The 72089-nt window shown below is 35.5% G+C and overlaps 2 protein-coding genes across 3 annotated transcripts; both read right to left on the reverse strand.

Moving 5' to 3' along the window:
• Positions 1-1455: 1455 nt before the first annotated feature.
• On the reverse strand, positions 1456-16633 carry LOC122023559 (RHOMBOID-like protein 2). The gene is made up of 5 exons (XM_042581720.1): positions 16164-16633; positions 3112-3275; positions 2862-3025; positions 2509-2759; positions 1456-1705 (listed from the first exon to the last, which is right to left on the reverse strand). The coding sequence occupies exons 1-5, from the start codon at positions 16475-16477 to the stop codon at positions 1594-1596; spliced, it is 1005 nt and encodes a 334-aa protein (XP_042437654.1). The 5' UTR covers positions 16478-16633; the 3' UTR covers positions 1456-1593.
• An 8280-nt stretch (positions 16634-24913) lies between these two features.
• On the reverse strand, positions 24914-46103 carry LOC122024027. 2 transcript variants are annotated; one of them, XM_042582525.1, is made up of 3 exons: positions 45132-46103; positions 37826-37893; positions 24914-25290 (listed from the first exon to the last, which is right to left on the reverse strand). In XM_042582525.1, the coding sequence occupies exons 1-3, from the start codon at positions 46068-46070 to the stop codon at positions 25083-25085; spliced, it is 1215 nt and encodes a 404-aa protein (XP_042438459.1). In that variant the 5' UTR covers positions 46071-46103; the 3' UTR covers positions 24914-25082. The 2 variants fall into 2 exon arrangements, with proteins under 2 accessions (XP_042438459.1, XP_042438458.1); XM_042582524.1 differs by having other exon boundaries at positions 24917-25290; positions 37826-37992; positions 45132-46101.
• Positions 46104-72089: the final 25986 nt, after the last annotated feature.

The raw sequence follows: 72089 nt of genomic DNA on the forward strand, positions 1-72089 counted from the left end.
ATGAGAGCACCATTAGCTATTACAGAGCTTAATAAATTTAACCCAACTCAGTGTCACAAAGAAAGGGATGACACTTAGAAAATCATAGGGTATCGTGATAGGAACCACCTTGAGAAAGCGATCATTTTAGTAAGGCCGCTTTAAAAGTAAGCGTCGAGTTTGGATAGGCACGCCGATATAATTCCAAAAGTTTATATTGATATCTCGAGATAGACCACCTACATGTGAACAATCATAGAGGTAGAAAAGTGAATAGAACTTAGAATGTTAATAATCATCATGGCAAAATCAAAATCAAAATCATTTCCCCCAATTCAGATTTCTTTCTCGTCTTCTTACGTGCGCGCTCGACTCGATTCCGTTCTTACGAACTCTTACAACCTACGATCTTTTAGATAACTTACTTCACGAATTCAATAGGTACTTGATTTAATATTTTCGATGAAATATATATTTTTATTATTTGACGATAATCATGTAATGGCCTTTGAAGACAAAATCCTATGTCTAAGAATCAAACTCACTAATCCTTAAAAAATGCGATAAAAACCCTAGGTAAAAATATTACTAAGAATTTAATGAAGACGATGCTTCCAGCCTTATCAAATTCTTTAGATTACTCGTGGCTACTTTTTCCTAATGACGAAAATGAATTTTAAAATATTTTCAGCTTTTATACCATTGAGTCAACGCACACAGTTGGATGCCTTTGATTGAAAATAAATATTTCAATCAACTAACTTTTCATAATACATAATTTAAGTAACTATCTATAATTTAACTTCTCCGTATTCACCTATGAATACCTTCTCCGTATTAACCTAGGAACAAATTGACAAAAAAATTAAAGACAAACAAATCACTTTTTACCATAATTTAATCAACCTGAAATTATCATTCAATCCATTATACAATTATCAATTGAATTCTATCAAATGACCTTGGATAGCATCATCCCACTCTTTTCAATCAATTTATTCACCTATTTTATATGTTTGTTCCTATCCAGATACCTTACCCTAGGCAAGGAGATCCTCTTAACTACTTTTTACGATCCAAAGAATGCTCCCTTTACATATATTAATAGAAAAGATAATCCTCACTTGTAAAATAAGTGAAAATTATCTATCCCCAATAATACATGTAAACGAAGGATCCTCTGGACCATTAAGGATCCCGCCTCCTTACCCTAGTACCTTGCATATGGGAAGTTTCCCATTATCAAACTTCACAGTTAAACGGTTATAATACCGATAAAAGCAAGAGTTCATCAGTGCTAGATTTGGAGCAATGTAGAACAGTGGAGAATTGGCTTACAATTTTGTTACCTAATTTGCACTAGGGATCTCTAATTAAATGACTAGACTAACAAATTCAAGAAGCTAAATAAAAAGGGTTGGATTTTAAAGGACCAACTAGAAAATGAAGTTCCTAAAGGACCACATGGCGCAGGCATTTGACCACTTCAACATTGACTAATCAATCTCAATCTGCAGGAAATCAGGTACACACATATGAACATCTAATTTACATAATTTAATTCTAAAGGAAAAAAAATAACCCAGGCGATCCAGCGGCCAAGTTCTTTGTTCATTAGTTTGAACAGCTCCATCGAGATGTCGGTACACAGCTCAGGTAATGGCACCAATGGCAATGATCGTTCCCATTTACCCCTCGAAAAAGCATTATCAAACCAACGATAAATCTGCAAAAGCATAGGAATCTCAATATGGAATAGAGAGCAATATAGCTAGAGAGTTACTGCATAGAAAATCTAAATAAGAATCGAAAAATTCTGATACATATCCAATTCTTGGGATTTCAATAACAATCTATCACGAAGTTGCTGTTGAATTAGAGCATCTCCAGTGAAAGTGAAATTAACAGCAAAACCATAGAATTTAAGAGGTACAAGCACAGGGGCTCCCAGAAGCATCCAGGTTAAGGTTTCAAATTTGATGGTTGAACTTTTTATGGATACGAAGAATTGGCCTACTACTTAATGAGGACCATCACTAGTCCCCTCTGAAGTAGCTACACCTCATTACACCTAAACTAGTTTGTGAAATGCTGACATGTAAATACTTAGTTACTCCTAATCTCCATAACCAATTAACCCAAATGATCTTTGCTTCCATTATACTTGGCAATATGTCCAAGTCTGCATTCTCCACCAGAATCTGATTTGTGTTCCAGGAGAAAACCACTGAATAGCCTAATATGAACTATATTCACAACAAAACTAGTTACTCATAAGATTATTTACTTTATTAAAGGTTTTCTTCTCTCCTGTCATTTTACCTCTTATTAAATAATTATTTTGCCTCAACCTTGTTCTCCTAATAAAAAAACTTAGTTGCTGCTTAATTGAATGAGGACCGAACAGCAAACATGATGTTCCAACATAATGTCACAAGATGGTTGACAAAACAAGCAAGCTAATGAATGTAACCTGACAAATGCAAATGAAAATTTAGATTTGTAAAGCCTTGGTCAAATAGTTCTTACCCAACCACTAGCAAAATCAGTGAAACAATCCCTAATATGTACTGGTAGGCCAAATACTTCGATTTAACTCTGCCTTCACGAGGTAGATTGTGGCGTGCCACCCAACCAAATTGAGGCTGGAGCAGCAATATAAAACCCAGAAAAAACCCCACCAAAAAACCTCCAATGTGGGCAAAGTTATCAACATGCGGTAGGATACCCACAGCCAAATTGATAACAATGATGATCAGTAGAGTGAATAGGGCTGCTGCCTACACAAAAAAGGGTAAGAGTTCCATGTATGAAATAACTTCATGGTTCAAAACAAAGAACAAGGAACAGAAAATGAAAGTAAATACCAAAATAACTTGTACCTTGTTTGTGTAAATGGTCCAGTTAGTAATTAATTCTGACAGCATTGCCCCAAGAAGTCCAAACAGAGCACCAGATGCACCAACAGAAATACTATTCCTCATGAAAAGAGATGACAGAATACTACCTCCAAATCCAGAAAGTAGGTATATTGCCCCAATTCGCACTTCAAAAAATGGTGCACCAATCATAACTCAGGAACAAGTAAGGGTAAACTTCACAATACATAGGATTATGTAAAACATTACTAACAGAATCCAAATTGCTGTTCAAGGCGAATGCCAATGAAAACCAAGCTCAGCATATTGGCGATCAGATGTATAAGACCAGCATGCAACCACATACAAGTCACAAGCCTCCATCCTTGATGTTGATGTACCACCCTTTCCCATTCTAAAGCACCCATCTTCTGCAATCTGGTGATCAGAACAAGAGGCAGATTAATGGATAAATGGCATGCTACTACAAATAAGTATTACTGCATTAACATCCTAAACAAGTAGGGTTAATTATTATTTTATTTTATTTTCCTAATAGGAAGCACACATGGGTTAAAGTAATAAACGATTGTGGTATAAAAAAAGAGGCAAATTACCATGCATTTTCCTTAAGATGCATTGTATCCGAAGTTCTTACTACTCATTAGGCATTTGCTACTAAATTCTCTTCCCAAATGGATTTAAAAGTTACTCCGTAAGAAAGGATTTTCAAAAAAAAAAAAAATGGTTTTAAAGTATAGGTAATTTAATAATACTAATTATTTATTTTTTTGATAAAAGCGGTCATTCAAAATTCAATGTTATAGATTTTAGTTTGGTCCCTAACAAAATTCAAAATTGTTTTTTTCTAAGGAAAGTTTTAGAATGATCAAGAGAGATTAATGCATTCTCTTGCAATCCACAATAGTGATGAGAGAAAGATGGATGAATGGATGAAACAATGAGTCCAACAAGTGAAAACAAGGATGTATCAATGATGCTGAATCTTGAGTTGTAGTGACGCAAAACAATTCAAGAGGGTGACAAAGGCCCATCTCCTTTTGTGCAATTTCTTTAAAAATCAAGCTGAGATAAAAGATTCCAATCAATTAAATGTTTTAAATTATATTTTCTTTTACCAAATCTTCACCTGATTATCCATTTTCACTCTCACTTTGACTCAATTTCAATAGATTCCAACAAATCTAACTAGTTTCTAGCTAATTCCTGTGAATCCCTAATTGTTTTTGAAACTTCTCAATGTTTGTGATGTCAGTTTCTCTAAAATAATCAAATCAATCATTATTGATATTAGATCATCTAGAGTGATCTATATTAGTATTTACTAATTTTTTCAACTACACTAATGATATTTTTGAACATTTCTTCAACAAACAATGTTCTTGTACTACCACCAAACTCTATGTTGTTGATGTAATCAGCCTATGATCATTGACGAAGAGTTGTATTTTGATGTTTGAACAATATGTCCTTTGATTATATCAAATAGGTCAAGGTACTGTGTGAGAAGACCAAGTGGGTCAAGTCAACTCAATACTTGACAACCGGAAAAATTCAACAGGTGTTGGTAGGTGTGAAAGTCCAGCATGTATTGATAGTGGTAAAAGTTCAACAAATGAAAATCAAAATGAGTCAAGATAAAAATCCAAATGGATCAAAGTTAATTACACTTGGTTGACAGAAAGTCTACATGAATTAGGTAGACTAGATACTAATTGCATGTGCATATATTTAAATAATTATAATGTGTGTTAATAGGGGTAATGCAAATAAGGAAATAAATATTGTGAAAAAGAAAATAATTTTGAAGAAAATAAATTGAAGATAAACTTTAAATTAGTTTATCCAAAATAAAAGGAAAGAAATTGAAAATCTTCAAGATCAGATAATATTCAAGATTAGAATGAAATTTAAAAATATCCAAAATTTCAATATCTACAACAAATTAGAAATTCAAATTTTATTATTTAATAATTATTATTTTATATTTTGGTAATAAATAAGGAATAATTATAATCCAAAGATCTTGTTTAGTTAATGCAATTTAATTCATTTAATTTCTGCAAGGACTTGTTTCCGTCTGAATGTTAGAGATGTTTCTTATTCGTTTAGAATGCAAGATACAAGTAGGTTAGATTATTAGATCAGCATGCAAGGTTTCCATTAATTTCTTTACGATTGTAGTTTACCGAAGTTACATTTTTATTACTTGCATTAATACATTGTCATTCTTAGCATTCGAATCGAGCATAAAAAAAAAATCCCATTACCATTTGATTTTGAGATTATGACTCGCCATTACATATCTTGAGAGACAAAGTGCCTTATACTGCACTATAATAAGGGATTCAGTATTAATATTGTTGTAGCATGACACTGTGGGTATCAATCTACAACCTTGGTCATGTGACAAAGAAACATGCACTCCAAGTTACTAGTGTAGAACAGTTTGTATGACCTCAGCATTTAGGTCATACATCTCAACATACACTCTTTATATCTCTAGTATTTGTCAAAGAAATTTCAGGCAATGATTTTTGTCATATTTGTCTAACACAAGGTCACTTTGATGTTATCAACAGCAACGTCAATGCATGTTTTGATTTAGTATATTGCAATAAATAGGAACCTTATAAGGTAACAAGAACAATTGGGGCACGATATTTTCTCACTTCAATTCATCACCATAGTCGAAGTGTATGGAGCTAATTATATAGAGAAACATCAAAATGCACATTAGTGCCAATAGATTTTTTCAATACAGTTGTCTCAATTCAATTAATCTATAAAAACAATTAGAAGTAATAATAAGAGGGGATTCACTTCAGAACTCATGCAACAATTCTGTGGGCCAAATATCATGTGTCGACATACCCCACAAAGTGATAGGGTGCAAAGCAAGGATTACATATTTTAAATGCTGCTCAAGCTTTGATGTTTTTGGCAACCCTATAAAGTATTAGGGGAAAGTGGATTCTAAGGGCAACATATTTAGTTAACCAAACTCCATTAAAGATTTTAAATGATACAAGTTCATACAATGTACATTTTGAGAAAAAGCCAAATTATGAGCATCTTAAAGCATTAGGGTGTTTATGTTCCACCCAAAAGTGTCCAATAAGTGGAGATAAATACGATGAAAAGGAAAGAAAGTATATATTTCTTGGTAATCCTAAGAGCTAGAAGGTGTAAGATCGAACTCGACGTTAGAGAAGGAGTAAATAGCATTAAGAATTTTTAAAATTAGCAGAAATAAAAAAATTGAATCGAGTAAACAAAAATAAAAATTACTTAGACTAATTCAATTAAGTAAGACAAAACAATATAAGCATGCAATAGATTTAGCTAACAGCTAAGCATACAAACAGTTGATCAATCAAATCAAAAGTATACACACACGATGCAATTATAAAATATGATTCCTATTTCTTAACTTATCATTTCCAAAAAGCCTCCAGAGATCGGAAAATCTTCCAGTAAAATAATTTAAAAAGTTAAGCACAATATAACAAATATGGCAACACTAAAATAAATAAAGATGTTAGTCTTGCCGATCAAAAATGAAGTGCAAGTTGCAGCGTGTCGCAGCACAAAAGGCAAGAGAACACAAGAGCACAAGCACAAGAGAATGTATAAATAACATTAAGTGATTTTCAAGCTCTGCCTCGAAACTCCTTTTATAGTACCCCTCCGATGGCCCAAAGCCTTCATGGTCACCTGGAGAAGTGATGTCGTGACTGCAACTGTTATCCATTCAGTAACAAAGCTCTTCGGTCGCCCGGACGCCCTTCGGTCAACTGGAGAGGGGTAAAATCTCATCTTGACCCGAGTCACTCGAATTATTGATAATGTCATCTCCCGGTCACTTAGACCTAATACGGTCGCTTGGACCTTCCAAAATCTCTTCATCGAGAGTTATCACCAAGCAGTTGCCCCAGACTCCCTCCAGTAGCCTAGAACCATTGAACATACTTTCCTACAATGGTTACACATAATTAGTAGGATAATTAAAGTTACTCGCACTTATATTGGGTCTAGATGCACAACTATCAACTACTTCCATTTGGACTTGTTTGTCAAACTTTCAGCTCTCAACTGACTCCACCTAGACTTAATTTACCTAACATCCAGTTAGGGCTTTTGTTTGACAAATCTTAATCACTTGGATTTGATTCACCTACCCTCCAACTAGGAATTTATTTGTCAACCCTTAATTGCTTGGACTTGGTTCACCTAGCCTCCAACTAAGAATTTGTCACTTAGTCTCCAACCAAAAATTAGCCCATGCTTGATTCCCAATCAGGACTTCAAATGCCTAGATCCACTAGGACTTAGTCACCTGATTCACAATCAAAACTTCAACACCCATCAAGTAACCTGCACCTGCAAACTTGACACAACTGGTTAGATTACAACTAACCTAATTTTAACCTTAGTCATATATCAAAACTCTTGGTTAAATGTTGTGCACCTAACAGTAACAATCTCTCCCTTTTTAATAGTATAAAAACTAAGTTAAAGTTAGTAAAACAATAATCAAAAATAAGTTTTGAAGTTTATATTCAATGTATGAAAAATATATATATATGATTACTACAGTTATACATGAATATAATAATTGAAAAAATAACTCCCCTTAATTATTTTTCCCCCTTAATCAAATAAGGATATTAGATTGGGAAAACTAATTGGAAAGGTAATAAACAAATTTGAAATAACACTTGATTTTTATCTTTTCTTTTATCTCTCTCCCATTTTCATCTATCAAAATGGGTTAAAATGTAAATAAGGTAAATAATGAAGTAATGCATGTATAGTCAAGTGTAATATTGCAAGAATTAAAAGAGATAATTTAGATAAGTTAACAGTAAACAAATGCAAATAGAATAACTAAAGTTCAGCTAAAAATTAAATAAATAATTGCATTTTCAAAAACAATCTATGACAAATTGGTCTGGTCAGAAGGCAAAAGGCAGGTTTGTTGACTCGTATGCTCAACAAGTAATATGTCCATGATCATAGCCATTTGTCTCTATAAGCTGAAATCCACGAGTGAGATGTAACAACCTAAATTTCCTCATTAAGAGTTCTAATTGCGGTTAAAAATATTTAGAAATACTTTAGAAATATTCTAGAGATTGTTAGGAATTTTTAGAATATTTTTATGTAATTTTTGGAGTTCGTTTGGTATTTTTACCAAAAGAAAGAAGTTGTAAAAAAATAAAGAGGTTAAGCCGAGGTTCGAACAGGAGACCTCCGGTTAGGCAAAGCTTTAAGTTGATTCGGCTGACCAGGAACCCAGCAAGGCTGTGCTGATTAAAGAAGGAGCGAAATTTACTTAAGCAGTAATGAAAAATAGAAAATATTAAGTATAAAAGAGTTTCGGCCGAGATTCGAACCCACGACCCCGACCAGAACCAAGTCTTAAGCAAACCGCGATAGCCAAGCGTTCAACAGGTGTTTCGTGAACAAATCAATAACGATTTGGTCTTAAGCCATAACAGAATTGGAAAATTCCGAAGTTATAAAAGGGATAAGAGTTGTTATGTTCCCGTGACCTAACCTAATTCCTCTCCTCACCTCTCTTGTGTGACGGTGGCAGCTCGGGAGGAAACGAAGAGAAGTAGGGTTTCTCTTCGGCGACCGGTCCAGGGTGATCTCCGAGGATCTTCTTCATCGTCGTGATCCTCTCGTCGAGGGAATCCGTAGGCACGAAGAGAAGGTTGGATTTGCAAGCTTTCCGAAAACCCTAGAAGCTTCTTCTTGGTTGTGAGTCCAAGAACACCAAAGTAAGTGCTTCCTCACCTGCAGTAGAGTAGTTCCGGATTCTTGTTCTTCTTGTTCTCGAATTTTGCTGTGAAGATTTTTGGTTTAGGGCTTGCTGCCGTGAGTCTCAAAGAAAGAATATGGAAGAGTTAAGTATGTTGAGAAATTTGTTCCTTATAGTTTCCTTATTGTAGCACGGAACAGGGGGATTAGTTGTGATATCGGTTGCTTTTGAAGTTTGCTGCCATAAAACTAAATTCAGAGTTTATTAAGATTCGGATATGAACAGGTTTTAGTTTGGAAATTATGTGTAGCACTTGGGTTTTCCATGCCGTGGCACTGAGTATACAGAATGGTTTGGTTTCGGAATTTAGCTAGTGTATTCTGTTTAGAAGGAGTCCGATGTTCTTCAGAAGGTTTCCCTATGGTTCTATGATGATCGATTTGTCTATGTATGGGCTCGGATTTAATTTTCTTCCGTGAGGATTTAATCGTCGGGTTTCTGCATGCCAACTGCTTGTTTAAAAACCTGACAGAGATGTTAGTTGGTGGAATGAGATTTGAATTGCGTTCCTTATGAAGTTCTAGCTTTGGATGAGGTTTGCATGTTGTCTTCGGCAGATAGTGGTTCAGCTTAAATGCAGATTTCTTTTGGTTAAGCTTAGATACAGATTTATGTTGAGCCTGATTTCAGAATATTGGTTGAGTTTGTATGCAAAATTTTAGTGCAGTTTAGATCTCCTGGTAGTGCAAAATTTTAGTGCAGTATAGATCTCCTTGTAGTGCAGAATTTTAGTGCAGTTTCTTTAAGTAACTCGTGCTTTAGCATTAGTGCAGATTTCTGTTAAGCTTTAGTGCAGATTTCTGTTAAGCTTTAGTGCAGATTTTGTTAAGCATTAGTGCAGATTTCTGTTAAGCATTAGTGCAGATTCTTGTTAAGCATTAGTGCAGATTTTTAATATGCATTACAGATTTTTAATATGCATTGCAGTGCAGATTTTTCATTAAGCATTTCAATTCCAGATTTTGAGTTCCCTATCAGTATTTTGAGTTTTATAAGAAAGATAAAGGAAAGAAAGAAAAAGGCCAAGACCTTAAGTAGATCTCAAAGTCAAGACTTTAGGGATTTTGGCACACAAGGTGTTTATTAAAATGCCGAGGCATTATATATTAGAAGTAATAAAATATAACAAGTATTTTACTTTTTTAAGAGGCTAGTACCCGACTTTCGAGGTTGTCGTTAAACAAATCCAGGTGACCAATTCCGAGGTCTTGGCCCCTGGTAAGACCGAGGTCTTTACCCTCGTAGGGCTGGTGGGTCGCTACCCCAGTTGCTATTAGGGAGCGCGCTTTGGTACTAAGCCTGGGCCCAAGAAAGAAGTTTATTATTATTTTGAAGTATTAAAGTATAAGTTTTTAAACAAAAGAAATAAGCTTCACATAAGTTTAAAATTCAGCAAGTTTAGTTTTCTTATATACTGACATGTTGTTTAGATTTGCATACATGTTTAGTATTTCAGTATTCTATGTTTCTTTTGCTGTTAGATGAGCATGAGTAGTATCTTCTTTTGAGCATTCAGTTGTTTTTAGATTTCAGTATATTCATATGCATATTCGAGATTTGTGAGTTAGATAGCGCTTACTAAGCAATTTTGCTTATAGATGCATTTTCCTCTTACTGCAGATAAAGGAAAGGAAAAGCTATAGCAAAGGAAGGCGACAAGGAGGTGCGAATGGATGTGTGATGCCTGGACTATAGAAGCCTTGGGATTTAGCATAAGAATTTATTAAGATTGTCATGTATTTAGAATTCTTTCTTTTAAATTGTTTTGCACATTAGACCTATTATCTGAGTTGTATAATGGTTGCATGCATGTTCAGATTAATAACTATATTTCAGCATGATTAGATTGATGTATAGTTTTAGTTGTGTTCACATGTTGGAGTAGAATGTAGAGATAAGTTGTTTATGTTTTCCGCTGCTATCAGTTGCATGTTTAGAGAATTTATGTATTGATAATTACATGTGAGCAACATTAGTTAAGATAAGTTAGTAGTCCAGTAGCGCCCCGCCCTCACAGACTAGTAGTGAGGAGGATGGGGTGTTGCAAGTGAGATTTGTCTTGATTCAATTCACATGTTCCTCTAAAGTCAATGCAGATGAAGGAGTCGTAGGTTCTAGAGGAGTGAGTAACTGATCTGCATCAATACTGGATTGTACATCATCCTTCCGAACTAAGATGTTTCCTCTAAGGACAAGTTTGGCTAAGTTAAATTGTCTAAATCCTATCTTGTTAAGATTACTTAAGGGATGTTTCCTCTACAAACTCCAATCCCGAAAGATTCAAAGATAAGAGTCAAGATGTAACAGTAAGGAAAAGGACTTGGTGATTAGCAATGGTAGATGGATGATAAATAATGGAGTTGAATATGTGTAGGCTTAAGTTAATATATAATTTATGTCGAAGTGCGTACAAGAGAAGAGAGTGAAATGGTCACATTATAGCAACACTTCGAGCGTGAATGGGTAGAATACATGAAACGGTGATTTTGTTTAGCACATAGTCTATAACTCGAATTTTATAAGCGCGGAAATTAATCAAGGTCAGATTTCGATTACCACCAAAGAAATATGAGTACATTGAAATGTGAGAGAAGGGACTAGGAAGAAATAGTCGCATATTAGGAAAGCAATCGATTGTGGAAGAAGATGGATAAAGTTCACGTCGATGTCTAATAAGATCAGATGTGAATGTGATATTAAAACTTCTGATTCAAGATACATAGGTAAGATCGTCTAATTTGGTTAGCTTGTTATAGAATTTGTCACAAAGTTCAAGGTTGATTGTCTGGTCACAATAGACAAGCTTAGACAATCCATAGTGAGATATGATATCAAGGTGGACAAGACTGAGATATTTATGAGGCATAAGAATATAAGTGTCCATTCAAACTTAAGTCTAAGATTTTCATAAAGAAATCTAGAATCAATGGAAGGATGAGCTGAAATCATAGTTGATCAACGTCTAAATACAAAAACAAAAATGTTAGCCAAATAAAAAGAATAAATGTTGTTAAGAACATAATTACCTTGACATGATAATTTGAAAAAGAAGAGTCTTGAGCCACGAATTGAGGTTAGGTTCGATGTAGACTCAAAATCAAAATTGAAAAGGTAGAAAATGATTCCAGGATAAAAATATAGTGGTTGTTAGGATGTTTATATAGGGATCATGCGGTCAATCGTATAGGGTGCAAGTCGACTGTGTGCAAAAAAATTTCGGAGTTATAATTAACGGTATTAATACGGCCGCCCGTAGGAAGATACAGTTGCTCGAGGATAATTTTCATAAATGTTGGTTAATTCTGTTTGATTATTCCGTGATTTCTAGTGCCTGGGCGCTACAGGCGATCGAAAGGTCAAGATTGAATTTTTGGAAACAAGTATTTCTAACTAAGTTGTTCAATCCTTAAGTTCATAAGTCAAATTTCCAAGAAAAGTTAATAAACAATTCAAAAGAAGTGAAAAAATATGAAAAGTGACATTTTATGAAAAATATCTAAGTTTTTATCCAAATAAATTTTTTAAACCTTTTTGAAGTGTCCAACTTGATTTTGAGTTTGACTATCAATAGGATAGGAACTTTTAATCGGTTGGTCAAGATAAATAAGAGTTTTTAACTCAATCTTATAAAAACTAAGTTGTTAACATGAGAAAATTTACTGACTTTATCAATTTAAAAGTTTTTAACCCCAATTTATGTTAATGTACTAACATAACCGTCTGGAATTAAAGGTTGTAACCCTAACCATCTCACACCATTTTATGTTTTTCAAACACAAGCAATGTTCTAAAAATTGCCCTAGGCACCGCCTAGGTGTTAGGCGCGAGTCAACCACATAAAAAAACATGATAGTCGATCAACCTAAGTCGCGCCAACCACATAAAAAACATGATAGTCGGTCAACCTAGGTGGCCTTGGCGCCAAGGCAAAATTAGACGGCCCTAGGCGTTGATTAATCTGTCGAATCATCTAGGCACCGTAAAAATAATGCAAGGTTTTCATAATTTTTTTAGTTTGGGCTTTTTAATTTAAAGATCAATTAAAAAAATTGAAATGTAACCTTTTTTCTATCGGGCTTAAGTTTTATAAGCCCTAAACTTTAGTCTAACAAGAAAATCGATTTGTTGGTTTGCCCTAGCGGCTAGCACCAAATTTCATCTTCATCGTACTAAGTAACCAGAGCTGGAGAAATCAGAGTGAATGAAGAAACCCACATTTTGTGATATTTTATTAGTTGTGAAATTTTAAACTCATTTTAAATTTGATGTTATCGTGCTAGAGTTATAAAATGTGATTTATTATGTAATTTATCTTAATACCGTGGATCCGCCTAGCAGCGGTGCCTAGCCCCTGCCTAGGCGCTAGGCGCTGATCTGACGCTCAACTAGCACCTAGCCTATTTTAGAACCTTGAACACACGCAAATTATTCCTTGGTGTGTTTTGTGAGATGCTAGCTTCTTAGATCTATAGGAACATGTTGTCTACGGTAGGACCTAGGCTAAGGTCATTTATGCATGAATTAAATACACTAATATTTTTGTAAAGATACGATATTATAATTTTAAAATCATATTTGAAAATAATAAACATGTAAATATCGTTTGAAATGATCCTAGTCAAATAGTTCAAAAATTAGCTCTACTAAGTTAGTGCTCTAACATATTTCAACTTAGCAATTGGGTTAGCATAGGAGATGTTAGCATTTATCACACGTATATGTTGTTTGAGTACCCAATAGCAATTATTTTCAACCTGATTAACTAAGCTTGATTTAGAACCCAAGCAATTTTATTTCTTGCATTTCTTTTGATTAAGCAAATGTAAGAAACATGATTTTGATTCAAGCTAAACCTAAGTCCAATCTTATTGTATGCGGCCTGTCTAGTCCTAATCATCATATTCAAATATTTAGACCAAACGTGAACTTACTCAAAGTAGATTTTAACTCACTAACTTAGTTTTCAAATTAGAGTTCTCTTCCTCAAATTGACACCTTAGTTGAGGTTCCAACTTCACTAGCCTGAGTCAATGAGTCTAAGTTATAGTCCTTTCCTTAAGGTCTTTGACCTCCTTAAACAAAGTCTTAACTTTAGATTTGTATTTAGCTAGAGTCTTAGTCAAATAAGTAATAGTAGCATATAACTTTTCAGTAATTGGATTTGTTACCTTGTCAGCTCACTCGTTTGAGTCGTTTACCTTACTTAAGTCTGATGTTGAGTTGTGTTCTAACTCGGACTCTGAACTTGCATCTTCTTTGATTGTCGTTAGTGCCAATAAGTTGACTTGGTCTGAGTCCGATTTAGATTTTGATGATGATTCATCCCAATTTGCCTTTAGAGCTTTTTTTCTTCTTCTTTTCAGATTAATTATCTTTTTCTTCTAATTAAAGGCAGTCGGTTCTAAAATGTCCTTTCTTCTTGCACTCGAAGAATCGGACATTCACCTTATCCTTCTTGAAAATTTCCTTTTTTACGAATCTCTAGGTGAACTTTCTATGTCGGATCATCGTGTGACTTCTGAAGAGAGATCGTCTTAATCAAATGTTGATTCTGGCTCAGATTCGGACTCGATTTCCTTGAGTTTGGACTTTGGCTTGGATTTTATTGCAATAAAAGTTAAGTCCTTCTCTTTCTGATTAAGATTAGTTTGTTCATGGAGTTCAAAATCACAAAAAAATTCATCTAATTTAATAATAGACAAGTCCTTAGATAATTTGTACGAATCAACCATTGATGCCCACAAGGTGATACTTGGAAATGTCTTAAGTTCATATCTAATCAAGTTGCGATTGTCTACTTGTTCATCGATTGCATTGATGTTGTTTAGTATTTCTTTAAAGATGTTATGCAGCTGACTTACCCTTTCCCTTCCTGCTAAGACATATCTCAAAAGTAAATTTGTTTAAGTTGTATTAAGGTCAAAGACAAGATATAGATTAGTTTGGGTTTGGTATAGTTATAATTAGGATTGGAATTGGGTACGGGCTAGGCTCAGGTTATTAATCAATGTAATTGTTTGTTCTGAACTCAAAGGATAAAGTTCGGCCTATGTTATATTTAGGTATTGCTTTGGGTTAATTGAGCAACAGTTTTCGAAATTAGCTTCCAAGTCATGGCGAAACAAGGGGTCTTCTTGAGTATTGGAACAACGACCACTTTCAGATAAAGTTAATTTAAGAATCTAGATCTAAATCAACTTTAATACAATGTCTTGGTCTAACTGGTTTAGAGTAAGATAAGTTAACTTCTTCTAGTTCCCAGTCTAGGCATGCACCTAACCAGGCTTTCCTAGTGTACTATCCCGCTCTGATACCAAATTATAGGATTGACTCGACACTAGAGGGGTGAATAACATTAAGAATTTTTAAAATAAGCAAATAGTAAAACAATTGAATGCAGAATGTTGGGTTTAAAGTCGACTTTCCAATGGAGTAACAACATAATCTAACCTCGGCAGATGAAGGTTTCTTAGAGGATCCTACAAGATACTGTTGTCTCGTGGGACAACTCATCTACTTAAGCATCACTTGGCCAAAATTATGTTACTCAGTTCATGTTCTACCAAAATTTATGCAAGCTCCAAGACAAGATCATTGGGACACTACAATACAAGTCTTATGATTTCTAAAGAAGAATCCATGATAAGGAGTCTCTCTTCATAAACAAACTTTCCTTCACTTGTTGCCTTTTATGACTCGGATTGAGTGAGTTGTCCATTGACTCGGTGTTCTTCGTTATGCCCTTTTCTTATGCTCAAAGGATATTCTATATTTTGGATGACCAAGAACCAAACAAGATCCTCCATAGAGGCAGAGTATATGTCAATACCAATGGCAGAAAGTGAGCAATCATGGATTAAAAGCTTATTAGCATCACTTGGAGTAGACCATTTGCAACCAATGCACCTTCATTGTAATAACTAAACTGTTCTTCCCTTTGCAACCAACTATGTTTTTCATGACAAAAAAGCACATCAAAATCAAATCTCTGTGAGAAAATAAATCCAATCCAGGTCATATCTACAGATGGCATCTCAAAAAAATAAAAACTGAATTTTGCTTCCTACTGAGCAAGTTGAGCATCATTGATGTATATTTTCTAACTTGAGGAGAGTATTTGAGCAATGTCAAGTAACAACATCATTCACATTAGTTGTGCATAGTATTAGTGGGCCCTATGGCTAGGCAGACCTAGAGCACCCATCATCGACAATGGAGTAGTCACAGTTGGAGAGTCTAGCACTATAAAAAGAGGTGAGTTTGTGTAACTGTGATGCAAGAGAGAAAGCCTCAACTAATCCCCTATTTCCTACTCATTTCTTGTGAGAAATTACTTGTATTTTTTTCCCCCTCTTTGAATGAAATTGTATAGAGCTTCCCCTAGGGCTTTTACAGCTTTCTTCCAGATCCACCTTCCACGAGAAGTCAGACAGTTAAATCACGTCTCGAAACAGCAAGTAAGAAAGGCAACGTACGTGGATGACGAAGGCCCGAAGAGGGGGTTCTCACGCAGGGGCTGGAAGGAGAAGCGGTGGAGGGATCCGGCGACGCAGGAGCCGTAGGGGGATCTACGGACGGGGCAGTTGTTGACGTACATGGTGACAACAAACATGGCGATATTGCCCACCACGACGAGCGGCACAACCCAGGGCGTCCAGCCCCGCTCCTCCGAGGCGCCGGCGTCGTAGTAAAACGGCGCAGTGTAGTTCGGACCGAAGTGGCGACCGTTGGCAGCAGCCCCCATGTTCTTCCCGTCGGCTGCTCCCCTCTCGACGTCGGAGCTGAACATGCCGGATCTAGCCCTGCGGGTCGCAAGAGCCGGCTTCGAACCCAGAAGAGGAAAGACAATAACAAATCAGACGAAAGCTTCGGTGGCAGGAGGAGGCGTCACCGACGCCCTGCGAGATTTCTAACTTCTCCGAAAGAGCGGACATCTTCGGCCTCAGCTTCAGGCTCTTTATAATGAATTTATTTATTTACACTATCAAAATATTCTTCACTTTTTTTTACATAATAATAATAATAATTTAATTATTATAGTTTTTATTTTAAAATTAACGACAAAAATATATCATTTGTATTAAGGAGTTGAAGGTAAGTCAGAAAAGTCTAGTTTGCAAGGACTTGGACAGCCTTTGCTGACCGCTTATAAACCGCGTTTTAGCAGCGTTCTGCGCGTGCAAGCTTTTCAGTTGTCCTGTGGCATGGGTTTGCATACCTAGCCGGCCAATGTAATTATAAAACAGCCTATCAGTTTTTCTATAACATTTTTAAAATTTAAAAGTAAATCATTTCTTTTATTAAATTTAAATAATTATTTTTTAATTTACACTATATCCGTTATTGATATTTTTATTTTTTTTATTTTTTTTATTATTTTATCTCTTTCTCTATGTAATATCTATTTTCATTATCCAATTTATTTCTTTATTTTTTCTCTCCAAATTAAATGATATTTTAATATTTAAATAATAAATTTTATTTTTTTAATTTAGAAAAATAGTATTCATCAAATATAAATTTTAAAAAAGAATACATGTAAAAAAAATTATGTAAAATGTTTGTGTTTAGAGAAATTGAGGTGGGCAATGTTAAAATGTGCCCTTTTTTAAGTTTAAAAGTTTATTTTACCATATTTTATATTAAAAATATTTTTATTTAAATATTATTAAGTAGATGATATAATATATAAAAATAAATTGATTTAACTTGATTAAAGAAATCACTTAAGGTACTTTTATATAAAATAATAATTAAAATCATTTTTATAATTTTAAAAATGTTAAAATAATTTAAATTAAATTTAAGTTATTTTTATATAAAAGTATTTTACCCATAAATTTTTTAACTAAGTTAAATCAGTTTATTTTTATAAAATATATCAATTAGAATAATATTAAAATAAGAATATTTTTAAAATAAAAATTATAGTAAATAATTTTTATATAATTCTAATAATTATGGATTTTTTTTCGGGTAATGCTAAATGGCCAGAATCTGGCCAGCTAGAATCAATACATGCAAATGTACACATGGGTATTTTAGTAATATCATATGTGTAGATTAATTACATGTATGTATATGTATGCATTCTAATTGGAGGATAAAAAATTTTAACTGACCAGATTCTAGCCAACAAGAATTATCGTTTTTTTTCAATCATTATAATTATGGATGTATTTTAAATTTTTTAACCATTATAATTCGATCTGCCGGCTAATTAAATGGGCAAGATTTAACGCTTCACATGCTGTTTGGCCGTTAAACAATGTTTTATATTTTGGGCAAGTTTATTAATACCTTCTCTTTCTCCTGTACAATTTATTACGCTGAGCTGTTGCATTAATTTGATTGGTATAAACATGGCGGGACGTGATACCGAGACCGAGAGGCTTAGTGGATAAGATTGTTTGCTTATTTTGTAAAATAACCCTTGAAGTTTTAACAAAGTCAAAGCACTCTTAGAATTTTAAAAAATGATAGATAAATGTGTCCCATTGGTTCTTGGTTACTCTTTATATCCCTATAAAATGGTTTGGACTGATTTTGTTGAGTTCACTACTTAAACCTAAGCCAATAGGACGAGCCAAAGAAAAATAAAAATTATATTTTTAACTGTTTATGTGATTTTAAATAAACAAAAAAATTACATATAAATATGAACACTTGAAAGAAAAAAATTGATCTATTTTTCTATTAATAATTTTAACTATCTAACATGTTAATTTCAATATTATTAAGTATTGGACAAATGTTCCTAGTGTGTTGGGCAGGAAATGGGAACGTGAGAGAAATCTATGTTGCCCACTTCTTAAGAGTAAATTGTCCTTTATACCTCTAAATTATTTTTCTTTATAAGAGGTACTTTCAAGGATTATTAAACATGGGTGTGTAAAGAGAGGAGGAAGACATCCAAGGCTACAAGATTTGATTCGTTGAATTACTAAGAGTTTTCTGATTATGTAATCGTTCTTTCAATAGCAAGTTCTATCGTCGCCGATTATAAATCTACGAGAGATCGCTATAAGTGTTTAATTGTTTTGTGCAATTAGTATATAATTCTAACATCGGTATCAGAGCATTGGCAATTATACTATATCGCTTTGCGTTTTCTCGTCCCTGACCACGCCGCAACAAGTCACGAAGGTGATTGTGTTGGTAGTTTTGAGAGCATGAAAACTAAAACGAAGCAATTAAATAAAGCAGTAACTACTCACATGGATCTCCCGAAGAATCGCAATCGAAGACGTCGGTCGATGATGAGATTGTCGCTGTCGGAAGCACGATCACGAAGCAATCGGAAAGCGCTTCAAAGTTCACGAGCCAAATCCCAGCCGAATGCTCTCCCTTTGCTCTCACACGATCTCTCGGTGCTCCTTAATCACCTCGCCAAAAGCTCTCCTCTTTTGATCTGCACTTGGACACCTCTTATAAGAAGGCTAAGGAAGACGAAGGGGAAAAGACGCCCCTTCGTCTCCCTGGCGTTTGTAGCAAACATGCGTTTGCAACAGCGAAAGGGACGAACCCTTTCGTCTTCCAAGTGTAACGCCCAACATCTCCCACTCGTCCAAGTCAATCCATATGGTCACATAGACCATGTCAGTCACATAAACTACAAGGTGATCAAGTCACGAAGACCGGAGCGAAATTAGTCACAAAGACCAAATAAGTCACGAAGGCTTTATGAGGATCAAGTCACGAAGACCAGAGCAAAATTTAGTCACAAAGACCAAATAAGTCACACAGACTTTATGAGAATCAAGTCACAAAGACCAGATCAGAACATCCATTCCATACATTAGGGAAAATGGTTCGTGCGACAGCAAGCACAGTGAGCATTCAATTGCTAAGAAGATTGTCACACCTTACTTAGCTGCTCCATAGAACAAATCAGAGACAAAAATGTCCATAGAACAAATCATAGACATAAATGGCTTGCCTTTACCCCAGATTAAATTATTTATATCATCATGAACATCTTTAATCCCTCATATTGACCATATGTCAAGAGCATGTTCAATACCTCCAATCAAACAAATTATTCACAATTACATTTTATGTACTGAACTAAAAATATAACCGGTACCAGTGAATAAATGTCGCAGATGTAAATCAATCTTAATCTTCCTTTTTAGCTAGAATCCATTCATTCTAATCAGTTGCTTTCCTAGTTATGCTCCATAGACCGAATCATCCATAGCCAATAGGAAACATGCTAAAGTAGCAGCCACTTATCAGAACTTCAAGTAGACAGCTAAATAGTCACTTAGGGTAAAATCGAGATTAACTTATAATCTCAAGGGTCTCACATAGTAGAGAAGCAGGGATCCATTCTCCTACAACCCTTCTTGTCGCCATAGCACATGTGGTATGAATCACATGCTACGATGTTATTATCTTTACCAAAAAGAGCGCATGTTTTTCCCAAATTTAACATCGTACAGATTTCGATCTAGACATTCCCAATGTCTAATCCTAAATTCAACATATGAATTCTAATCTGGCTTCAAGCAGATTCAGTAAATGGTGGGTGCATTTACTCCAATCATTACACAAATGATCTCATCTTGACACAAATATTAAGGCGACCTTAACTTATGGGTATGTCTCTATTCACAGCTACAAAAGCTATCTCATAAGCAACGGTCTTACCTCTATTCATACTCAACAAATAGAGATGATTGTCCATGTGAGTGGACCAATCACAATCTGCCAACATGCTTATCGAGACTTTTATTCGAATATAACCAAGACATATACACTGAATAGATCATGGCATTTTTCATTTATCAAAATGTTTTTACAATTGTTACATTCTTCGAAGTCCCAAAGACTTCATATGCTCATGAAATGACTCTTTAGTCAATGGCTTAGTAAAAGGATCAGCAAGCATTTTTCGTGTAGAAATGTACTCAAGAATCACCTTTTTCTTGTCAACAATGTCCCTTACAAAATTATACTTAATTTCTATATGTTTGTCTTTGCTGTGATATTTGGGATCCTTGGAAAAAGCTATTGCAGCTTGACTGTCACAGTACACTGTAACAGGACTCCCACTGTCCTCAGCAATTCTCAGATGCTTCAGGAACCTTCTTAGCCAGACAGCCGCTGCACAAGCCACATACTCAGCTTCCATTGTCGACAAGGCTACACAAGTCTGCTTCTTGCTGTTCCATGAGATGGCGCCATCATTCAGCAAGAAGACATAGCCAGATGTGGATTTTCTGTCATCAAGGTCCCCTGCCCAATCTGCATCTGAGTAGCCACTTAGGCTCATATCTGATCCTTGGAAATAGAGGTAATAATCAGCTGTTCCTTTAAGATATCTGAATATCCTCTTCACCGCTTTCCAGTGTCTCGATCCTGGGTTTGACTGGAAACGACTAACTAAGCCAACAACATAGCTTATATCGGGACGAGTACACAACATAGTGTACATCAAACACAATAGCACTGACATATGGTTTCTTCTTCATTTCGGTTATTTCCTCAGGAGTCTTGGGATACATACTTTTGCTCAAGACAGTACCTTTCGCAATAGGCGTCTGTTCAATGTTGCAATCTGACATATTGAAGTGTTGCAGCATCTTAGTGATATAAGCTTCTTGAGACAAACCCAAAAGCCTCTTTGATCAGTCTCTAACGATCTTCACTCCTAAGATGTACTCTGCTTCTCCCATATCTATTATGTCAAATTGTGATGAAAGCCAACTTTTGACTTCTATCACACACTTTATGTCACTTCCAGCTAGTAGCATATCATCAACATATAATGATAAAATGACAAGCTTTCCTTTTTCCTTTCTTAGGTAAACACAATGATCCTCATTGATCATTTCGAAATCATAAGATAATATTACTTCATTAAATCTTATGTTTCATTGTCTTGACGCTTGCTTTAGCCCATATATAGACTTCCGAAGTCTACATACTCTTTTCTCTTGGCCTTTAGCAACATAACCTTCTGGTTGTACCATATAGATTTCTTCATCAAGATTACCATTAAGGAAAGCCGTTTTTACATCCATCTGATGTAATTTCATGTCATAGTGTGTTACTATAGCTAGGATGACACGTATTGACACAAACTTCACAACTGGGGAGAATGTCTCTTCAAAGTCAATACCCTCCATTTGGATATATCCTTTTGCAACTAATTAAGCTTTGTATCGATTAATTGATCCATCTGCTTTTCTCTTTACTTTGAGAATCCACTTATTCCCAATAGCCCTTCGGCCCGGAGGAAGATCGACTAAATCCCAAACTTGATTCTTTCTCATTGACTCCATTTCTTCATCCATTGCAACTTTCCATTCTCTTCTAACTGAGCTGCTCATAGCTTCCTCAACTGTTCGAGGTTCCTCATCGTCAACTGGGAGAACCATTAATGTCTCATTCTCAATATCAAACCTTCTTCGAGGAATAATCTGACGACTACTTTTTCGAAGATTAGACTGTTGAGAAACTGACTCATTCAGTGGCAAATTACTCTCACTCGGTTGACTAGATTCAGGCATTTCCTGATTCGTTGATAAAGAAACATTATCCTCCTCCTCTATCTCATATAGAGGAATTGTCTTATCAACTTCACCTCGTGTTGGGAACTCAGTTTCTAGAAAAGTAGCATCTCTTGACTCTATCTCAGAGATGGTTTCATCTTGTCGCTCACCAATAAAAACATAACCCTTAGAAGTCTCAGAGTACCTTATAAAGATACACTTCTTACCTCTGGGTCCTAATTTTCCATATTCGTGAGTCTTATCATGAACATAGGCAGCTGACTCCCAAGGTCTCAGATTACTCAAATCCAGTTTTCTGCCTGTCCAACGTTCATGTGGGGTAGATGGAACTGACTTTGAAGGCACTTTATTAAGTATATAGGTCGCAACTAATAATGCATCTACCCAAAAGGAGATTGGTAAATTAGCCTGCGCTATTATAGACCTAACCATTTCAAGAAGAGTCCTATTTCTTCTTTCAGCAACCCCATTTTGCTGTGGAGTTCCAGGGACAGTAAACTGTCTAATAATCTTGAACTGATCAGACAAATATTCTCCTCCACGGTCAGTGCGCAAGGTTTTAACCTTACGTTCCAATTGATTCTCAACTTCGTTCAAGTAACGAATAAAGCAATCCAATGTTTCAGATTTGTGAAAAATCAAATACACATGACCAAAACGTGTGAAGTCATCGATAAATGTAATGAAATAAGAACTCCCATTTCTAGCATTCACATTCATTGGACCACAAATATCCGAATGAATTAATTGCAATGGTGATTCAGCCCTAATAGCCTTACCAAATGGTTTTCTAATCGTCTTTCCCGCAAGACAATGCTCACATATAGACAAGTCAATCTTAGCATAAGTGCCTAATAGGCCCTCCTTAGCTAATATATTCATTCGTTCTTGTCCTATATGTCCCAATCTAGCATGCCAAATTTCCTCATTAACATCAGTATTACTAGTAAGAGCAATGTTTGAAAAACAACTATTATTATTTGGTTCTACATCAAGAACCATAAAACCATTTGTTACATAACCATATTCAATTAACACATAGTTAATTCGAAGTTCGACACAACGGCTATAAAAATTTACATTGTAACCTAAATCAAGAAGACAAATAACGAAAACCAGATTCCGTCGAATCTCAGGAGCGTACAGGACATCATGTAGAAACAAGGTGCCTCCACCACGTAGGTTGAGCTTGCAAGTGCCAATTCCTTTGACTTCAATTCTTGCATTGTTTCCTACATATATCCATTTGTTGCCAGCTGGTACCCGACGGTACTCCACATATGTAGCTCGATCACGAGCTACGTGGTTCGTTGCTCCTGAATCTACAATCCACAAAGGATACGAATCAGCTAACAACACTGTACTTGCAACATATTGCTCGTGGAAAGAAAACAAAAATGGATTTACCTTTTTAACCTCAGTACAATCCCAAGCAAAATGATCCTTCTTGCCACAGTTGAAGCAAGTCAACCTGCTCTTAGGTTTTTGTCCATATTTCTTTCCTTTCTTCTTGATTTGGTTTTTCGTAGCAACAGCATTAGCCTCCTTTCCTTTCCCCTTTCCTTTCTTGAAACACTTGTTCTTATTCTTGGAACTAGAACCTTCAGCTACAAAAGCTTGACCCGAAATCCTTGCGGATTCAATACTCTCTGTCTCAAGTTCCACATGGCGTGAGACATCAGTGAAAGTCTTGATACTCTCACTATGGGTCAAGTTCTGTTTCATCGTTTCCCAAAAATCAGGAAGGGAACGGATAACTGCCTGAACCTGTTGTTCATCGGTCAACGTATAACCAGCAGTCTTAAGCTCTCGAATCATGTTACCCATCTCCCTGAGATATTGGGCCATGGTAACATTCGAGCGCTTCTTACAACTATCAAACTTGATAGTTAGCTGACGGAGCTTACTCAGACTGACTCCACTGTACTTCTCTCTAAGGGCTACCCAGACTGCATGAGCCGATGGTAATAGCTCATATTCAAACACCAAGTCATCCACCATTGAACTAATCAATATACCCTTAGCAATGGAGTCCTTCCTTTTCCATGCCTTATAGGCATCAAGGTCACGTCTGTGCTGTGCTGTAGAACCATCAGCTGGTTCTTCCATGATTTGATTTATAGCCTCTAGAACTTCTTGTTCCTCAAGAACATATTGTATCTTGAGGTGCCAGATTTTGTAGTTATCCCCACATAATTTCTCACCCTTATTGAGTTTAGCTATGATGTTTTTAATTGCCATGATCTATAATAAAATCTTAAAAAATATATTTTATTTATTTATTAATAAAAATTAATATATTTTATTTATTTTTTTAATCAAAATTAATAATAAAAAAAATCATGATATACTGCGCGACGCACATAATCACGCACGGTACATATCGTGCAATATATCAAAATCGTATATATATATATATATATATATATAATCACATTATGCTGTACAATAGGTGCGCGCGCATGTAGAGGGTCCACCTAAGGACTTGCCATGTGGGCCCCTCCCTTACTGGCACGCACACATGCATACCATACAACATAACCCCGTCCAATAATAACATATAAAATTAATTAAAAATAAAATTTATGCGACATATATATATATATATATATATATATATATATATATATATATATATATATATTTTTGTTATTAGGCTGAAAATAATTTTTTATTTTAAAAAAAATTAACTAAAGCGCACTCTTGAATGCAGGTAGTTAATATAAAATGCAAATAGTTTGACCTTTTAATCAACATTCTTTGTAATCCAGCCTCATCTGAAGGAGTTTGAATGCCTTCATTAACAAGTAAAAGCATCTATGGTGGCCTAAACCTGAATGACGCTATACCTTGTATGATCAAGGTGGCATGTACTCAGTCGCCTGTTAGCGCGCGGGGTTTGTGGTGGATCGTCAACAGAGACATCGAAGTTTGGGAAATGGCTCGAACAAAACCCATATTTGCCGTCAAAGTTGGCGCATGCCAATGGTCGCCGGTCCCAAACACGATCTTGTTCTTCAATGCTATCTTCCTTGTTGTAGGGAGACTCATCACTCGTTCTGAGGGAGAATCTGGGACAACGCTGCAATTGTAAACGCCAGTACTGTCAGAAATGGATAGGCACTATAACAAGGTCTTCGACTATTGGTTTGCACCTACACGGAACACCAACTAAAACGTTCTTTTATTGCCCAAATAGAATTGGAGGAATAATGCAGCAAGGTAAAAAAACAGATAAGACTAAATAATTTTTTCTTCCATTTTTGTTATCAGGTATCCAATTTGTTCTGATCAATCCTGGAGGTGTACAATTTAGCCCCACTCCTTGCACACCGATCAACTCAGGAAGCACAAGAGGCTCCTGACGTGGTACCCAATATCACGAGTTGTTTGAGCACTGCGAACATATAATATGTCTAATATGAGAATCGAACCATCATTTCAGGAGAGAATACTCTGCCTCTTACCACCGCACCGTGCCCCTAAGGGTGAATAATTTTTTTAAGTACCAACCAGAGAAGTTCATGAGAAATTAAACAACTACGGAATGTGTACAAGATATATATGGAAATGTTTGAATTAGAGAGACTATAGGTAACATAAGGGAGAACAAGCTCGCTAAGATAATTCGAGTAACAAAAGAGAATATAGCTTCCTTTATAGATCCCAGCCAACCTTTCATCCCGAAACTTAATAATAAATAATCTAGTCATAAAATAATTGAGACAAACCAAGTAATAAACCGCTCATTCTCTTAGAATAACTTATTCTCCTAAAACAACACTAAGAAAAAGCAATTTTTTTACCAACTCAAACCTAATTATAAAAGTAAGCTCCAATTGCTGCATAATTCTCTCGAATCAAAGAATGGAGAAGATTTGACTCTAAATGAGTTGTCTGCATCTTCCTTTGATTGTCCTTTTCAATGAGCAAAACTTGTTGCAAAAGTTATTCTAGTTTTGGCTTTTAAAGAACAAAGTTTATTAATTATTTTTTCCAGTGTCCCTTCCAATGATTGAGGAATAGTGCATGATATCCTTGAGTTTCTGAAAAATTAAGCATTGCACAATTTTTTAGATTGTCCCTTTCAATGAGCAAAACTTGTTGCAAAAGTTATTCTAGTTTTGGCTTTTAAAGAACAAAGTTTATTAATTATTTTTTCCAGTGTCCCTTCCAATGATTGAGGAATAGTGCATGATATCCTTGAGTTTCTGAAAAATTAAGCATTGCACAATTTTTTAGATTGTCCCTTCCAATGATTGAACAATAAAATGTTGAGATTGATCGTGATTTACAAAACTTGTCAACGACTCCACTATGGTCTTGGGGTCTATAGAAAAGTTAGATATGCAAAGGTAGACTCAGATACCTTCCAATAAATAGTATGTCTTCTATCTTAAAAATCAGTTAAATAATAAGCATTAAGATTTTTTTCCCCCATGATATGATTTAATAAAGTGGACAAGTAGGCTTTTCGAGGAGTTTTTATAGACTATTTGTGGTTATGAATGCAATAGGAGAATCAAATATATCACCATGCATATTTTTCTAATCTAACATAGTAATGTGGTACACAAATTAAATAATAAGCATTAGGTTTTTTTTTTCCCCACGATATGAATTAATAAAGTGGGACAAGAAGGCTTTTCGATGAGATTCTATAGACTATTCAAGGTTGTGAATGCAATAGGAGAATCAAGCATATCACCATGCATATTTTTATAGTGTAACTTAGTAATGGATGCAAAATGGCAAGAAAATCAACTCTCGGCCTACCATCTTTAAAATCACAACTCCCTCCCACCTAGAGAGGTCCGTGATTTACTTCATTCATCTTGCTGTGGGGCCGGCGGTGAGGTACACTTAGGATGAGCAAGTCATCTTTTGCCACACAAGCAACTACACAGAGATACATACTACTAGAAGTTTTAATATAGTTGTTGGCTATCAAAAGGATAGCTCGTGTTCTTGTCTTGTTATACCTTTTCAGTTGAATTTTCTCTTTTGATCTTCATATTAGTATGAACGAGTCATAAATATGAGTAACAGTCATAGTTAATAATATTTTGAACATTCATTGCAGTGAAGGTATCCAAGGATTCTTCAAAGTCGAGTTCTGGGTCTGACCTATCTTAAATGTTCTTTATTTTATAGAGAATGGTCGCCAGGAGAAATTGTGGTGTTGGGCGTATTATGATTAAAAAAGGGACCAAAACATCACAAGTCACCTTTTTGGAGTCAAATAATGTGATTCAATATGGGATGTTGCTGGATGATCGAATCAAGCTTTTGATGATATGGAACAAGATGTTACAACTTGGCCAAGAGACAAAGAGAAAGCGCTAATAGACAAAATCAAGATTTAGATATAATACCAATTGATTGAGCACCAAAACTAACAAACTGGACTAAAATGTTATTCAATTTAAAGATTAATTAATAAGAGAGACTAGGTTGTTTTATAGCCCCGGAATAATGGTGCAATAGTTAGATCCTCCAACAGATAACTAAGGAATCTAAAGTTGTAATCTCAACTTCGGCGCACTACAGAGGATTTTTCCTCTAGTGAGAAGCGGGTCTAGCCGTCGAGATGGATATCCATGAGCGCTTCCCGATTTACCCTAGTGGCCGATAAAAAACTTTCGTGGGATGAACTGGTCATCCAGAATTAGTTAGTTTGAAGAGCTAAATACCTAGTGCCAACTATAAATTAAAAAAAAAAAACTTTAATAGACAAAATCAAGATTTAGATATGATATCATTTGATAGAGCACCAAAACTAGCAAACTCATAGTATGGACTAAAATGTTATTAAATTGAAATATTAATTAATAAGAGAGATTAGGCTCTTTTATAGCCCCACCAAGCAACTTGCACCCAAAAATTTGGTAATACATAATTTATTCCTTAAATGACTTAGTAAAAATTTTTAATAAATAATCAATTATCTTAAAATAACTTATTCTCTTAAAATTAGGGTGACTAAAAATAAAAAATTACCAATTAAAACCAATTATAAAAAATTAGTTCTTTAAGCTGTTTGGCTCATCACATATTCCCCTCATGCCACCTCTTCCCTAAAGTCTCTTTTATAAATCAATTAATTATTAATTATCAATTATCAAATCAATTGGCTCAAATCAATTATCAAATCAACCATAGCTGTTATTGATTTGATAAAAAAACTAATACAGAAATATAGAGGAAAAATAATTTCAACATGAGTTTATTAATTAGAAAAAGATTATAAGAGATAACAACTATTATTGTGGATTTTGGAGAAGAAATATCTAGTAATTAATTAGTGTGATGAAAGATATATGTTGCAGTAACTATCATTAGGGTTGGAACAAAGTTGAGTAGATGATGGTTACACTAGAGAGGATGAATAGCATTCGGTACCTGCAATTGCAATTTACAACAACTCTTATTATAGATCTAGCAAGCTTACAAATATAAGTGCAATAGAAATAAGCATAAATACAACAAACACTTATACAATTGCTAACACTACCACGTTAAAGGAAATTCGGCAGTCACCTAGACTCTAACTCCATGACCTATAATCCATTGGTAGATTACTCCTGGAAAAAAACCACTAACTTTCTCCTTTTCGATCAATTATCGGTGGAGTAACCTCTTAAAAAAACAAGATTACAAGAAGAGAAAGTTTAAGGAACAGAAAGGTTTCTAATAAGATTTTTCCGATTCTATTTTGCCACTAATGAAACCTCTTGTTGTATTTTGGTCTGCTATCGATCAATCGACTAGTCCATACCATTAGTTGACTGTTTGGCTGGATTTGACTGTAGTCAAGCTCTAATGGCTCTTTTTTGCCTTTATCCTTGGCATAAGTCAACTAACTTACCATCAGTCTACTAATGTGCCACCAATCAACGGCTCACTCGACTAGTCACCTTAAGAGAACATTCTTTTTGTTGTCTCCTCTACCATAATCGCCTGCTCCACCAATTAACATACATATCACTCAACTAGGAACAGACTACGACCAATTCTAAGGTCAAACTCGTGCATTCGTTCCATGCCATACAAGTCACTCTCACAACTCACTAATAGAGTCTTACCATTGCAATTTAACTTCGACCCTTAGCTATCTCCTAGGTTGCTCGATCCTTTGGATGCACACAAGCCCTTAACTCCTCGGCATGTCATCCTTCACGTGTTCACCTATGTAGTCCGCCTCCATCAGTTATTGTCTTCATTGCTCATCGATGCCCTCATCTTATGGTCCCTCGATTGACTGATGCAACCTTCTCCCATATTTTTGAACCTTGAGCCACCGAACCTCTAATTTGGTCACGCCAAGAAATCACACTACTCCAATTGCTACCACAATGTTTCTTGTCCTATGGTCCCTTAGATATGTCATTCCATCCTTCTTCGATCTCGATAAACATCCAAGCCACTAAGCATGTCACCTTGGCCAACCAAGTCATCATCCACATCATTACTCGATCTCATCGAGCACAAGCTCTCCAAGCTCCTTGTGTGTTCCTACAAATCCCTACATACTTAAACACACATCAAATCACAAGACAAAGAGCTAACTTAAATCCTTTTCCCAAACATCAAAACCCAAGATATTGGGCTGCTTGGGGCACAATTGCACCAACAATTAGAAGTACTAGAAGTGTGAGAAATGATGGGTTATATATCAAAGTTTAATTATGAGTTATTAGAGGATTAAAGAGTCAATTGGGATTACTTATCAGTATTTATGGTGGGAGTGAGTGTATAGGCTGGTTTTTGCTAATTAGATCCAATTTGGATTGAATTTGGGATTAAATTTTTGGATTAAAAATTGTTCAAGGTGGATATTGATTAGGGTCTTTAGACTCAAACTAGGTTGGAATGGGATTGGATTCTAGGCTTATTAGATGAACTAGTTTGGACTAGTTAGTTTGGCTAAAGTCAATTGGGGTTCGCTTAAAGCTTTATCTTTTCCCAACAATTAAGTCCCCATAGCCTTACCCTTTCCTCTCGTAATTGTGCCACAGCACTTGCTTCCAACTTCCACTACAACCCCCACCCCATCAGCAGTTGCATCCCTCTTGTTTTGAATTTTCCCAACTCAACCCTCACTATCCTGCAACCTTGCAGTGGCCAATTTTCCCCACCATTCACAATTCCTCTATGCCCCTCAATCCATGTTTCCTTCTCTCCCTTTCTTGTGTTCTTGGAATAACAAACCATTTCACCTACTCTTTCGATGCATGAGCACCAACTGCACTCCTCTTCGTCACAAAAGAAGCAACTTATGTGAACATCAGCCAACTCTTCCTCCTTCCCTTCCTCACAATAGTAATCCTCGCCTCTCTTCTCCTCCCTTATGTACAAACACCGAGCAATAACCGTTGTGTGGGTAGATAACTTGAGTTCATGTATCTTCTTGTAATTTTAGGATTCTCTTGCATATTTTCATTTAAAAGTACCCCCTAATCAGGCAAGGATTGCCTATGGCAGTAGAGAAGTTACTGTTCTACTTACAAGAGTTATTCAATATTAATTAGTTAATTGTGCATTGGTGGAATAGTAGTTCGGTGTAGCATAGTGGGGGAATATAGTAACCGATTCAATGACAAATAATTTTAGTGGGTCAAAGGGGTTGACTGGGTGTGTATTAGTGGGTGTTATAAAATCCTTGCATTTCTTTATGTTAAGTTGAGAAATACTTAATGAAAGATGGTTGAGAAGGATGAATAGAGCATTAGGGACCGACTTCACAACAATAACAACCAAGTCTTTATCCCACTAAGTGGGGTCGGCTATATGGATCCTCCTATGTCATTGGGATTCATCCCTTACTTATATCCTTATTTATATTTAAATAAATTTTATCGAATTTTAGCATTGTTAACCAAGTCTTCTTTAGTTCCTTCTTCCTCGATTAATGTATATTTATCATGATCTCATATTGCATTGAAATATTTATTGATCGCTTAAGTATATGTTCATACCATCTTAAATGTGTCTCTTGAAGTTTCCTCAATAGGCATCACCTCGACTATAAGGGCATAATATTTGGGCTAAAAGGGAGAGATTTTAGTAACGGTTGATGTGGAAGTTGAGCGAATGAGAAGATAGTGGTTTGGTGTTGTAGGTGAGTCAGTAAACATTACTAGTTTAGTGGTTGAGTTATGAGGTACATTTGAGTTTAGATGTAAACCTGAAGTATCTTGTTGACTCCTATTTGTTTTATTCTATTATGTTGTTAGCTTTTAGTAGTTTATTCTTATAGTATATCAATTGAAACACGTGCCAAGTATTTATGCAAAACATATATGTTGTTTTATATGATGGTCTTATGTGATGGTATTACATGAACTCTTAACGTGCAGTAATGTCAAATATTTAATTATTATTGATTATATCATAATATAGTTTTTTATTGCTACTTATATTGATACACATCGAGGATGGAAAATGATTAACTTCCTTACCTTAGGTTGGGATATGGTGAACATAATACCTAACACTAGCTGAATTACTTGTGAACAATGAGCTAATTTGTTGAGGACAAGATACTCTTTTATAGTTAAGGCCTTTGTTCAATCAGATCCATAGCAATTGTATTTAATTTTCTCTCCTCGACATACGTCAGGCACATCTACCACAATGAGCTCAAGTTATCTTTAGTAGTCGCCCCCATATGGGGCATTGCCACTCCATCACGGTGGAGTGTAAAGATAACACTCATGAGTGGGTCAAACAATCTTCCTTTAGTTGTAGTTCTAGCAATTAGCAATTGAATGATAAATGGTAGTGCTCTTTTTTTTCCTTGCAAGACGGGAATCTTGCAGCCAAGTTATTATACCATTTTTCATAATTTTAAAGTTTTATTATGGCGCTTGCGCGACACTTCAGGACGCGTCACTAGGCTCGCGCGACATGTATAAAATATCCAATATCAAAGGTTTAGGTGATACTACATGTATAAAATATGTAACAAAGAAATTGTCTCGTATTTATGATAAGAAATCAAAACAGATGAAAAAAAAAATACAAAAATTGTTTAGCAAGCACTCTAAAGGAAACATAAATTTGGAGACTAAAACTTGGTAAATTTACATATTATTATATTATTAATTCAATAAATTTAGTTGAATCCTTGAATGAAAATAGGAATAGACGATGTACTTAATTATCATCAAATCTAGGCTATACTCAATCAGCTTCTCCTTTCAATTTCTGCCTGTCCTGAGCTAGAGCCCATCTTTAACTCATTACATAACTACATTCCTACTGTCCAGATCTTGCACCATTTTATTGTCAATCTAGCATTACATGACTAAGGACTTGCTCCTTCACCGTTTTAGAATTTGTCACTTATTTTTTCTAGCATCAAAAACGTCAAAAAGTAAAACCATCTGACCCAAGTAATTTTTACAGAACCATCTCAGCCTACATTTCACTACTATTGGAAAATGAATCAAAAAATTAAATGCCAAACAGAAATCAATCACAATGATTTAAGAAAAAATAAATAGTTGAGCATTTAGTAATAGTTTACATAGTAAAGTAGCATTAGTTATAAAGACCTGACGAAATTCAGAATTGTCGATTTGACGATTTAGAAAATCTTGACTCTTAACCTTAACCTTAACCTTCAAAGGCGGGTTACAATTCTGAACCGTTGATTACAGTTTGGTTCATAGTTCATGACAGTTTAAAATTATTATTTATATTTTATTTTTTAAAAAAATATAAATATGAAAAATAAAAAAATGAAAAAGACATAACTTATTTAAATTGCTTACGTATCCATTTAGGACAAAGAATTAAAGCCCATATAGTTTGTTAATTCCTTCCGTAGTAAAATCTTTTATTTCATCTTTTGAAAATTACATTCTTCTTATTTATTTTTTTTGCAACTTTCGTGCCACTTGGTCTTGCACATATACCAATGATTCTTTTATCTAACATTAACATTGTTATATTTTAGTGTGATGAGGCTTATATATATACACACACAAGTTATATTTTTGATCAATTTTATATATTCGTATCAGTGTATTCAATAGCGGCGAATAGCGCGCTACATAGCGCGCTATCGCGCGCTACGACCAGCGAACGCTGCAGAGCGTTCGCTGAATCGCGATTGTCCCGAATAGCCCACGCTATTAAGGACAAAAGCGTCGATAGCGCACATAGCGTGCGCTATCATGCCCTAGCGCCCCATAGCGGGCGCTAAAATTACAAATTGCTTACCAATAGCTAGGGCAAAGGTGAGTCGAATCGTGACTGTGGCAGAGGCGAAGGTAGGGCAGACTGCAGAGGCGACAGGCGGCGATCGGCGAGCAGCGAGCGGCGAGCGGTGACCTGTGAGTGGTGGCGAGGGACAGCGATTGGAGGTAAGCTTTTCTCCTTCCTTTCGTTTTCTTCGTTTAGGTTTTCCTTCTCGTTTTTTTTTCTCGAAGGAGCAAAAACGATTTCGCGATTTCCAGAAGTCGGGCATCTGGATCGATCCAGCGATCGATCCAGGGTCGAACAGAAAGGATCTGGATCGATCCAGATCCTTTCTATTCGAACAGAAAGGATCTGGATCGGTCGTTGGATCGATCCAGACCCTGGATCGGTCGCTGGATCGATCCAGATCCTTCCAGGGTCGAACAGAAAGGATCTGGATCGATCCAGCGACCGATCCAGATCCCGATCCAGACCCTGGATCGATCGCTGGATCGATCCAGATCCTTTCTGTTCGACCCTGGATCGATCGCTGGATCGATCCAGATGCCCTGGATTGATTTTTTTTTTTTTGCTGATTTGTTTCTAATTAATTAATTATTTATTCTGATTTTTTTCTTTTGTTTTTCTAGGATTTTGATTGTCTAGTTAGAATTTGCAATGTCTACGAATTTATCAAAAAAAGATAAAAAAGATATTGGTTGGAAGTATTGTTATCAAAATGAAGGGGAAAAAATTGTTCGGTGCAAATTTTGTCATCATATATCGAATGGAGGGATTACTCGCTTGAAGGAACATTTAGCTCAAACTCATAAAGGGGTTGCACCTTGTGTTAGTGTTCCGGATGATATTAAGAAAGAAATTAGAGAATCACTTGACAAAATTAGAGCATCTAAAAGTAAACAAACTGAATTGTTACGAGTGATCGGTGAAGGTCCCCAAAGTATGAGTACGCAATCATCAAAAGTTGGAAGTGTAGGGGGAAATTCAATTGGATGTTCTTCTGGTAGTGGTGAATCAAAAGGTAAAGGTACTCTTCATGGGTTTGTTAGTTCCGAACCTCGACAAACAACCCTAAATTCGACATACAAAAAAGATTTGTTGGTTGATGTGAAGCGTAGAATTGGTCGTTTTATTTACTCTGCCGCACTTCCGCTTAATGTTGTGAATGATCCTTATTGGCTGCCTATGGTTGAGGGCATTGCGGAATATGGAAGAGGGTTCAAGCCTCCTTCAATGCATGAGTTAAGAACTTGGATACTTAAAGCTGAGGTTGATGGCATCAACCTAATATATGAGGAGCATAAAAAGGCATGGAAAAAATATGGATGCACTATTATGTCCGATGGTTGGACGGATGGAAAGAATAGAAGTTTGATCAATTTTTTAGTAAATAGTCCCGCCGGCACTTTCTTTTTGAAATCTATTGATGCATCAGATTCTATTAAAAATGGGGAATTGATCTTTAAATATCTTAATGATGTTGTTGATGAGGTGGGAGAGGAAAATGTAATTCAAATTGTCACCGATAATGCTTCGAATTGCATTAAGGCGGGGAAAAAAAATATGGAGACTAGACATAGAATTTGGTGGACACCTTGTGCGGCGCATTGCATTGATCTAATGTTGGAGGATATTGCAAAGTTGAAGATTTTTTCTAACACAATTGAGCATGCTAAGATGGTTGTGAAGTTCCTTTATGGTCATGGGACTATACTTTCTTTTATGAGAAAGTATACAAACGGTAAAGAAATTCTCCATCCCGCTGTTACTCGCTTTGCTACTTCATTTCTCACTCTTCAGAGTATGTATAAGGTTAAAAGGTCACTTGAACAAATGTTTGCTTCCGAAGATTGGGTTAGTTCACCACTATCTCAAACAACTCAGGGGAAGGTCGTGAAGAGAATTGTTATTAATGATCCCAACTTTTGGCCACATGTTGAATTTTGTGTTAAGAGTGTTGTTCCTCTTGTAAGTGTGTTAAGGGAAGTTGATTCGGAGGAGAGATCGGCCATGGGATATATTTATGAACTTATGGATAAGGCAAAAGAGACAATAAAATTTAATTGTGGGGGAGTTGACAGAAAATACAAACCCATTTGGAAAAAAATTGATTCACGATGGACTCCACAACTTCATCATCCTCTACACGCGGCCGGGTACTATTTGAATCCGCAATTGCGTTATGAAGAAAGATTTTCTTATTGTGATGAAGTTAGAGATGGATTGTATACTTGCATGGATAGGATGTTGTCTTCTAATGATCGTCTTAAAGAAGACATCCAATTGGACTTATATAATAAAGCTGAAGGAGAATTTGGAACTCCAATAGCAAAACGAACAAGAATGTTGCGAACTCCGGGTAAAATTTTCTTCTTGTAACCGTTCTTGTAAAATTATACTAGCATTCATATTTTAAAATTATATACATTCTTGTAATTTTTTTTAATGTTATTACTTATTAGTCTCGTGGTGGGAATGTTTTGGAAGTAAGACACCCGAGCTTACTACATTTGCAATTCGAGTGCTTGGTCTCACTTGTAGTGCTTCGGGATGTGAAAGAAATTGGAGCACTTTTGAATCGGTGAGTATTCTAAGTTTCTAACTCTACTTGAATTTTAATTGTTTTATAATTTTCATATCATTGTTTATTTTTATATATATATGTTTTCTTTTTTGTAATATTAGATTCATACAAAAAAGAGAAATAGGCTTGAACATGCAAAGTTGAATGCGTTGGTGTTTGTGAAATATATCTTCAAGCTTAGGGAGAGAAGTATTAGGAGGAGAGACAAGATTGATCTCATTGTAGTTGATGAAATTAATTCAGATGATGAATGGATAACTGAGAAAGAAGGTCCAGTTCTCCCCGTAACTACTAAATGGCTTGAAGATGATGAATTATTTGAAAGTGATCCTATTGTGAGTGTGTCATCTGCTACCTTTGAAAGTCTTTTCGACTCAGATAAGCGAGTCGAAGATGTTGAGGATATAGTTGAAGTTCCTCCTACGAATTCAAAAAAAAGAGTTGCAGAAAATTCAAGTAAGCACTAAGCATATGCAAATTATTTATTTATATCTACTTCACCTATAATTGATTCTTAAATGTTGTATCTCTTATATAATAGGTGGAAGCAAAGACAAACAAGCAAGGTTGAGTCTTGTTGATGTGGAAGATAATCATCTTGATGCTGAAAATTATGGAGTAATTCCAACTTTTGATAGTGGAAATTTTCCAACCATAGACACTATTGATGATGATAGTGATATAGAGTTGGATGATACTGATTATTTTTAAGTTATGTTGTTTTAATTATAAGACTTTTTAAATTGTTGGTATGGGATATTTTGACATGTAATGAATTATAATGATTAATTTTAGGTTATGTTATTTTTATTTTACTTATATAAGTATATTTTATTTTTTAAAATTTAAACATTGACGTGCACGAAAAGCTTGCGCTATACGCTACGCTATTTACGCTACGCAATGACAAGACAAAAACGCTATGAACCAACGCTACGCAATTTAAAACACTGATTCGTATATATAGTTTTATTATTGAATAAATTATATCCTTTAATAAATTATTATTAAATATATTATACAAATCAAATGTTCTATAAAAACTCAATTAGTTAGGTGTTGAATGAATAAAAAAATAAAATAAAGTTGACGAGTGATCTAAATTAAATGGGATTAATAAATGTAATGATTTAAAGGTAAAATAGTCCTAAATTAAAAAAAAAAAATAGCAAATAGGTTGAAATTTTGATTTAAAAGACAAGTGGAATAGTTTCAATATTAGAAAATTCAGAGCAAATAAGTTGAAAAATTAACTTCAATAAAAAGGTAGAATAGTTTCATATTGAAAATTTTAAAACAAAAGAGATGGTTTATATTGAATCACACAATTAATATCATTAAAATATTATAATTATTATTAAATGAGAGGTTCTCATTGAAAAATTTTAAACCAATTAAAATTTATTATTATTATTTTTTAAAATATAGGAGAATCAACGATTAACCACCAATTGAATCAGCGGTCTGAACTGGCAGTTCAACTTGCTGGTTCGCGGTTAAATTTGGACGGACCCGTAACCAACCTATTGAACCGGTTTAGACCCGGCCCATGGGCAAGCCTATAAAGCTACACTACGAAGGCCTCCCCTAAAATAAGGTCTTAATTATATGTCCCATGAAATCATACCACATATTTTACCTACAATGCATAATCCTACTAATATTTCAAAATTCAGATAAACATAATAGAAAAAAGACACTCTGTATGAAGAAGCATGATAGTGCAAGCTTTACATGCAATGATGTTTCCTCAAAGACAATCAAAGCACATATAATGCAGAGCTTATTTAATGAACGGACAAGGATATATAACAAGATAACATACCCAAGATGATTTAGAAGCCAACCAGCTCGTAGCTTCTCATTCTGTCCTCCGCACATAGAAACCAGTTCCTGAAATTCAGAGCGGATGCTTTCACAGATTATTCCTCTTTTTCCGGCTAGTGCAACACCAAATTCTACCATAATTGGGTGCTCAAGTTCAGAATTCACCTGAAAATTACTGTGCAAGGCTATATAAAAAGCTAATAAAAGGGCAGAAAGAAAACCTCAATTAGGTTTAACATGTCATCGAGAACCAAACTTAAAGAAACAAGTGCTAAACCACAAATAAAGAACAAGTAATGTCTTGAAGTTTAACACAATACTGATGATACTTTGTGGATAGAAAATTAAACAGAGAGACACTCTGATGCTGCAAGAATTAAGAAATCTGAAATTTTATAATTTTTATGTATCCCTCTTTTTTGGGGCAGAAACCAACTGTTTGTTCCATGGCATTCAGTTTAGTTGGTTATTAAGGGAATTGTCTCCACTTTCTCCCAATGGTCTCTAGCACTGATATGACTATTAACTTGCACTAGCTTGGTGAGGGATTGTCTTTAGTTTAACATGCGAAGTCATAAAAACAAAAGAACTAGGCTCACTCACTTTCCTTCTCTAACAATTGTTCAAATCTTGCTTGAATATGTCTGTAGAAAAGCCTGAGAGGGAGGCAAGAACCATGCTTTCAGAGAAGTAGCTGTCAGAATCCACTCTGAATTGTGATAATAACTAAGCCATGTTGTAAGGGGACGTGCTCCACACATGATGTGGCCATGCCCAAAATGTATGGGAGATAGATCAGCCATAGGAGTATGCCAAGATATGCACTAGGGCAATTAGGTTGAGAAAGGATTAAGACCAACAAGTGTTGCACTTCTCTCTTTTGTTTCGGCTAGTGTTGGTTGGAGGGGTTTTAGAAGAAGGTGCAAGAACAATGCTTTAATCTCTTTTTGATATGGCCACTAGTCTTGGTATTGGCGTCATTCTTCATTGAAACAAATGAATGTTGGGTGAGAGGTTTCTGCCTTGTTATCAAAAGGGGGAGTGGTGTAAAGCAAACTCCATTCTTAGACGAGCACAAGGCTTAGTCAAGAAAAAGTAGGTCACTTTAGGAATAGATTATTTATTTACAAAGATTTTAGCAAAAAAATTATTTATTTGCTGGGGAGTAGGGAATAAATTATTTATTTCCAAGTTAGGTAATTGTTGGGGCCTTTAAACCTAAACCTCAATCCTTGTTTAATCATTTTTAATTTAATAAAACCTTGTTCTCTTCGTGAGTTTTTCTTCTGAAAAAGTGTTACATCAAGTGGTATATAAGCAACCTACAACAATAACAACCAAACTTTTACCCACTAAGTAAGGTAGCTATATGGATCCTCCGACGTCATTAGGCTTAATCCCCTATTATATCCTTAACTATATTTAAATAAATTTTCCCTTATTTTATTGTTGCTAACAAAGTCTTATTTGGTCTTTTTCTTCCTCAATTAATGTGCATGTTTGTTATGATCTCACATAACTAACTGGGACATTTATTGATCACTAAGTATATATCCAAACTATATTAAGCACATCTCATGGAGTTTTCGCTTAATGGACATAAACCAAGTTTCTCTCTAATGTTCTCAATTTTTATCCTATCTATCCTCATATGTTCGTATATTTACCTTAATATCCTCATTTCTATGACTCTTAGCTTCTACTCGTGTGCTCATTGAAACTCAACATTCAATTTCATATAACATAACAAGTATAATCATCATTTTGTAAAACTTCCTTTTAAACTTTAGAAGTATCTTATGATCATAAAGAGCACCTAACGCCCTTCTCCATTTTGACCATTCTGCGTATATCCTATGTAAAATATCTCAATCAATCCATCCCCTTTTGCAAGACTGATCATAAAAAGTTCTCAGTTATAGGTAATTCATTATCTCATATCTTAACAATTGTCCTACCATGTCTAATACTACTAAACTTAAATTCTATATATTTTATTTTTACTCTACTAAAACTAAAACCTTTTATTTCCAGTGGTTTCTACCAAGATGCGAACTTAGCATTTACTCTTTCACGTGTCTCATCAATCAAAAAAATGTTATGACAACATGCATCATAGTAACATATCTTGAATATGTCTAGTGCGTTCATTCATGGCTAGTGTAAAAAGATATGGACTTAGAATTTATCCTTAATGTATAGGAAATGCTTCGGTTAATCCTTCTAGAATTGTCATTACATACTCATACATATCCTTAATTGTTTCAATATAAACTATGCTAACACCACCTTTTCTAAGTTCTCCACATAATTTCCTTCAAAACTATTATAAATTTTTTTCTATCGTGGACCTTTCGAACATGAATGCAAATTGATTTTACCTTGGTCTCCTTAACTTTTTTTCTTACTCTTTCCAAAAGTTTCATGATATAACTTATTAGCTTAATGCCCCCATAATTCACACAAATTTATACATCTCTTTTGTTTTTATACAAGAACTAGACAACTTACCCTCTTAGGCTTCTTTTTTTTTTTCATTTTCGATAACAAATTGGATAACTTTATAAGACATTCAATACCTTGCTTCCTTAGACATTATTAGCATATCATTGGGTCCAACTAATTTTTTATTTGCATCCCATTTAACACAGGTTCTACTTCTAGAATTTAAATTATCCAATAAAAATTTAAATTTCCCCTCACCTACTTAAATTTCTTATGCTAAGTTGCTCACCTAAAGTTTCATTAAAAAGTTGATGAAATTACCTCTTTCAATTTGCATAACTTAATCTTAGGAGTCATGCATATTTTCCTTCTACTGTGTATTTAACACCACTAACCAATGTTGGTGATTAAGTTTTCTCCGGAGAAGATCTTGCAATCTTTAAAAAAAAATTGTCCCTCTTGTTGACCATAATAAAATCAATATACAATTTATTGTTCTCACTTTTGAATGTAACCTAGAGTTTTCTTTTCTTGCAAAATGTATCAGCTATTAAAAGTTCATATGTCATCACGAAATTTAATATGGCTTTTCCTTCTTCATTTCTTGTTCCATAACCATAGTCCCCAATGCACCCTATTATATTTCTCATATCTTACTTCTACATGCCCATTTAGATCTCCTTCTACTAAAATAATCTCATTTGTCGGAAATTATTTATGCTACTTCATCTCAATCTTCCCAAAACCTAGTCTTCATCTAATTCTACTTAAAGTGCATATATGTTAATTACATTAATAATTTATTTTACTACCGCTTGAAAGTTATTTCCCTTCATAACTTCTACTACTTTGTCTCTAAATGAATTATCTACAGCAATACTTACTTCATTTTTCGTTTTGTTCTTTCATATGTACCATAACTTAAAACTTAAGTTCTCTATCATCTCTGTCTTCTCTCTCTATACATCTTGTCTCTTGTAAATACAAAATATTATTTTTTTCTCTTAATCATCATATTTACAACCTCCATTGCTTTACTAGTGAACATTCTTATATTTCATGTTCCAAATCTAAGATAATTGATAGTCTGTTCTTATCCAACCTAGCATGAGAACTCTTGTATACTTAACACTACACCTAAGTCCTCATAGAAGTGTAGCAATCTTTGCCTAGATTGCAATCGGACCCAGCAATGTGTACCTTCCGAAGGACAACCTAACAATAGCTCAATAATTTAATAAATCCATATATAACATTTGCTTATGTTTTACACTAGCTGACAAATTAGCACAACCCTCCTTTATCCAAGCTTGATTCACCATGGGTGGAGTTAGATTGTCATCAAAACTATGAAAAATCTACCCAAAAAGAAATATTGATTGATCCCTTAAAGCATTCATTCTTTATCTCTACCCTTTTTTTTTTTGGGTGTTTTTCCACTAGATATTACATAGATTCCTACCATGAATATATAAAATGAGGTTTGAAATACTCCTTTATGTTCTAGAACTTGCCTAGAGGAAGTAAGTTCACTCTTGCAAACACAACCTCAAAACAATACAACAACAACAACCAAGTCTTATCCCACTAGGTGAAGTCAGCTATATGGATGTTTTTATACCATTGAGCTCTATCTCCTACTATATCATCATCTATACTTATATAAATTTTATCTAATTTTATTATTATTAACCAAGTCTTTTTAATCTTTCTCTTCTTCGTTTGATATGCGTGTTTGTCATAGTTTCACATTGCCTAACTGGAGCATTTATTGGTCATCGAAGTACATGCCCATACCATCTTAAATGTGTCTCTTAAAGTTTTCCCTCAATACTTTCTCTCTAATGCTCTCATTTCTTAGTCTATCAATCCTCGTATGTCCACACATTCACCTTAACATCCTCATCTCTGCAACTCTAATCTTTTGTTCATATGCTCGAGTGATAGCCTAACATTTAACTCTAACATAGCAGCTCTAACTGCGATTTTGTAAAACTTCCCCTTAAATTTTAGAAATACTTTATAGTCACATAAAACACTCGACGCTCTCCTCCATTTCAAACATCCTGCTTATATTCTAGTAAGGCATCTCTCTCAATCCCTCCATCGTTTTGCAAAAATAATCCTAAATATTTAAATCTCGGAGTTCCAGACGTCATCGCCTATCTTAACAATTGTCTCATTACGTCTAATATTACTAAACTTAAATTTCATATGTTCTGTCTTTATTCTACTAAGCCTAAAATATTTCTCTTCTAGTATTTTCCACCAAGATTCTAGTTTAGCATTTACTCCTTCACGTATTTCATATATCAAAACAATATCATCTGCAAACAACATGTACCACAGTACTGTAAATTCATCCATAATTAGTGTAAAAAGATGTGGACTTAGAGTTAATACTTGACGTAACCCTATCTTTATTGGAAATGCTTCAGTTACTCCGTCTGAAGTTTCTTCGTACATATCCTTAATTAGTTCAATATATATCATGCTAACACCTCTTTTCTAAAATTTTCCATATAATTTTTCTTGAGGCTCTCTCATAAGTTTTTTGTAAGTCAATGAATACCATGTGTAGATCTTATTTTTGCTCCTGATATTTTTCAATAATTGTCTAAAAAGATGTATAGCTTCTATTGTCGACCCTCCAGGCATTTTTGTCACTTTAATCTCTTTTCTTATTTTCTATTACTTAAACTTTCATGGTACAACTTCATTAGTTTAATACCCCTATAGTTTACACAATTTTGTATGTCTTCATTGTTCTTATATAAGGGAATTAGAGTACTTATCCTTCATTAATCAAATATTTTTTTCGTTTTCAATATCATGTTAAATAATTTTGTAAGTCATTCAATACCTTATTTCCCTAAACATTTTCATACCTCTATCGGAATATCATCTGGTCCAACGGTTTTTCCATTGTACATCTCATTTAAAGTTTGTTTTACTTTTTGAAGTTTAAATTCTATGATAAAAATTTAAATTTCTATACTCATTTAGCCTTTTTAAATTACCTAAGTTAAGTTGGTCACTTAAACCTTCATTAAAAAGTTGATGAAAATATTTCTTCCACCGCTGTTTTATTTCTCCATCATTTACTAGTACCCCATTATGTTTATCTTTAATACATTTTATCGGGGTAAGATATCTTGTCTTCCTTTCTCTTACTTTAGTTATTATATAAATATCTCTTTCCCCTTCTTTTGTATTAAATTTTTAATATAATCGTTAAAAAGTTTCATTCTTTGCTTCATTCACTACTTTCTTAGCTTTTTTCTGGGCAATTATATATTTTTTAAAATTTTCCTCATTCTTACAATTATATAATTCCTTATAGGCTATTCATTTTTCCTTTACTTTCTCTTGCACTTTCTCATTCCACCATCAAGATTCCTTACTTTATCCCTTTGACTCACCGAATACACTCTTAGCTAATATTTCAATTTTGATATTATCTTATCCCATATCGTATTAGAGTCACCATATATTTCAACTAATACTTGTACTCCTATCTTCTCCTTAAATATATTTTGTTTTCCATCCGTTAACTTTCACCACTTAATTCAAGGAGTCGTATATATTTTCTTTCTAATGATACTATGTTTGAAGCGTATATCCAACACTATTAACCTATATTATGTAGTTAAGCTTTCGCCAAGGATAACCTTTCAATCTTTATAAATCTTTCTATCCTTCTTCCTAACCATAAGAAAGTCAATTTGCGATTTATTATTCTCACTTTTGAACGTGACTAAGTGCTCTTCTCTTTTCTTAAAAAAAATGTATTAGCTAATAATAAGGTCATGTGCTATCGCAAAATTTAATATAGTTTTTTCTTCCTCATTTCTCATTTCAAACCTAGAACCTCTATGTACCCTCTCATATTCCTCATTTTGACATGCTCATTTAGATTACCTCCTATTAAAATCATTTCATTTGGTGGAATGTTTTATAATATTTCATCTAAGTCATCCTAAAATCTTAATTTGGTAGTTTCATCTAATTCTACTTGCGGTGCATATACGCTAATTATACTCATAGTTTCTTTCGCCACTATTATCTTAAAGGTTACAATTCTATCTCCTTTTCTAACTACTCCTACAACTTTATCCTTTAACGAGCTATCTGCAACAATACCGACTTTATTTCTTCTTTTACTCTTTTCTATGTACCATAACTTAAAATCCGAGTAATCTATCATTTTCACCTTCTCGCCTACCCATTTTGTCTTTTGTACACACAAAATACTAATTCTTTTTTTAATCATCGTATCTACTACCTCCATTGATTTAATGGTAAGGGTTCCTATGTTTCATATTTCAAATCTTAGATTATTAGTTTTCCTATCATATTTATTCTTACTGAACCTATGGTGTGAAAACTCTTGTCTATTTAACATTACTCTCAAGTTCTCATAGAGATGTAGTGGTCTTTAACAATACATTACAGTCGGACCCTGCAACGCGAACTCTTACATATTTAATACTACATCTGAGTTCTGGAAACGTAGCGATTCTTGCCGAGACGTTATAATTAGGCCCTGCAACACGTTTCTTCCGAGGAAGGACCTGACATTGACACAATAGTTTAATGAATCCATTCATTGAATATTTGTCACAATTTTAAAGCTAGCGGGCAACCTAACACGACTCTCCTCCTTTTTCCGGGCTTGGGACCGACCATGACTGGCCCATCATATAATAAGATTCCATAGATTGAGAACTAGATATTATTCATTAGAAGAGTTTAAGCTACTTATTTATAAGGATTCAATTACTTGCAAGCTATTATTCAATCAACAATGGATTCAATAATGGGATTATAGATTCCCAAACATAAAGCATGACACACACCTGAGCCGTCACGAACTCATAGTTGCCCTTGAACCTTGCTCTCATCTCATGCTCGGGAGCCTTCATCAGCCGTTCACAATCTCCATTACTAATTCCTGAAACCAAGGCGACCAATGCTGTTGTATCAAAATTTACAGCGTGGGCTGAATCCATGTTCATCTTTGAAAGCACAGATCCAAATCCTTCAGACGATTCACAAACTTCCACTGTCTCATCCATAACTTGAGAACTACAAATAGCACCTCCTCTGTCATCTGGGCTAATCTTTATCTCAAACACCCTGCAGTTTGAACTGTCTGGCCACCTAACACCAACCCATCCCTCTTCCAATTCCTTGAACACATCCTCGTCCTCGTTCTTAAAGAAATTAATCTCAGAGGCCCCAAACTCCCTCACCAGATTGTTGCCAACATAGCTGGGGACGCCGCGGGAGAAGACAAGGAGGACAGAAGCGGGTTTGAGCGCCCCAGCCGATTGGGCAGCAACGGCGATGCGCTCAACGCGAGCGCGGAGGCCCCTGGGACCGATCCAGGAAAGGTAGGAAGGATTTCGATCAGAGACCACGAACCATGCAGGACAGCAGCGGAAAGTGCAGACGAGGTCGACGTGGACGGGGAGGTCAGATCCAGCGGCAATGATGGGCCTAGAGACGCGGGTGACGCATTGAATGGAGGGGTGAAGGAGGAGACGGCCGATGGATTCGAGGTACCCGATATTGGAGCTAAGGGGAAGGAAAGGAGACGGTGAGGAGGTGAGGCGAGAGAGGGAGCGGAGCTCAGCATCGAGGAGGCGGGTGAGCGATTGGTAGGAGGATGGAGGAAGGCCGGAGTGGAGGACGCGGTGACGCAGATCAAGGCAGCGGTTTTCGGCATCGCGAATTTGATGGCCACCGGCGGCGACGGCGTTGCGGTGGATTTCAGTTTCGGGAAGGGGACTCATCGTGGGAAATGAGAAAGGTTTTGGGGAAAAAAAATCAAATAGCCGGTTATTAGAAAATAAAAATAAAAAATATATATATGATAAATTTAATTAGCTTCGTTCACTAGTCATGTGATGATCAATTCTATTCCATAAAATTTTTTTTACTGGCCACCAAATTAAATTAGGAAGTGTTTGTGGCAAGCGGCCAAGAAATTAACATTCTTTCGTTGCACGTAAAAGGCAACGTATTAGAAAAATATTGATAAACTTAGTTAGTCTTATTGACTATTCCAAAGTGACCGATCCGGTCATATGAAAGTTTCCCACTGGGCACCAGGATAAATCAGAAGCACGCGTTGTGGTTAATCTAGAAGCCCAACATCATTTGGTTGTGCTCCCCATTTGGAGAAAAAATTCCAACAATACGTCATAACTAGGGATCGAACTATGGGTGCCTGGGTGATAACTTAAATGTCTTATTGCAAAGACCATTTATTAGAAAAATAATAATAATAAACTCATTTAGTCTTTTGACTATCCCTAGGGTGACCGATCTGATCCCATGAAAGTTTCCCACCGGCTACCAGAATAAATCAGGAAGTGTGTGCGGCGGCCAGTCTATAAGTCCAGCATTCTTTGGTTGCACTCCCCATTTGGAAGAAAAATTTCTATAAATACGTCATAACTAGGAATCGAATCGTGGATGTCTGAGTGATAATCTAAATGTCCTACTGTGAAACCATAGCCTGGGGATAAAAAAAAAAAAAAAGGCCGCTTATTAGAATATCTAAATTGAAAGGTTTATAGCATGCGATCTATACTATAAACTTCTCATTATAAACCCCTCCCCACTAATAGGTGGGGTTTATAATTTTTTTATAAATATATCTTAAAATCTGGGGCTATGTTTATAAAAAAAAATTTAGTGGAGAGAGGATTTCGCCATTTCGGTAGAAGTGTTTTAGCGTTGCACCTTAGCCTATCCAATACACCGGTTCAATTTAAGTTGTTTTTACCTATTACTTTTAAGGTCTCTCGTGATTTTGCTTGTTATCACCGCTGCTCTTTATTTTGTCTTTATCGATTTGTTGCAAAAACTTCAGCACATTACGAGCCGTGTATCTAAATTTCTAAAATATTTAAATCATGTACTCAATACGTATTTTGCTCTTTTACTTATTAATTGAATCGATTGTTATAATATAACAATCGATTTAAACATATTTTTTTGAAAAAAGAATGATTAAAAAGTCTTGATGATAAAAAATTTATTGTTATTGATACGGTGTATCAAATTAATATTTGAAAGGAAATATATATTCAAGAAAAATAGATGAGTACATAGAATTATAGATTTAAAGAACTTAGAATAAAATGAAATAAAATCGTATGTATTTGTTTAATTTTTTTGATTTTATTCATATCCTCAAATATTAATTTAATATATTATATTAAGAGTAATAATTTTTTGAACATGAATTAAATTTTTTTAATTATAAAAAAGAGTTTTAATCTATTGTTACGGTGTATTAATCGATTCAGCATGTATATGTATATATAATAATACATTATAACAAGGTTACAATGCAATAATCTATTGTCACATTTGATCATGAACCGTAACCTTAATCGATTGTTATAATGTATTAATCAATTAAAATCTTTTTTAATGATTTAAAAAATTTGATTTGTGTTTAAAAAATTATTACTTTTAATATAGTATGTCAAATTAATATTTGAGAATATGAATATAATCAACAGAACTAGACGAACATATAAGACTTAGTTCCATATCATTCCAAACTCTTTAGGTCCATTAGCTAATTTTGGCCAAAACAACTATAACATAGAGAACTCGAAATGACATAGAACTAAGTCTTACTATGTGTTAGTCTAGTTCTCCTAATTATATCCATGTCCTTAAATATTAATTTGACATAAATATTAAAAGCAGTAATTTTTTGAACACGAATCCGATTTTTTTAATCGATTACTATATTGTAGCAATTGATTTAGCATGTTTCATGTATATGTGATCATACCTGATAACTTTAATCTAATGTTACATTGTAACAATTGATTAAAAAATATTTATGATTAAAAAATTTAATTCATATTCAAAAAATTACTTGTATAAATATAGTGTGCCAAATTTATATTTGAGAGTATATATATAATTAGGAGAACTAGACGAACATATAAAACTTGATTCTATATCATTTCGAGCTTTCACTATAAAAAAAATGGACATTAGGACTGGAAAATTAGTAGCGATCAACAAAGCAGTTGTAAAAATTGTTCGTACAATTTTCTTATGTCAAGATTGATCAGTTTGACTAAGCTTGAGTTGGCTCAAACTTGAGTCAATCATCCATTTGGGGAGATTATTGGTATAATTCTCCTTTGGTCAAAATTTGACCAATTTGATGTGAAGAAGAGTTAAGTAGGTCAAGGTTGACTAGATACTTAACTGGGAAGTCATAATTGGAGGTTAGGCAAGGGCAAGACTAACGGGAAGGTTGGCAGAAGAAGAAAATCTAAGTGGATCAATATTAACCAGACACTTAGTGTGAAAGTCTTGGTGAGTAAAACCAAGCAGTTGAAAAGCCCTTTGTGAGTGAAGTTAGGTAGTTGAAAAATCTTGATGAGTAAAGTCAGGTGAAAAGTTCTAGTGAGTGAAGCTAGGCAGATGAAAGTCTTGATGAGTGAAGCAAAGTAAAAGTCCTAGTGAGTGAAGCTAGACAGATGGAAATCCTAGTGAGTGAAGCTAGGTGATGAAATGTCCTGGTGAGTGAAGTCAGGTGAAAAGCTCTAGTGAGTGAAGCTAGGCAGTGAAGAAGTCTTGGTGAGTGAAGCCAAGCAGTTGAAAATTCAGCTAGGTTAAAAGTTAACCAGACACCTGGTGATTGGAAGTACAACTGGATCAAGCCTAACCGGACACTTGGCATGAGATGGTAAGTCCAACTGGGTTAAGGTTGACCGGACACTTGGCATGAGGAGAAAAGTACAAGTGGGTCAAAGGATTGACCGGACACTTGGTGAAGAAATCCCAGCAGGTCAAGGATAACCGAATGCTAGGCAATGAGAAGTCTCAACATGTCACAGTTGACCAAATGTTGGGCAAGGAACCTTAGACTTAGTTTTGGAAGTTAGGGTTTGGTAATCGATTAGGCTAATTGATTACACCATATTTTAAGCGATTAAGCCTTTAGCTTAATCACTTAAGCCATTTGATCGCGAAAATAAAATAGAGTTAAATCGATTGGGGTAATCAATTCAGAAAGCCTTAATCGATTAGGCTAAGCAATTAGTTGTTTCTGTGGAAAATAGTAGCTACGATAAGTGATTAAGCAGTGAAGCTTAATCGCTTATGGCCGATTCTCACACGAACAGAAAACTTTCTAATCGATCAGACTAATCAATTAGGAATGCATAATCGATTAGGGAATTCGATTATGCTTGAAAATATAGTTATTTAAAGTAGGTTGCTAACATGGTAAGCGATTAAGAAGAGGCTTAATCAATTAAGACACCAACGATAATCCTAGAAAAGGGCTCACTCGATACTGTTTCAAATAGGTTCTTGCTCAAAGTTTCACACGACTTCACACCAGTTCTTGGAGACTTAGAGTGAAGTGTTGCTACACTTCTAAGTTCATCAATAGGTGTCTACAAGCAAGAAGAAAGAAGTTGGGCTTTCATTTGCTATAGATCTTGTAAGATTTCTTATTGTATTAGCTTTTTCTTGTTCTTCTTCTTATATTTCTGTGTGAGAGCTTGTACGAGGTTTTTCTACCTTCAGATTTTATCAAGAAGGAGTGTTTACATATTGTATGTATGAGAGAGGGTCAGATCCTTGGATTAGTCACCTCATTTGAGGTGGATACCAAGTAAATCTTAGTGTTAGCATTTGCTTGAGTGTTTTCCGCTGCAACAACTCATCGACTAAGCGAACGGAGCTAATCACCCCCCCTCTAGCTCCCGGAGTGCCCCTATAGTGATATCAAAGCGAAGCCACTCTTCACCGAACTTATTGCTTAAAATGCAACGAGCTAGAGGAAGAAGAAGAAGTTGAAGCACCGAAGTCAACAAGTCAAAGGCTTCATCTATAATCTCAACTTCAATATAGATTTCTGAGATGGGCTCGGATTCAACACAAGCGTGCCTCCACCATTCATATCCACAAGCTTCGATTCTTGGAAATCAAGGATCGAGAGTTTCTTGATAATGGAGATAGAGCAATGGTTTGCTATAATGGAAGAATTTGAATTCCAAGGGATAACAAAGGTAAAATCATCAAAAGAAGCAATTGGAGCAAGGAACAAATCCAAAGAAGTGAGACCAATGATAAAGTGCCCAAATTGTTGGTCAATCTATTGTCGAGCAGCATTTTGAACAAAATCAGAGAATATCAAGATACCAAGGAGCTTTGGAGCAAGTTGGCAAGAATCTATGAAGAACCCTCTACTACACCAAATCAAGAAGAATCCAAAGAGGGCAACTCATTAGATCAAGAGGAAGAGGATTCGGAGGTTGAGAGGTGCTTAACATTCGAGGAGAAAATTTAAGAAGATCCATCCTCAAGAGAGCATAAGGACAAAGGTAAAGAGGCATACTCTTGTTTCACTCAGATAAGGAGGATGAAGAAATTAAAGAGGTCTCCACCTTAAGGATTGAGGGGGAGCGTCATTCATTGACATCGGAGTAAGAAGCGACTTCTACTGCCGGGTAAAATGGAGAGAAAGATGGTGCCACCTCCAAAAATTAAGAAAAATCAAATGGAAGATCAAGTGCTACCCCTACAAGCAAAGGTATAAAAATTTCAAATTATAATAATAAAAAACATATTATTTACTTTGAGTATAGGAAAAGTGAGTACTATAAAAGCAAGTGTCCTAATTTGACTAAGAAGAAGGGTTGATTGACACCTAAGGGCAAGGGGAAGGCCAAGGAGGTCGGTCCCTCGGTACGCAAAGTCAAGGAACACATTGTGTGCTTCTCTTGCAATCAAAATAGATATTATCGAAGCCAATATCCAAAGGTGAAGAATCTGGCTAAGAACAAAGGAGAAAGCTCAAATCAAGGGGAAGCTCTCAAGAACAAATCCAAAGCATCATTTATTAAAGCAATTTCTTTAAGTCATGATAAAAAGCATGCTAAGTATAATCTTTATCATTTTAATGTAATTTATCATGAAAATAGGAAGCATGATAGAGTTAAAGAAAAATATATAGTTTATCATACTAAAACTACTGTACATAAAGCTAGGAAGGTAGATAACAAATTAGACAAGAATTCTAAGGATTCTAGATATAAGCCTAAGGATAAAAATGCCTAAGGCAATTTAGGAAAATCCACATTCAAGGATTTAAGGATGAAAAACCAAGCCTTGAGGTCAAGGCTTGATAAATTGAAAAAGACCCTAAAAAGAATGAAAAATATTTTTAAAGGGTCATATGAGAATAATCTAGGAATAGATAGACACAAACCATCCAATGGTAGGAGGGATTTGGGATATAAATCTTAAGCCAAGAAGGATGCCCCTTCTTATCATAGAATTCTATATATTTATGGAACTAACCTTACGTCTAGTGGTCAAGTTAAGGTAACAAGGGAAGTTATCCCTATAAGTAACTTTGAAAAGACTAATGTGACTAAAGATTTTAAGAAGCCTAAGAAAATCACTAAGAATGTCATAAGGAAATTTATCCCTAGAGTTGACCTAGATGAGTCTAGCATGACCAATACTTCTAAGAAGCCTAGGAAGGTTATTAGGAAGGTACTAAGGGAAGTCATCATTAGTGAATACCTAGAATACCCAAGGAGCACCAATAGGTTTGGGTTTCTAAGAGTGTGCTCTCTATATCTTAGATGAGTTTAGAGAGTGTCAACTCTAATTAGAAGGGTAGTTAACCCAACTTTGATAAAGTTGACACTTGGAGGTATTTTCAAGGTTTTGTCAACCTTTGAAAATATAGGTATAATTATTTACTCTTTTGGAAGAGTAAAATGTGCTAAAATTTAAAGATTTGAACTTAATTAAAAATGACACAAATAGGATAATTCAAAGAAATGCCAAATTTAGATTTTGATATTTTCTTAGGAGATAAAGGCAAACTTAGGTCTATTCATTAAATTTATTAATTAATTAGGAATACTTAGATAGATAATCTAGGTATGTTATTTATGCTAAATTGTCATGATTATTTGCCCATCATATGCCATGATATCATATTTTACATTCATATCATTATAAAAAATACTATATCATGTCATATATACATCATGTAGCTATAGTATATTTTCTTTTAAAAAATACTCACTTTGATGTATGTCATAAATCGTCATGCATTATTTTAATTTCTCATAAAGGACAATGACATTAATCAACAAGTGACATCCAAGGTGGATGATTAATTTTAAAATGCCTAGATAGAAATGTATGACCCCTTAGTTTAGGGTAAAATCAAAATCTACATCTCACACATACTATAAGTTGGCTTGTATATGCTTTAGTGCATATTAGATATAAGTGAGATGTTAGGAGGATGAACATAACTCAAGATGTTGATTTAGTGCATCTTTTTGAGTTTTGATTTCATCAAAATATATATATATTATATGTTATCAAATCATGGGGAAAGCAAATACACAAGTCATGTGCATTTAGCCCAAAGATCATGGTTAAAAATTTAGTTTTGAAAATGATTTCAAAAATATTTTGGAAAATCTTGGTGAAGACTATTGGTTGATAGTAATCACCATTGGAAAGTTAAACACAAACTTGGAAGAAACATTAAAGTTTTCAAGAGTTTTCAACTTTGTGTCAATCTTTAAAAATGGAAAGTATTTTCTTAGAAAACTATTTTTCCATGATAGTGTATTGCATAATTAATGTCTACATGAATTTTCATAATTTTTAGAATTTTATAAAAAAATTTATACATTTCTAAAATTCGGTTGAAATCGATTTTTAAAATTTAGAAATCATAATTGATTAGGACAATCGATTACAACACCTTAATCGATTTACCTAATCGATTAAGATGAATTCCTGTGAGCACAGTGGCTCACAAAATCGATCAATGTGATCAATTAAAGGTCTTAATCGATTAAAGCAATCGATTAACACTCGATAATCGATTAAACCCCAACTTTAATCAATTAAGAGAGACTGTAATCGAATGGTAGCTGACACCAATGGATTAAGAATGTTGATTTTAGTTTAAATGATCTGATTTCAGTCTATTAAGTCATGTTTAGTCATGATAACTATTCCTAACACTAGGAAGTGCTTAGATAAATATTTAAGAGTAATTTTCTTAATGAAACAAGAAAAGAATGGTTAAAGAAGACTAAGTTGGAGTTTAGGATGATGTTTAGTTTCAAAGTTGAGTTTTGAATCTCAAAACTTCAAATTTTAGATTCTCTAAAGGTTTAGAAACTCCAAGTCATTTTTGGTGCAATGATAAAAGGTTTGGAGCATGTTTTCAAGGAGAGCTACTCCTTAAAGACATGACTTAGATTTTTTTTTTTTTATCAAAACAATTAAAGTTAGAAAGCTTTCATTGTTATGAATGCTCAAGGGTGAGCATAGAAGACAAGGGAAGATAGAAAATCTTCATTATCAAGAATGATTAATGCTCAAGGGTGAGCATTTGACACAATGAAGGGTATGAGATCTTCATGGTGATGTTGTGAACAATAAGTGAGGTTGTGAACAACATGATATAACTCTTAAGGAGAAGAGTTTTTGATGTATGCCAAAGGGAGAAAATGTAAGGTTTAAGTTAGGAAAGTCTCCATATTCATAAGGGGAGATTGTGAAACTCTTATGTTAAGAGGGAGAATGTAGGAAACCTTCATTCATGCTTTGACATGAGAAGAAGTTGGGGCTTATGGATGAGCCTAACTTAAATGTATTGTTAAACATCAAAAAGGGGAAGATTATTGGTGCAGTTTTCCTAGGTCAAGGTTGACAAGTTTGACTAAGCTTAAGTTGGCTCAAGCTTAAGTCTTGATATTTGAGTTTTGATATTTGACAATATATGAAATTGCGGGTGTAATTATCCTTTTGGGGAGATTGTTGGTGTAATTCTCCTCTGGTCAAGGTTTGACTAATTTAATGTGAAGAAGAGTCAAGTAGGTCAAGATTGACCGGATACTTGTCTGGGAAGTCCTAACTGGAGGTTAGACAAGGGGAAGACCAACGGAAAGGTTAACATAAGAAGAAAATCCAAGTGGGTCAATGTTGACCGGACACTTAGTATGAAAGTCATGGTGAGTGAAGTCAGACAGTTGAAAAATCTCAGTGAGTGAAGTCAAGTGAAAAGCTCTAGTGAGGAAAGCTAGGCAAATAAAAATCCTGGTGAGTGAAGCAGGTGAAAATTACTAGTGAGTGAAGCTAGGCAGATGGAAATCCTAGTCAATGAAGCTAGGTGATGAAAAGTCTTGGTGAGTGAAGTTAGGTAAAAAGTCCTAGTGATTGAAGCTAGGTAGTTGAAAATCTAAGTGGGTCAATGGTTGACTGGACACCTGGTGATTGGAAGTCCAAGTGGGTCAAGGCTGATCAGACACTTAGCATGAGATGGTAAGTCCAAGTGGGTCAAGGTTGACTAGACACTTGACACGAGAAGAAAAGTCCAAGTGGGTCAAAGGATTAACCGGACACTTGTTGAAGAAGTCCCAGCAAGTCAAGGGTTGTCGGATGCTAGGCAATGAGGAATCCCAATAGGTCACAATTGACTGGATGTTAGCCAAGGAACCCTAGACTTAGTTTTGGAAGTTAGGGTTTGGTAATCAATTAGGCTAATCGATTACACCATGTTTTAAGCGATTAAGCTAAAGGTTTCATTGCTTAAGCCATTTGATCGTAAAAATAGAATGGAGCTGAATCAATTAGGGTAATCAATTTAGAAAGCCTTAATCAATTAGGCTAATCGATTAAGCTGTTTCTGTGGAAAATAGTAGCTATGGTAAGCGATTAAGCAGGGAGCTTAATCGCTTACGGCTGATTCTCGTGTTAACAGAAAGCTTCCTAATCGATCAGGCTAATTGATTAGGAAGGCATAATTGATTTGGGCAATCAATTATGCTTGAAAATATAGTCGTTTGAAGCAGGTTGTTGACGTGGTAATTGAAGAAGAGGCTTAATCGATTAAGGCGGCAATAGTAATCCTAGAAAATGGTTCCCTCGACACTGTTTCAAATAGGTTCTTGCTCAATATTTCACACGACTTCACACCGATTCTTGGAGGCTTAGAGTGAAGTGTTACTACACTTCCAAGTTTATAAAGAGGTGTCTACAAGCAAGAAGAAAGAAGCTAGGGTTTTATTTTCTATAAATCTTGTAAGATTTCTTAATGTATTAACTTCTTCTTATTCTTCTTCTTGTCTTTTTGTGTGAGAGCTTGTACGAGGCTTCTCCACCTTCGGATTATTTATGAGGAGTGTTTATATAGTAGATATGTGAGAGAGGACCAGATTCTTGGATTAGTTACCACATTTGAGGTGGATACCTAGTAAATCTTGGCGTTAGCATTTGCTTGAGTGTTTTTCGCTACAACAACTCATCGACCAAGTGAACGGAGCTAACCACCCCCCTCTAGCTCCCGGAGTGACCCTATAAAAACAAAGCCAATAGAATCGGTCATAGGTAACCGCTCCTAAAACCATTTTAGTTGTTATATTTTTGAAGCTATTGAAAAATCATTTCTATTGACCACCATTGGAAGCGATTAATTTAACCGCTTCTATAAGTTGTTTTTGGTAGTGATTATTGTTGGAACCCCAAGGTTATTTTGGTGTGATCAACAAGTTAAGGTAGGTCCTGTTTGTTTTAACCTTGTGTCTAAGTGTGCAGGAGCTTAGGAACACAGGTAGTCGAGCGGAAGACGCAGCTAGCGAGAAGGACGGCAGTCCGAGGGACGAGATGCTGTGGAAGAGTACATCGGTGGACGAGAAGCCGGAGCGGAAGATTGCTCGGGGAGCAAGAGACGCAGCTAGCGAGAAGGACGGCACGCGGTGCGTCTGAGGGACGAAGATTGCGGATGAGTACGCCGGCGGACGAGAAGGAAACACGTGGCGATTCCGAGGGACGAAAAGCCGGAGGGAAGCCCGCTCGAGAAGACCGGAAGTTAGGTTCGGGTGAGCCCTATTCCGGATGTCAGAGATCACCCAAGCAAAGCGGAGCCGGAGCAGAAAGACCCGGACCAGAGGCGAGCTGAACCGGAGAAGAGAGCACGGACCAAAAGTCAACTGGGTTGACTTTTGGCTGGAACCCTTCCAGGCGCCCGGAAGTGACTTTTTCACAGGATCGAGCTTTGACTCGATCCAACCGTTGGGGGATAAATTTTATCCCCCCAGGGCGCCCGGAACCCCTTCCAGGCGCCCCGACCAAGGCTATAAATATTGCCTTGGTCCAGAAGCTTTTCATCAATTCAGAAATTGTAACAACACTTGTGTGCTTCCATTGTTTTGATTAGCTTCTTTCTTTTTGTGCCTACACTGCTGTAAACGAGGCTTCTCCGCCTGAAGGAGTTCTTAGTGCAACCATCTTCCTTGGATTAACAACCTCCCCGGTTGTAACCAAGTCAAATCCGGTGCCTCGTTTTTATGCCTTATTTTCTGCTTAATCTATTTTTCAAGTGTTAGCTTAATTACCAAGAAAGGGTTGTGTTTTATTCAGGGCTATTCAACCCCCCCTTCTAGTCGACCCAACGGTCCTACAAGTGGTATCAGAGCCGAGGCGCTTCAGGAGGACTAACCGCCGAACGAAGCAACGCGATGGCCGGACCAAGCATCCACCAACCGAAATATGAAGGGGACTTCGCTACCGGGAAAAAACTGATGCAGGTATTTCTTACAACAGATATTGAATTATTTTTAACAATGAAATTTGGCTTTGAAGCTCCAGAGGACAAGGAAATAGATAAATGGACAAAAAAGGAGCAGGCCGACTTCGTGGCGAACGTCAAAGCAGAGTACCATCTGCTAAGCATTCTTCCGCCTCAAGAAGTCAACAGGATCGGTAAATACAACTCCGCAAAGGAACTTTGGGAGAAGTTCCTTGAGCTGCACGAAGGGACGTCCGAAGCCAAGCTCGCTAGAAGAGATCTACTTCGCAATCAGCTCACCAGCCTGCGACTTGGGGAAGACGAGACAGTTGTACATCTGCACTCAAGAATAAAAGAAATCATCACCGGACTCACGAATCTTGGAGAAAAGGTAAGTAACCGAGATTCGCTCAGGTACGCGTTAAATTCATTTTCGAGAAATTCAAAATGGGCATCACTAGTAGATGCTTTTTACATTTCTAAGGACTTAGAAAAAATTTCATTAGAAGAATTTTTTTCAACATTTGAAGTCCATGAGTCAAGATGTGCAGGAATGAAGGAGCCCAAGAACAACGTCGCCCTCAAAGCTTCGAGAGACGAACCTGAGTCGGAATCCTCTCTCGACGACGAGGAAATGGTAATGATGGTAAGAAGATTCAAGAAACTTTGTAAATCTAGATCTACTAACCATCCGCAGGGGAAGAAGAAAAGGACGATCCGCTGCTACCACTGCGACGAAGAAGGGCACGTCAAGGACAACTGCCCCAAGCTGAAGAACAAAGACAAGGAGAAGGGTAAGAAGCCTATCCAGAAAAGAAAGGCCCTGAAAGCGACGTGGGACGATACGTAGTCCGAATCGGAAGTCGAAGCATTCTCCGGACTCGCACTGATGGCGAGTCATCAAGACGACGACTGCGATTCAAGCTCTTCTGAAATGAGCATCGATGAAGGGGGAGACACGTCGGAAGAAAGCAGCAGTTCAGGGGGAGAAACGGACAACGAGATCGAAAAGGTAAGTCAGGTACGATCTCTTCCTCCCGATATAATGTTTAAGTTTATTAAACTTTTAACAAAAGACTGCTGCAAATTAGAAAGTGAAAATAAAAATTTAAAAGTAATTCTAGCTAAGTCTTGTCCCTTAGAAGAATTAGATAAATTAAAATTAAAAAATGAAAAATTGGAATTAGAAAATCAAAATTTAAAAATTCAAATAGATAACTTAAAAAATTATGCATGTTCATCTAAAACCAATGTTAGAAGATTTAATAATTTAAATTGGTACTTTAAATATCACCCGGGACAAATTAGGAACATTTCAAGAAAAAATGTCCACAAAATTTTTTTGGTTAATCCAGTAGGTTGGAACCTATATTAGGTTCCTAAATCATGCTTAAACTAAATTTTAAAATTAAAATTAGCGCTTTAAGTGAGAAAATTAAACAAAGAATTTCTTTATGAGGCTTTGTCAAGGAAGTGGTTGTTGCTCCAATAACCAAGAAGGCCTAGTGCCTCGTCACGACCTGGAAGCCAAAATATTGAAATAAATGTTTAATTAACTTACTAATGAAGCATTAATTAGTGCTTTAAAAAGGTTATTCAAAACATTTTATTTCAATTTTGAAATTTACTTACTTAGATTTTTTTTTAATTGCCTAAGTCATTTGCTTTAAAAAAAATGTGCTTAAAAATTCTCAAAAATTCAAGTTAGAATTTTTTTTAATTTTGTTACTTAGGATTTTTTATTAGAAAAATTGTCAAATCATTTTCTCCTAAGTTTTTTTCTGAAACTTAGAATTTTTTTTTAAATTTCTTAAAAACTTAAAACTTTTCAAGAAATATTTTTTCTAAGTCTTTAACCCTTAGGTTATTTTTCTTGGAACCCTATTTTTTTTGTGATCAAAGGGGGAGAAGGGAAAGTATAAGTCTAGGGGGAGGTAGATAGATTTAATTTTTTCTATCTTTTTGCACTTAAATTACAATTTAAGTTAATTTTATTTTATGTCTATTTTAACCCTAGCTTAACTTGGGTTGATCACACCAAAAAGGGGGAGATTGTTGGAACCCCAAGGTTATTTTGGTGTGATCAACAAGTTAAGGTAGGTCATGTTTGTTTTAACCTTGTGTCTAAGTGTGTAGGAGCTTAGGAACACAGGTAGTCGAGCGGAAGACGCAGCTAGCGAGAAGGACGGCAGTCCGAGGGACGAGATGCTGCGGAAGAGTACATCGGTGGATGAGAAGGAAGCGTGTAGTGGTTCTGAGGGACGAAAGCCGGAGCGGAAGATTGCTCGGGGAGCAAGAGACGCAGCTAGCGAGAAGGACGGCACGCGGTGCTTCCGAGGGACGAAGATTGCGGATGAGTACGCCGGCGGACGAGAAGGAAACACGTGGCGATTCCGTTGGGTTCGGGTGAGCCCTATTCCGGATGTCCGAGATCACCCAAGCAAGCGGAGCCGGAGCTGAAAACCCGGACCGAGGCGAGCAGAGCCGGAGAAGAGGATCGAGACCGAAAAAGTCAACTGGAGTTGACTTTTGGCTCCGGGGCGTCTAGGCCCCTCCAGGGCGCCGGAAACGTACCGGGGCGCCTGGAGTTGATTTTTTCACAGATCGAGCTGACAATTGATCCGAACATTGGGGGATAAAATTTTATCCCCCCGCCCAGGGAGCCTGGAACCCTCAGGGCGCCACCAAGGCTATAAATATAGCCTTGGTCCAGAAGCTTTTCATCAATTCAGAAATTGTAACAACACTTGTGTGCTTCCATTGCTTTGATTAGCTTCTTTCTTTTTGTGCCTACACTGCTGTAAACGAGGCTTCTCCGCCTGAAGGAGTTCTTAGTGCAACCATCTTCCTTGGATTAACAACCTCCTCGGTTGTAACCAAGTCAAATCCGGTGCCTCGTTTTTATGCCTTATTTTCTGCTTAATCTATTTTTCAAGTGTTAGCTTAATTGCCGAGAAAGGGTTGTGTTTTATTCAGGGCTATTCAACCCCCCCTTCTAGCCGGCCCAACGGTCCTACAATTATGACTGCTTCTAAAGGTTGCACATGAGATTTAAAAAGTGCAGGGTAAAGATCAAATCCCTATTTTGCTCTCCTCTCAGTGTGACTCAATCTCACGGACGTGCCCTAGACCTAACCCCGGGCGGACTCGACCCAATCCTATAATCAGGTCAACGAGTCAGTTCCTCGTTGACCTAGATCACGGAGCTGAACCATAATTAGCCCTATAGGATGCTGGGCCAGTTCTGGTTCCCGGCGTCCAAAATCGACGGACCACCAATTAACCGCTGGTTCAGCCCGCTGATTTCTTTTTTTATGGCCTTTGGAAGTGCCTAACCATTGAGGGGATGGGGATATTTTTTTTAATGGTTAAGATCATTTCATCATTTTTTGATCAATGACTATGATTTAATGTTTGTTACTATCTGAACTCTATAAATAGAGATTTCATTTTATCATTTTCATACACATCTTCTCCACTCTCATTTTTAATTTCGCATTCTTGACACGTTTTTGACTTCAAGTCTCCATTTCTATACACTTTCGTTTCAAATTTTCAAGTACAATGGAAGGAGACTATGGAGGTTCATCATCTCAATCTTGGAGGAGAAAGGAAATAATGAATCCACACGAGGACTCTCCAACATTCAATCCACTGATGATGAGACTGAGCACCTTCTGATTCCAACATTTGAAATACAATGAAGTACCGATGCAATTAGTTCTAAGATTCGAGAAAATCCTCCTCTAAAATCTTCTATTTTCACTAAACATTTTGAGAAGGTCATTCTTCTGTTGGAAGAATTACGTACAAAATGTAAGCATTGCAATACTTTCTATAAATTCCAAGTTGGCAGCGGCTATGTGTCATTGAAACGACATGTAGAAACAAAGCACCCGAAGGAATATAGATTTGACCGTTCTCAAATACAATTATATAGATTTTCTTCAACTAGTGGTAGTACTGATTTTGGTTTATTTTTATATTTTGATAATAAATTAAGAGAATCATTAGTTAAATTTATTTCTGTAGAACATCTTATTTTAGTTTTAGATCTAAATGCATATTTTAAGATTTTTGTAAAGAATCTTTTAATCCATGTGCTAAACATGTTTCTAGAACTATGCTTACTCATACAATTAAAAAATTAGTAAAATAATGAATTTAGAAAATTAAATAATAAAGTTTCTTTATGTTCCAATATTTAGAATGATCATTAGAAAACACATTCATATATGGGTGTGACTTACTATTGGATCGATAACTCTTGGAACCTCCAAAAAAGATTGTTAGCTTATAGAGTTTTTAATGAATCACATATTACTCATAACATTTCATAATTATTATGATTAACTTTAGAAGAATATGGATTAACTTACAAAATATTTTCAATATTATTAGATAATGCTAGTTCAAATATTGCTTGTATAGAAAAACTAAAATTTATTTGTCAACCTATTATCGGTGGTTTATTTTTTTTCATATTCGTTGTGTATATCATGCTTTAAATTTATGTGTTCAAGATGGATTAAAATTTTTAAAAATTATATTAAATAAATTAGAACTGTAATTTCTTATTTATTGTCACATCCATATATAATAAAATAATAAGATATGTTTTGTAAAACTAATGGAATGAGACCAAAAAAATTTTCACGTGATGTACCAACATGTTAAAATTCAACATATCAATTATCACAAGATTAATTTCAATATAAAGAATGTTGGAGATCGATGGTCAGCTAGAAGGTGGGTTGAATAGCTAGGTCACCCCAAATCGATCTTCTTTCTACAATGTTAGTTGCGCAAACAGAAATGAAACTAAACTAATAAAAACAACAAAGAATGAAGACAAACTCTAACACGTTATTTAACATGATTTAGAGATTGCTTGCTCCTACTCCATGGCTTGTCCTTAAGGTGGATGATTCCTCAATCCATCGGCGGATTAGTCCCTGACAATCTTCGGCTAAAGGTTGTTCCTTCTCGGTGGAGTTAAACCTCTCATAAATCTCTCTTCCTCTTTACAAGATGGAAACTTCGATTAGGAGGAAGAGATTGGCTTGGAACTTGAGGGAATGACTTAGGAGTATTCTAGCAAGAATTAGTAATCTCCTTCATCCCTTAAAGCTCCTTTAAATAGAGAGGAAAAAGTTGATCCTAAATCAACTTATTTCTTGCACCAATCGATTAGTCCATGCATTAGTCAACTGGTGTAGCCGTTAGACACAGCCAACGACACTCCACAGAATCTGGGAGTCTGCCAAAGGCTACCAATGGCTTTCTACCAGTTGATTGGTGCCAGTACCAGTGAACTGGTCTTTACAACCATTGGGCATAGAATCATTCTATGCTCTCGTGAATTTGGACTAGTCGACTGGCCTTAGTACCATTGACTGATCCCTTACATTCACTCACACTCATCATCTCCAGAGTCACCCTTGAAGCCCTCTTCCTTGACCTTCATCCCTTAGATGCACTTGAGCCCGCGGCTCCTCTCCGTGCCATCCTTCATAATGCCTTGAAGTTCGCTTCCTTTGGGCCACTCCTTTTCTCTTTGTCCAGCGGTCCCTTAGGTGCACCATCCTTCACCTATCCCAGGGACCTAAGCCATAGGATGAGATTTTTCCAAACTTGACCACATCAAGTTCGTCATGTGTTTTACCAAGTTTTGCATGACTCAAACACATATCACAATAATATAAAAGCCTAACTTAAACTCTTTGGCACACACATCAAAATCATGATTGTACTCGATCAAACTTAGGTCGATTGCCCTCACAATCTCTCCCTTTTTGATGTGTAGCAATATGTTTAAGTTAGGCATAAAACAACAATTTGAAAATAATAAGCATGAAGCATAAAATGCAAGCTCCCCCTTAACATATGATTTTCCCACTTAATTTTCAAGTTTGCACAAGAATGGAGAAATAAAAGTTTATAACTTGAATCTTCTCATTTCTCCCCCTTTAACACCATCAAAAAGATTGTACCAAACAAGCATGCATACCATTGTTAGAGTGTATACTAAAAGCCTAGCTTTTGGTATAAACATTTATCTAGAAATAAGAATCACATTGGTCAAATGTTTACATTTATGATAAATGTAGTTGTTCAATTAATTTATATTGTAGATAACATGGTGTGTGGTGTCACACACAGAGGATCATGTTATCAGTACCTTATAAATTATAAACAGTAGCTCACGACCATAATGGAAAGGAACAAACCATTGGAAGGTCGTAGTGTAATTAGGTATTAGTTTATCTTAACTATATAATTACACTAGTACACTTAGAGTGTATTGAGTAGGACCATTAGAGGTCGTTTCTTTTATACTGACTTTATAAAGAAACAAATACCTCAGTTATTATGAAAGTGTGTGCTCTTAATCCTAATATAATAACAAACACATATATTTGATATTTATTTCTTTAATTTATCAATGGGTGAGATTTAGTTCGATGAATCAATAAGCCCGATAAGTTGGGAAATGATATCACTTATAGTGTGTGTTGTTGATTATAGAAGGAAACTGTGTCCTAGTGATCTAGGTTGAGAATGTCCCCAAGAGGAGCTCATAAGGATTGTCATGTTAAATCCTGCAGGTGGACTTAGTCCGACATGACGATGAAGTTGAGTGGTACTACTCTTGGAGCTAGATATTAATTAAGTGAGTTGTCAGTAACTTACTTAATTAGTGGACATTTGTTATCTTAAACACAGGGAGACTAACACACTCATGATAAGAAGGAGCCCAAAATGTAATTTGGGATTGGTGCGGTAGTTCAATAATAGTTCTCTAGTGGAATGAATTATTATTGATAAAATTAAGTTGTGTGTTAGGGGCGAGCACGGTTTATCGGGAGACCAAAACCAATTCCTCCTCTCGGTCCCTATCGTAGCCTCTTAATTATAGAGTACTATACCCACCTATACCCACCTTCTTACCCATCCTATAGGGGTCGGCCAAGCTAGCTTGGAGACCAAGCTAGGATGGGTATGTTCATGGGTGAATTCATGTGGCGTCCCTATTAAAATAAAAAGGAATTTTAATTTTAAAATTTTTCTTATGTGGATAATATAATTTAAAAGAGAGTTTAAAAATTTAAATCCTTCCTTTTATAAGATTCTACAAAAGATTAAGATAAGAGTTAAAATCTCTTTCCTTATTTGTAGATTAAAAGGTTGATTTTAATTTTGGTCAAAACTTTCCTTTTACTTATATTCCTGATTTCAAAGAAAGTTTAAAAATTAAAAATTCTCTTTTATTAGTTTCTACAAAAGATTAAGAAAAGATTTAATATCTTTCCTTATTTGTAGATTGAAAGGAGATTTTAATTTTTAGAGATAATTTTCCTTTTTGGAAATTATCCACATGTTTAAAAGAAATATTTTAATTTATAAAATTTCTTTTTATTAACCAATCATGAAGGGATTAAAATTATTGGAGAAATTTTTATAAATTTCTAGAAACAAATTAGGAAGTTTTAATTTTTGTTTTAATTAAAACTCTCCTTGTTTTGGGGAGAAGAGTGGCCGACCATTATAATTTGAAAAGAGAAAATTATTTTAATTAAATAAATTTTCCTTTTCAATGGCAAAAGAATTAAGGAAGTTTTTATTAAATTTTCCTTATTTGTCAAGATCAAGGATTATAAAAGAGGGGGTAGAGGAGGCTTCAATGCTAACGACTCTATTCTATTTTTCCTCTCTTTTCTCCTTGGGTGTGGTCAGCCCTTTCTTTCCTCTCCTCTCCTTTGTTTGGCCGAAACCTTCTCATGGTGGAGATAGCTTTGGTGGCCGGATCTAAGAAGGAGAAGAAGGAGAGAAAAGAAGCCTCTTTTCTAGCATATCTTGGAGCATGGTGGTGGTGCCCGAACCTCTTCATCCTAGGAGAAGTTTTGATGGCCGAAACTTGTAAGGAAGAAGAAGGTGCTTGGTGGTTCTCATCTCGAAAGATCATTGCCCACACAACGTCCGAGGTTAGAAGAGGAATACGGTAGAAGATCAAGAGGTCTTTCTAAAAGGTATAACTAGTAATTTTTGTTTCCGCATCATACTAGTTATTTTTGGAAATAATACTAAATACAAGAGGCATATGATTCTAGAGTTTCGAATTTGTTTTCGATATAGTGTTCTTTTGTTTTTTTTTTCCTTGTGATTTGATTGTTTTTTTCGGTTAACCTAAAGTTATTTTAGGAAATTAAATATTAGCTTTCCATAAAAGGTTTTCTCTAGTCGGTGGTGGTTGCTCCCATATCCAAGAAGGCCATGTGCCTCGCCACGTCAGTACTGGGAACCAATTATGGAAATTAATATTTAATGGAATTAATAACTTAAGGTGATTTGGGTCGAACGTGTTAAGTTCCGCAGGAGACCCAAGTCAAAACCTAAAAGAACGAATAGATTAAGTTTTGGATCAAACGTGTTAAGTTCCGCAGGCGATCCAAAATTTAATTTAAAAGAACACATGGTAGCTAGGAAAAGGTTCAGACTTTTGTACAAAATTTTTGTACAGTGGAACCTCTAGGCTTTCCGAGTAGCAACCAACAATTGGTATCAGAGCTAGGGTTTTGCCTCTGTGTATTTGGTATTAGTTTAATTATGCACATGTCATACATAATTTAGGCAGGATAATAGTAGGATGTGCTAACTTTGTGGATGCAGGATCCAACTATTATGGCTTATAGTTATTATGTGTGTGATTGGACCCTTGGACATGTCAAGGGCATTTTATTGTGTGTGCATGATTGTATTATAAAATACAGCAGATGCTGTATTTAGTTTTATTAGGATTTTATTTTTGATCTAGTTACATGTACATTCCTTTTATGGAATATAGGATCGATGGATGTAAATTTTATTTTATGTTCGATCTAGTTTACATGTACATTCCTTCGAGGAATATAGGATCAAAATGTAAAATTTTATTTATGTCGCGGATCGAATCTTGCAAAGCGTGGAACCTTCTAAGGACCAGAGGCGCAGCGGAACTAGGAGCAAGATGGATGCGACAGCTAGACCCGGTGGCAGTGGCCAAATATGGCAGCAGCTTGGGATGACAACACACGGAGGACAACAAGAGATAAAAGCCATAATAGTTGAAAATTAGATTTTCTATTTATTGCTTTTATATTGTGCTGTGTGTGCATGTTAGTAGGCTAGCATAGTTAAAATTCCTCATTTATAAATAACTAAGTGGGAGAGGGATTTTTAAGTAAATCCCATGGTCTCCATTACTGGTTTGTAAGTTATGCAAACAAGCTTGCGCGTTGGCTCTGAGTGCCTTCCTCCATAACGGATGAGCTTGTTTGTGGATCACTAGAACAGACTTCCATTTTTGGATGACTATAGGAATTTAATCAAGAGCGTGTGATCTTCCCCAACGGAAGGGGCATAATCTTATTAATGGACTTAGTGTCAAGTAATGGTGTACACTTAGACACATCTAATAGTATCCTCCCCATCGGAGTCACTGCTATTATTTGTGTGACCAAATGATACCAACTATTAATTTTATTTGTCAAAAAGTTAGGTTGACAAGATAATAAAATTAATGGGTTAAAACCCTCCTTTTACAAATGTTGAATTTGTATACGTCCACACTAACATGGCATGCAAAATTCACGGTGTTTGAGGTGTTGGTGAATTTAAATAATATTGTTTGAGGAATCAATATTTTTTTAAATTCAAAAGTTTTTGACCAAATATTTGATCAAAGATAGATCAACTATTAATTTTATTCGTCATAAAGTAAAGTTGACGAGATAATAAAATTAATGGATAAAATCTCCTCTTTGATTTTGTATACGTCCACACTATCGTGGCATATAAAATTCATGGAGATTTTAAGGAAGTGATCTTGACCAAATATTTTTGTGATTCTTAAGATTTAAAATGTTTGGAAATTCCCTAGTTGTTATACTATAGAAAAGACTTAGTAGTCCCAATTGTAATGATTGGAAATAGGACTTGGACATTAAGGTAGACTGTCTTCTAAGAACTAAGAACAATTTAGGTGTATTTAATTCATTAGTTGAAACATGTCTAGTGGTGTTATCTACCAGAACCTGGAGTGTAGATACAAGATGCCATTAATCATGTCTGCAATTCATTGCAGGGTTCCAGGAAACCCGACAACTAAATGAAAGGTAAATCACCGTCCACATGGGCACTACTGTAAAAGTGGTAGCTGTTGCAGTGGGAGATGTTATCCTTTGATAAAGATAAAAATATGGATTTTAAGTAATTGTCTTTACGTACCAAGTTTAGAAAGAACCTGATTTCAGTTTCTAAATTATTATAGATATTGTGTCTATTTTGATAACAAAGTTGTTATCAAGAAAAATAGGGAAGTTATCTGTTCTGGTACGTTGGTTGGCAATTTATAAATCCAATAACTCTCACGATGCAACAAATGGAAATTAGTAACACATCTTCTAACTTTAAGAGAAAGTAACCTTCAGAAATAAACCAATTATATCTTTGGCATCTAAGGCTAGGTTATATTAACTTGAGTAGGATTCATTGGTAGCTGATGAACTTTTGGGTTTATTAGTAGTGGAAATCTTTCCAACCTGCGAGTCTTACTTGGAAGGAAAAATAACCAAGAAGCTTTTAAGTCTAAGGGGTATGGAGTCAAAGATATGTTGAAATTGGTTCATTCTGATTTGTGTGATCCTATCCAGACAAGAGGTAGTATTGAATATTTCGTCTATTTTATAGACAACTATTCAAGATACAAATAAATTTATTTAATGAACCGCAAGTCTAAGTGCTTTGATTAGTTCAAAGAGTACGAGGCTGATGTGGAGAAACGACAAAGTAAAATGACACTATGGTGAGATCATAGTGGCAAGTACCTCTTGGGAGAATTTAGGAGTCACTTATCAGAAGTAGGGATTCAATCCAAACTAATCGCACTGGTACACCTCTAGAATGGTGTAGTAGAAAGAAGGTATAGGACTCTTATGGAAATAAGTAGATTGATGATGAGTTATTTTACCAAATTCATTTTAAGGATATACTCTGGAAACGGAAGTGAACATAGTACCTTCCAAAGTCAGAACTCTCTACTCATATAGAATTGTTGAATAGGCATAAGCCTATTTTGAAGCATATTCGGATTCGGGTAGTCCAGCACATATGCTGAAGAGAGACAATGATAAGTTGGACAGGAATTCACTTATTTGTGGGTTATCCTAGAGAAATGAAAGTAGGTTTATAGTCTTAAAAATCAGAAGGTCATTGTTAGCATCAATGACCGATTTTTAGAAAAGGACTATATAATGAACCACGTGCTCATAAGTAAATTTGTTCTTAAGGAAATAATAAAGGACATGTCTAACCTAGTACCAACTGTACAAGATGAGATACCACAAGAAAACTGCAACACGTATCACAAATAATACACAATTGCATAAAGTGCCTTGTCGTAGTGGGAGGGTTGTTAGGCAACCTAAATAGGTTCATGTTTTGGGAGAGTTTTTGGACTCGATCCCTGGAGGACATGAACCTGATCTCTGGTCATATGATGAAGCACTCCAAGATAAAGATGCAACATCTTGGCAAAGAGTAATGAATAACAGAATTAGAATATATGTATTCTAATAAAATCTGGAAGCTTGTAGAATCACCAAATGGTGTAAAAGCCGTTGGGTGTAAAAAGGTCTATAATAGGAAAAGAGGGATAGACAGGAAGGTAGTAATTTTCAAAGTAAGGCTTGATGAAAAAGGAAACTTTTTCACTGGTAGCCATGCTTAAGTCTATCCAGATTCTTTTATCTATTTGGCAAGTGGATGTCAAGACAGCATTCCTTAATGGAAGTCTTGAAAAAAGCATCCATATAAAGCAACCAGAAGGGGTCATTGCAAAGGGCTAAGAGCATCTTGTGTGCAAGCTCAATCAGTCTATGGACTGAGGCAAAGCTTCAAGGTCTTGGAACATCCGGTTTATCAAAGTAATCCAGATGTATGGATTTAGTAACCGGATAAGTCTTGTGTATACAAAAGGTGTGATGGAAGCGTGGTGGTATTTCTTGTACTATACATAGATAACATTTTTGGTAGTTGGAAACAATATCAAAATGTTGTCAAAGTAAGGGTATGGTTGTCCAAACAATTCGATATAAATGACTTGGGAGAATGTATATATTCTTGAGATCAAAGTAATAAGTGATCGCAAGAAAAGAATATTTTACTTATCCCAAGCTTCATATATCAGAAAAATCCTTGCTCGTTTTAAGCATGCAAAACTCCAAGAAAGGTTTCTTACTTTTTCAGGATGGAGTAACTTTATCTAAAGATATGTCTCTGTAGACATCAAAGGAGATAATATAACGACCCAATTTTCCCTATTTCGAGTTCTAAAAGTCCTTATAAAAAATCTAGAAATGCTTTAGAAAAATTCTAGAGATTTTTAGAAATTTTTAGAGTATTTTTACGTAATTTTTGGAGTTCGTTTGGTATTTTTACTGAACGAAAGAAGTTTCGACAAAAAATGTCCAAGCCGAGATTTGAACCGTGAACCTCGGGTGAACCAGAGGTTCGCTTAACCAACAGACCAGCCGCGGGTTTGTTAATAAAACCCGAATCAAGTTGTATTTAAGCAAGAGTAGTTAATAGAAATATTGGAGTTATAAAGGGAGAACTTAGGGCTTGATTAGCCGTGACCTAATCTCACGATTTCTCTTCCCTTTCTCTCCCGACGCGAGCGGCGCTGTTCTCCTCTCGGGCGGAAACAAAGCCAACCTAGGGCACCTCTCCGGCAGCCGACCAAGGCTCGATTCCAAGAGATTTCTTCATCCTCTCGATCCTCTCGACAAGGAGAACTCGAAGACGCGAGGAAGAGGCCGAGATCGTGAGTTTCTCCGAAGCCCTAGAAGCTGTTTTGCTCAGTTGTAAGTCCAGGAACCGAAGGTGAGTTGCTTCTCACCTGCAGTAGGAGTAGTTCCGCGACTTGGTTTTGGTTTTGAATTGGGTTTATGCTCGGTGGATTTTTGATTTTCCTCAAGGTTTCTTTGCGAGCTCTCTGAACGTTCTCTGTTTGCATAAATGCCTAGCCGAGATGTTAGATGAACGTATAAGTTGTGTTTTAGATTCTACAGCCCTTGTAGTTTAATTCTGTTTGGATTGTTATGGCTGCCGTGCACCTCAGAGAAAGGGATTCTCTGTTCGAAGTGGATCACAGGAAGAAAGTTTGTATTTTTTCTTTTATTGTGCTTGCTGCTGAGAACCCTTAAGAAAGAAGGAAGATGTTTGGTTTAGATTAAGCATGTAGGTTAGTGTTTTTGTGGGTTGTCTTCATTCAGACTGTGAAATTAGCATAGTAGCTTTTGACCCAAACTTTCTGTTGCAACCTTGATGAACCTGCTCGGTTCTTGTGGGGTTGTACAAGCTTCGAAATTTTGGTTGCTTAGTAAGAATAGTTTTTTTTTTAGCATTGGCAGATTTCTTTTCCATTGCTAATAGAAGTGCAGTTTTCCTTTTCTAGCTTTACCTTAGTACGAATTCTCAGTATTTCCTGATGAAGCATGATATTCTGTTAATTCCATGCAGCAATGATTCCTTTATTTTCTAGATTCTATTGCATGCCTAGTAGTTGAATTTGTTTTACTATCACAGCATGCTTAAGTTGTTCTAGTTTCCTATTTGCTATTGGAATAACATGAGCAGTCCTATTTTTATAGCATGCAGATTTTAGATAAGCTTAGTATTTAGATTTTGATAGGCTTAATATGCAGATTTTTGTTAAGCTTTGCGTGCAGATTTATGTTAAGCTTTGTATACAGATTTTTAGTACGTAGGGTGTGTTCTAGTGCACACCAAGTGCTTGATAAAATGCTTAGCTCAATATAATGCTACAGTAGGCATTTTAATAGCTCAGTAAATGCAGTAGAAGCATTTAAAATAACTTATTTAGTCTTGCTTCAGCTTATAAGGGACTACGGTCCAATGGGTGGGCTCCCACAGTCGCCTCTAGGTTCAGATAACCTAGTAAAAGCAAGATAAGTTAATTAGTTTAAGATTCAGTATTTTACTTTTAGCAGTGGCACTGTACTGGACCAGATGTCCATTGGGTTGGGCTCCCACAGTCGTCCCTAGGTTTAGATAACCTAGTAAACCCTACTAGACTCGGAACTTGCAATCCTGGGTTTAGTTAGGGATGCGCGCACAGCAAGTACAGTTGCCGGGCCCATCAGCAGCATGATTATTATTTTAATCTATTATGTAAATAATTTTCAAAACTTCACAAATTAGTTATGTGAATACAAGTTAGACTCAGTTTAGCATTAATTAGTTCAGCTTATGTATCAGTGCAGTTTCCTATTGATACACATGATAGTTCTATGATTAGCTGTACATGTTTAGTATTTCAGTTAGCATGATTCCTTTGCTATTTATGAGCATGAGTAGCTATACATGTTAGTTTTTCAGTTAGTTGATTTCTTTGCTATTTATGAGCATGAGTAGCTTTACATGTTAGCATTCAGTTTTAGCATGTTTTTATTTATATACATGCATATCGAGTTTTTGTGAGTAGGATAGCGCTCACTAAGCTTTTAGCTTATAGATACTATTTTCCTCCTACTGCAGATAAAGGAAAAGCTAAAGTATAAGGAAGAAGGCGACAAGGAGATGCTGTGACGGTGTGTGATGTGTGGACTATGGAGATCCTTTGGACTTAGCTAAAGAACTCACTTAGTTTAAGAATTTGTTTAGTTTAATTTCTTATTAAGTTGATAAGAAAATTTTGTAGTAAGAAGTTATGTTTCCGCTTTTCATTACCTAAATGTTTTGATTTATTAAACTGCGTGGTTGTTGTTTGATATGTGTTCCAGCCGCCTGTGGCTGAGTATACTCTGTATGTATTTACGGATATGGTCACCGGTACAGGGGAGACTCTGCTGAAATTTTTCGGTAGGGTTTCCATGTGATTTTTTTATCATACCGGTTAAGTAGAGTTAGTAGTCAAGTAACGGTCATCCTTAGAGTGTAGTAGTAGTAAGAAGGGTGGTCGTTACAGATAAAGGAAATAAAGGCAGTTCTTTATGCTTCGGCTGTTGGAAGCCTAATGTATGCTATGCACGAGATAAGAAATCTGTTTTGCCAAGGGCATAGTTAGCAGATATCAAAGTAACCATGGACAAGGACAGTGGATTACAGTAAAGCATATATTGAAGTACCTTAGAGGCACTAG

The sequence above is a fragment of the Zingiber officinale genome, chromosome 9B (genome assembly GCF_018446385.1).
Source record: "Zingiber officinale cultivar Zhangliang chromosome 9B, Zo_v1.1, whole genome shotgun sequence".
Lineage (NCBI taxonomy): Eukaryota > Viridiplantae > Streptophyta > Magnoliopsida > Zingiberales > Zingiberaceae > Zingiber > Zingiber officinale.

Coding starts and splice junctions, on each gene's coding strand:
- LOC122023559 (XM_042581720.1), bottom strand. CDS start 16,477: ATGTTCAGCTCCGACGTCGAGAGGGGAGCAGCCGACGGGAAGAACATG. Junction 3,026..3,111: donor TGAACAGCAATTTGGATTCT/GTTAGTAATGTT, acceptor CATTTTTTGAAG/TGCGAATTGGGGCAATATAC. Junction 1,706..2,508: donor CTGATTTTGCTAGTGGTTGG/GTAAGAACTATT, acceptor ATGCTTTTGCAG/ATTTATCGTTGGTTTGATAA.
- LOC122024027 (XM_042582524.1), bottom strand. CDS start 46,070: ATGAGTCCCCTTCCCGAAACTGAAATCCACCGCAACGCCGTCGCCGCC. Junction 37,993..45,131: donor ATGAGTTCGTGACGGCTCAG/GTGTGTGTCATG, acceptor AGTAATTTTCAG/GTGAATTCTGAACTTGAGCA. Junction 25,291..37,825: donor TGGCTTCTAAATCATCTTGG/GTATGTTATCTT, acceptor TTACAATTGCAG/CGTTGTCCCAGATTCTCCCT.